The sequence below is a fragment of the Bactrocera dorsalis genome, chromosome 4 (assembly GCF_023373825.1).
Source record: "Bactrocera dorsalis isolate Fly_Bdor chromosome 4, ASM2337382v1, whole genome shotgun sequence".
NCBI lineage: Eukaryota > Metazoa > Arthropoda > Insecta > Diptera > Tephritidae > Bactrocera > Bactrocera dorsalis.
Window position 1 is genome coordinate 16,036,034 of NC_064306.1, and position 60,948 is coordinate 16,096,981.

General features: G+C 35.0%; 1 protein-coding gene across 1 annotated transcript; it reads left to right on the forward strand.

The window, feature by feature from the left end:
- The first annotated feature begins 11,365 nt into the window (after positions 1 to 11,365).
- On the forward strand, positions 11,366 to 55,571 carry LOC125778377 (probable serine/threonine-protein kinase roco9). Its single transcript, XM_049455697.1, has 2 exons — positions 11,366 to 13,885; positions 53,364 to 55,571. The coding sequence occupies exons 1-2, from the start codon at positions 13,584 to 13,586 to the stop codon at positions 54,412 to 54,414; spliced, it is 1,353 nt and encodes a 450-aa protein (XP_049311654.1). The 5' UTR covers positions 11,366 to 13,583; the 3' UTR covers positions 54,415 to 55,571.
- Positions 55,572 to 60,948: the final 5,377 nt, after the last annotated feature.

The window sequence follows — 60,948 nt, forward strand, 5'->3', positions numbered from 1 at the left end:
TACTCTTTAAAGTTTAAACTGAAGTTGTTCCAAAAAGTACAATGTGAACACCGAATAACAGAACAACAGTAGATATAACCTCATATACATACATATGTATGTATGTATGTGAACATGTAGAAATTTGACGAGCCTAACTTCCGAAGTAAGCATAAGCTAAGCCAAAGACCCTATTGTACAATGTACAACTCAACAAAAAAATATTATAAAAGTGACATAAATTTCAACTACTTTCAAATTACTATGCGTTTCGCTTAATATTACAAAAAAGCAACACCAAAAACAAAACACTTAAAAAAAATAAAATAATTTAAAGAGAAAATGCCCATTTTGGGTAGTGTAAATGCCGACATAACAGCCAACCGTCTTAACAGCATGAGAGAATATATATGTAAATACATATGTATAAATACAACAGAGTGTAGCAGTTCAAGAACGCGTGTGTGAGAACAGGTTTGCGAAGAGCGCACGCGCTCGCAAACACGTTCTCTACTGCTCAGCCGATTATACTAAAGAGATAATTTTATGTTAAATATATATTAAATATACAGAACAGGCGGATGAGCGACTGTTATACTAATATTTTACGCTTACTGCTTAATTGCTTTTGTTTTACTTGTTTCTTTCAAATTTAAATTTTTTCCATTTTTTTATACATGTTCCATTAACATGTATCATAAAGTGTTTATTTTAGTAGTGCATTGTTGGCGTGTAATTAAGTTTAGGGCAAGCAGAATGCAACGCGCTGAGGTAGGCACGTAATGCTCCTATCGCCGTCACTCGTACACACACACATAAACTGAAAATTAGTTGATGTTAAATATGTTATTTCATAGGCAGATATACTTTAATATTATATATTGTACATACATACATACATATGTATGTACATATGTTTATCCAAGCGAAATTTGTTAATAAGAAAAGTAATAACTTTTTACTATTTTCACGGTTTTCCCATCTCGCAAACGGTGTGTCTTATTTAACGCTTCAAATGCGCCACTTTATTCGCGTTTTGATTTCAATTAAAGCGCTGTAAATTGCTTGAAAATTTGAATATGTAATTAGTAGGAATCTTTGATTATATTCGATTAGAGATCGTAAACAGTTGTGAACAGTGAGCAATCTGTTTACTGCATTCTTTTGCCACACAAGCCATCTGCGATTAAAGTATGAATGTGTGAACACACATCTATACATACATATGTACGTACATATATTTGTTTTGTTAACTTACATATATACATACATATGTATGTTTGTGTATTTGTTTGCAGTTGCACTCTTAAGGAAAAGAGCGAGCACGAAAATCACAAGAGGACACATACATATGTATGAGCACACTTACACACATACATTCATATGCATGTACAAGGCAGTACTTATCTACAACAAGCAGTGGGGATTTTTAAAGTCATGGCCAATGCACTTTTAAAAAGAATCAATGTGAAATTCAAATCTACTTGCATTTCTTCAATATTTGCTTTCCACTTTCTTCCCAATTTAATAGATGGGAGCGAAGAAATGGAAATAAATCAGAACTGCAAGTAATAAAGCAGGGCGTATTTGCTAATGAAACAGCAATTTCACATAATAATGTTCGCATAGGCACATACATATTTACATATGTACATATCTAATCCATTTTATATTATACATATATTAGAGAATAATTTGACAAATAAATTCGATAGAAACATATTTACTTGTATTTAATACATAAATACGTTCGTGTACATGTTAATGAATTATGCAAAGAAAACAAAACATAGTTATATAGAAGTATTGAAACCCAGTATAAGGCCATCTTATTCCAGAGACATAAAAAATTACAATTTAGCGTACCTTTTGTTTACTATTATATTAAATAATTTTATTTTTCCAGATTTTCGGAAAAAACCCGAAATTAACAAGTAATGAAGGGCTAAGTTCGGGTGTCACCGAACATTTTATACTCTCGCATGATAAAGTGATAATCGAGATTTCATTATCCGTCATTTACATATTGTTTTATTTTGCTGTAAAATTAATTATAATTTAATTCTGAGAGGTTAGGTTAGGTTAGGCACTGAGTTCTTCGTGTTCGATATCAGGGACCTTGAAAAGTTATAGTCCGATCACGACAATTTTTCCGCAAGGGATATCTCAGCTCAAATACCGTATTTGTGTAAAGTTTTATTCCGCTATCATCATTGGTTCCTAATGTATGTATTATACATAGAAGGCATCAGATGGAATTCAAAATAGCGTTATATTGGAAGAAGGCGTGGTTGTGAACCGATTTCACCCATATTTCGTACATGTCATCAGGGCGTTAAGAAAATATTATATACCGAGTTTCATTGAAATCGGTACAGTAGTTCCTAAGATATGGTTATTGGTACATAAGTGGGCGACGCCACGCCCATTTTAAATTTAAAAAAAGCCTGGTGCAGCTTCTTTCAGCCATTTCTTCCGTAAAATTTAGTGTTTCTGACGTTTTTTTGTTAGTCGGCTAACGCACTTTTAGTGATTTTCAACATAACCTTTGTATGGGAGGTGGGCGTGGTTATTATCTGATTTCTTCCATTTTTGAACTGTATATTGAAATGCCTGAAGAAAGCGACTCTATAGAGTTTGGTTGACATAGCTATAGTAGTTTTCGAGATATGTACAAAAAACTTAGTAGGGGCGGGGCCACGCCCACTTTTACAAAAAAATTAGGTCCAAATATGCCCCTCCCTAATACGATCTTTTGTGCCAAATTTCACTTTAATATCTTTATTTATGGCTTAGTTATATCACTTTATAGGCCCGCCATTTTGCGGGCGTGGCAGTGGGCCGATTTTTCCCATCTTCGAACTTAACCTTCTCATGGAGTCAAGAAATACGTGTACCAAGTTTCATCATGATATCTCAATTTTTACTCAAGTTACAGCTTGCACGGACGGACGGACGGACAGACAGACATCCGGATTTCAACTCTACTCGTCACCCTAATCACTTTGGTATATGTATATAACCCTATATCTACTCTTTTAGTTTTAGGACTTACAAACAACCGTTATGTGAACAAAACTATAATACTCTCCTTAGCAACTTTGTTGCGAGAGTATAAAAATCAGGAAGTAGTTTTTCATGTTTTCAAAAAAAAGGAAAAACTCGTATAAATTTCTCCGGAGTGGCTTTTGAGCCACTGATTCAAAATACATAGACGAACGTAACAGTCCCGGAGATCCCCTTATTAGTGATCGAATAAATCGAAAAGTATTTGTCGCATATATTCTGACTACCTCTAACTCCATAAACTAAAATGTGGTATATCTTTCTCTCATTTTCTTCAATGTCTGACTTAAAAGAACCATTCCAGAAATATTTATTATTGTATATTAAAGAATAATATCAATAGTATATAGCGGTGTCTAAGCCTATAAAGAAGATGATCAATATTATGTACGGCGATGTATTATTCGAAATGAGTTTAAAAATGTTCAATAGGCAAAATATATCATTTGAGTTTGCGATAAAAGTATGTATGTATATAACAAGTAATCGAGAACATCCCTTCTTCAGAAATTGAGGATTACAATCAGGTTATCGAGAAATGTTTGTCCAATTACTTTTTACAAAGAATATACGCACAAATATTTCTCATAAAATGAAAAATTTTTCAGTAAAGATTATATATACATATCTATATATCTCAGATTATCAAAGTTCTTTTGTAAAAATTTTTACAATTTTTCATTTTGTGCACATTTTTATTAAATGAGAGAGCGTGTTTTACAGATAGGAGTATAATTTTGCGCCTAAACTGGATAAAATTGGGCGAAAACTTGACCTGGCCCCCATATAACCAACGTATAACATCCGGGTGACTTTATTACATATGATTGATGATGGTATGTAAGCTACCTTAATAGATCTCAGAGAACATTTTATTAATATGTGGCAGTTAATAGTATGTACTATTGGCAAAAATAAATAAAATCGTTTCTACCTCCAACTCCCATATACTACATAAGTATGTATGTATGGTATAATGATTTTCGTTTTACTAACAAACCTTATGTCGAAGATGTATGAGATCCGATTCTCTGGTTGACGTTTTGCACCTTAAGGTATTTCCCTGACTTTGATTCTTACAAGTTGCAAGAGTTTCGGCCATTTTTAAGGGGGTATTCTATTCTAGAATTTTGAAAAATTCGCATTTTTTTATATATTTAGAGTTTAGACCTTTAAGAACATATCCTCCAAAGGATTTTTAAAAATTAAAATTATTTTAAGAGCTACAGTTACTTTAGTGACGCAGTACCTAGCCCGGTAGGTAGGTAGACTAACTTTTTTAAACGCGTTTTTCTCGAAACTACTTTTTTCCACACGGTACCGGCATTATCTCAAGTTCTATACAACCGATTTACTTGAAATTTTGTGTGAACCTTCTTTATATAATCCTTAATCTTTACATAATCCTTAATCCTTTGTTCTTAAATTTAAAAAAAATTGAGGCAGTCGCCTTTTTCAAAACAGCATCCTTACTGATTAAGAATTTCTTTTGATTTTTTTTCAGACCGCCAGGAGAGTCAGGATCAATGTCCACCAGGATGCGCCATTTTTTATACCTGTCTCCGTACTTCTTTCGAAATGAAGTTGGTGACACCTTTACTGTCAATGTAGAACGATATAGTTCGATGAAAATAATTTTTTTATGAAGAAAAGTGTGGAGATTCAATTATTTCAAGAAATTGTGACATTGAACGGTTATGATTAAACACCATTATACTACTTCTTTGGTAGTTATTTGAAGTCATTGGGGTTTCGTATTAAACCAGATATTAGAAGTCAATGCTGTACGTGATATTCATGACATACGACTTGATTTAGGGGGGAAAGTACTCGAAAATAGGGTTCATTGAATTCGTTCCTGGTAAAGAAGTCGTAAAGGCCATTTGAACGAAGTTATATTCAGAACGCAATTGCATAGAGTGAACTTCACATTTGAATTTAGTGTTTTTTTTTAAATAAATCATATCATTTTAATGGAAAACCCTTTATATTAGCAAAATCAAAATGAGATATGATAGCAGTTATACCTCAATAATAGTAATCGATATACTCCATTTCAATGAATTCACTTGCATAACTGTTTTGCTTTTTGTTACCGAGCTTATCTCAACACATTACGAGCAGAGGAAGAGAATCAGATCATACTAACATAATAGAACATATATTTTAACTATTCATTTGAACTTTACTTTAAAATTGTAAATATATAAGTGTTTTATATGAAAATTTTACTTTTTCGCACGGATAATTTTAAATCTTAGTTAAATGTACAATAAGTAGTACTAACAGCACATTTTAATAGATGCTCTCCCAAATATTGGTTAATTGTAGTCAGAATTCTTGCGCTAAAATAAATTCGCTAAAACTTCTTTATTTGAACATAGCGTTTACTTATTGGTCAAAAGAATCTCACAACCAGCAAGATATTCAATTAACATGTTATCAGTCTTTTTCATTTCAGATAACAGCTTACGTCGGCAGAAACATGCATTCATACATCATTACGCGCGTGTCTACACGCAAGCACTTTAGAATAACATAAGCAGATAAATACCAAATAAGCTGAAATCTTAAGTAATTTACGATTACAAATTAAATAGATCTCTTCACATAAAAAATAATAATAATTACAAGAAGAACAAAAACTTAAAACTTGTATTTTAATATGACATGACGATTATCAACCGTGTTAATAATTTTGTATGTAACTTTTACAGAAAATTACGAACATATTCAGATTTCCGCTGTTTAGTGCGCTGGTTAAATTTTTTTTAGGAATTTTTGGATTTGGTCATAAGATCTCTTCATTATTGACAAAGACGTCCTTAAACTACAAAAATTTGTTTTCATAAAATATAATACATACCTTTCCTGGTATACTACCGTAATTTCAATTCATGAAGGTCATTAAAAGAAACAATACATCACAAATAATACAAAAGAGTTATTTACCAGTTTTCGGCTAACAAAACATCAAAAACTATTTACCGAAGGTTATCCTTTCATAATACGCAGGATTAAGTAATGTAAGAGCTTTCTCTAAAATTGCTATACTGGCCTACCTGATCTCTTTTATTTCAATATGTTTATTTTTTGATATTTATTGAATTTAGTTGTGGTTTAAACATTTCAATAGCTATAATGGCTCCGCGAAATGAAATATCAATTGATGTAAGAAATTTGGTGATAAAAGAAAGAAAAGAAAAAAATCATATGGTGAAATTTCTAAAATTTTAAACTTGAGTCGAGCAACAGTACAGACAATTCTAAAAAACTTTAAAAATAATGGTTCCAACGAAAATTAACCGCGCAGTGGACCCCCAAAAAAACAATCTCGTAGATACGTCAGCCTGATTCTCAACGAAGTAGACCAAAATCCAAAAGTAAATGCTCCAAATATAGCCGAACGCATAGCGAGTACGTCACAAATGAGTATCCAACCAAGAACAATAAAAAAAACTCTAAACGATAACGGATTCCACAGTAGAACACCACGGAAGAAACCTTTTATTTCTGAAAAAATCGGAAAATTCGTTTAAAGTTCGCCAAAAAACACAAAGAAAAGGAAAAGGATTTTTGGAAAAAAGTTTCATTTACAGATGATTCTAAATTCCCTCTTTTTGGTAGTGATGAAAGTGCTAAAATTTGATGGAAAACTAACGCCACGCTTGAACCGAAGAACGTAGAATCAATTGTGAAGCTCGGTGGCGGCAGCGTAATGGTTTGGGGAGTTGTTGCGGCCTCTGGAGTTAGAAATTCGGACTTTATTGAAGGTGAAATGGACGATTATAAGTATAAGTCTCTGTTGCAACATAATTTGAAGCGTTTGGTGGATAATTTAGGGCTCGGTTCCGGTTGGATATTTCAACAAGATAACGATCCGATGCATGCGGCGCAAATTGTCAAGGATTGGTTGCATTATTATACTCCAAATGAATTAAATACACCACCTCAAAGTCCAAATATGAATATTATTGAACATGTATGGGAGATTTTGGAGCGTAGAATTAGAAAGAACCAAATTTCTAGCTCTGCTCTACTCTAAGAGCGCATATTGGGACCTTGGAACAGCATTACATCTGCAGCGTTGACAAATTTAGCAGAATCAATGCCACGGTGTCTTCAAGCAGTTATAGATACCAATGGGGACCCAACTAAATACTAAAACGTCTTAATAACTAGCATTTTTTACAGTTTTTCGCACTGAACTAAGATATTTTTGTACTGTATGTAGACTTTTGTCAACACAATATTTGAGTTTTTATTCCATAAATTTGTAGTTTTATATTAATTAATGGATTTTTTAAGTTTGTTGTTATTAGAAAGAAGATTAGAATAAAACTGTATCAACACATCTCTTCATTATTGACAAAGACGTCCTTAAACTACAAAAATTTGTTTTCATAAAATATAATACATACCTTTCCTGGTATACTACCGTAATTTCAATTCATGAAGGTCATTAAAAGAAACAATACATCACAAATAATACAAAAGAGTTATTTACCAGTTTTCGGCTGCCGACAAAACATCAACGCCCCAACAATTTACCGAAGGTTATCCTTTCATAATACGCAGGATTAAGTAATGGAAGAGCTTTCTCTAAAATTGCTATACTGGCCTACCTGATCTCTTTTAGATCATGTTGCATTTCTTCTGCCACCATGTCTTCATTTATATTTATATAAATAGTACCAGAACTTAAAAAATTCTACATTCCTGTGGAAACTGTCATACCGAAAGGAACCGAACTACCGCAATAAATAAAATACTAACTTTTACAAAGATTTGTTAAAATGGGCTCTTGGCTTAAATTCAGTTTCAAACCAATCGTCATCGATATGCCACCTTTTAAGTATAATATTTATCGAGGATCGGTGACAAAAGAATGCTCTGCCGGCGTTATAGGGGATAATATTTCAAAACGTACTGCTAATATTAACCGTAACGATAACGCAAATCAAAATGAGGGCAGCTCAACACCGCAGACGCCGCCGTCTGTGGAAAATTGCTCAGCTGAAAATAGCTCAGATGAGGTTAGAACATCCGATCCAAGCATCGATCTTACTTCTCCACCCATTTTGGAGACAAGAAAACTTAAGCTACACCAGGATAAGGCCGCTGACAAAAATGCTGAGCTTACACCATCTTCACGGAAAGTTGACAAATGGGAACGCATGTTAGATCAAGGTCTGTTAGAACTCAAACTGAGTATCGAAAGGGATCCTGATTTAACACCTCCGCCAGACGCGGGCATTGAAAACTTGGAGAGAACGTGCGTTGAGACGAAGAAGGTGAATGGACATGGTGCAGCTTGGGGCCAAAACGAATTGCAGAAAATATTCTGAAATGTGACCGAATTTTTTTTTGATAATCATGATTAACGGACAGAAATTAATAAACATACATATGTATTTATTTATTGAAAAAAAAAATGAATTTTTTTGTGTTGTGTAGTATATGATTTTATATTTGTTTGTGGCTTTATTTAGCTTTCCAACTTAGTTTCATTCGATATTCAATATCTGAATGTAGTATATTGTGAAGTTAAAGAGTTGCCGTTGTGTGAAGGTAGGCTTTGACCTTGTGATTACTTTACAAATAGTGGTACTAAGGACTGTATCGAAAAGAAACTGCACACATTGTGTCATTTGTATCGTAACGGATTTTATTAATTTTTTCTTGTAAATTTTTTAATGATTAATGAACCAGTTTTTATCCGCTTTTAGTTGAATTAAACCTTCATTAAATTCAGCACATCTTCTTTTGTTAAGCCAGGATTTTTAATTAGTCGACGTTTTAAACTAAACTCGATGATCCTTTTTCAAATTCCGTTTAACAATTGCCCAGTACTTCTCTATTGGGCGAAATTCTGGAGCGTTTGGAGGGTTCTGCTCTTTTTCTAACAAAATTGGCTTGTTGTCCTTCAATAAAGCCAAAGTGGAATGGACATAGTATACTGTGGTTAAATCGGGCCAAAATAATAATAATAATAATGTTGACACAATGTGTTTCTTATAAAATGGTATAAGGCGACGGTTTATACACTCCTTCTTATAATTGTCAGCCGATATAGCAGCCTTTGAGGTAAATGGAGTGATCTTAAGGCCGCAAAAGCAAATAACCTGCCAGATGAGTATTTCCTCGTCAAATTTGTTTATTTCAATTGTTAACACTGACTGGTCCACAGTACCATTTTTTGGTTTCATATACAATTGGGGATCTCATAATATTCTTGAGTTCATTTTTATGTTTCATCGTCCTTTATAATGCACTCAACAGAATATTTTAGCAAACGATCGTATCTATGTATGTACTATGTATGTATGTATGTATGTATCTACATCAAGCACTCGTTTGATTGAGACATTTGACCCTCATGTGCCAACAAACTCATTCGCATGAAATTGATATCGGTCAGTAGCGGAAGACAGGTACTAGCGTAACTCAACAAAACTCGTACACATATGCATGTACGCCTGTGCTTGTGCCATTATGTCGCATGTTCGCTAAATCCAGTGAATACATTGAACTAAAACTAAAAAACGTTAAACTAAAGGCCCTCTCAAACATATTTATTTATCAATAAAGCAATAACCTAAGTGAACGCTTAAACAAACCTGCGCATGGACAACAGACAAACATACACATGTATGTATATGCTTGCACTTGAGCGAGTAACAGAATGTCTAAATGTTATTTGCAAAAATTAATGAACTGTTTCATTGCCTTTGCTATGGCCAAAGAGAGCGCCACAGCATTGACGACACACACACATACATTCAAGCTAGTAAACGCAAGCTTGACGTTGTTGCTTACTCTCTTCTTATTATTGCCTACCAAAGCCAAAAGACTACAAAGATAATTCAGCAAGGGGAGGCGAAGATGTGACGTGGAAGGTTAGTCGCGCATAAATTTTTAGTGACGAAAGAAAGGTAACAAAAAAAACTTGCTTAAACGTTGATAAATAAGCAATGTATGTAAGTATTCGTATGCACAGGCAGATGTTTGAATGCATTGCAGGTGTGTATATCTGTATACTATATGAGCCTAAAGCCGTAGCTGGACGGCAAATTAAAGCAAGTCAATGTTAAGATATAAAAGATTTTTAAAAGCAAAAAATAACTGCATATGTATATGTATGTATGTATATACACAGATATATATTTACGCATAAATGTAGGTTTGTATGTACATATACATTTATACATATATATTTACTTACACTTTTGCAAGCGTTTCTTCCTACCGTAATTACCAAACAAATCTGAAATATGTATAGCCAGCAGTGGGTAAATTCACAAGGAAACAAAAAACAAAAACGTATTTGTTGTGTATGTTTGTATATAACTGAAACTTATGGACATACATACATATGTATATACACAAATATACACATATTTATATGATTTGATGCATATTCCATTGCATGTGTGTATTTGCCAAGTATGTTTATTAATTTATGATATTTGGTAATTTCAATATGCCTGAAAATTAATTTTGCATTCTACTAAACCGTAAGTGCGTTTGAGTGTGCTTTTTGCCGTGCTCTCTTTGCACTCACTCAAATCGATTGCTCTTTGACAATGGCAAACGCCGTTGTTCTTCGCTCGCCGCTTAACGCAGTAAAACAAGCATTTTTTAATTATACATCACTTGATTGCTTGATGATTTTGTTATTGTATTTCGTTGTTATGATTATTATAGCTGCTGCCCAGTTCATTTGACATTGCGCTACTCAATGTTCTAATCCCCCATCAACGCGCTTTTGTTACGAATTCAAGTATAACCGTCGCATTGTCTCAACGTTACAGTGGTTACCCATTACTCAATGCCAGCAATATGGAAAGTGGGGAAACGTGCGGGGCGTTTTAGGCGAAGCTAGAAAACTAATGTAACCACCAGTAGACTCCCTTTGGCGTCTGCATTATTGGGGCTGTTATTATACGAGCACACTCCGATCAAACAGAAAGCGAACCATACAATCATTATACATATAGTACATCCAGCTACCTATATACAACAAATGCAACATGAGCGCTCTCTCGTGCTCTTTGCGGTCGACTGTTTATCTGCCTTGGCTGGTGCGACTTTATTGCCTCGCATTTGCAGCCATAGAGCTACACATATACATATATTGAGATACATATGTATGTATGAACTATTGGCCTTACCCCAAACTGTCTATAACGTCACATAGGTAAACGGTCCTCTGCTGTTGTTGGCAGTCGTCAGGCTGTTGATTCTGTTAGCGCTCTGTTATGGCGCTGTACATTGTTCAGCCTTCCGCCTGCTTGCCGTCTGTCAGTTGAAATCAGTCGGTTTGCCACAATCAGCCGAACCAAACAACCAATTGACGGGTGTACTACAGTTCAGTTCACTGTGAACGTGAGAACCGTGTGGACGTGCTTGAAAATATACGCGGAACATTTGTTTTCACCACAAACACTAAACGCCAACTAACCAGCTAGCTAGAGCTCTATCTGTCTACAACAAAAGCAAAGAGACTCTCGCTTACATGAAAAGCAAAAGCCACACACAGACTCACGGTATAAGCGCAGAGGCAAACAGGAGAAAAACAACAACAACAAACAAATGCATTACTAGCGAATGAACTGTAGTAGTAATGGAAATAGCTGAACTGTAACTGAACAACATAATCATAATTAATTAATTGTGTGTTGATAACAATAGCTACAACAACAAAACATGTTAAATAGAATACATTAAAGTTGTGTAAATTTCATAACAAATTTTTGTAAAATTAATTAAGTGCATAATTGTTAAAATTATTGACAAATATTATACGCAAGGATTTGCAATAAAAACAACAGTAACGAAAAACTAAAAGAAAGCAAAAATTAAAAATTTGTGTTAATAATATTTTGTATATACTATATTCAGAGCGTTTGTGCAATTGCTTAAAAACGTATTAACAGCAATTAAAGAAATTACAATAAGAAATAAACTAATTAACATACATAAATCAAACATTTGCAAAACATTAAAAAGCCAAAGCGTGAAAATTCAAAAGGCCGTGGATTATTTTGAATTTTCAACGTTTTTAATAAATACATATTAGTAAATAAAAAGTAATAATAATTTTACAACATAAAAATTTAAGTAATTGTGAAAAATTCAAGTGCATTTTAAAAACTCAAATATATAATAAAGAAGTAGGTGCATACATACATACATACATACTTATTTTGGTGATTCAATTATTGACTGCTAATGAAGTGACTAAACGTGCATTACATTGAAGCAGCCACAGAGCACAACCACAACCATACCTATTTGCAGATAAAATAGTGGGCTTGTGTTTTATTTGCATAGCATTAAATTATAAATACAACAACAATTCTTTGGAAATTTTGGCAGCAAATTTTTGTGAAACTGAAAAGTGCAATGAACCACAAGCGTGTTAATTGAATAGAGCACACCATTAAAAAATTAAAAGTGATCAAGGAGCTAAAAATTTATATCTCATTAAAATTGTATTATAAAAAAATTAAGCTAACATTTTGTAAATCCAGAAGAGATTTTCCTGCAAAAAAACATGTGCAAATATATGAGTATTTATGTAATTTAAATTAAAATTGAATAAATAAAATTGTCTGTGACAAAATTATTATAAACACATACACACGAAAAGGCCAAAGCTAAAAGCAAGACAAATCAGCAATCTGCCACAGTTGCAGCAACAGCAAAACAAAAAAATAATTAAGTGGAAATAAATTGTGGTTTGCCTTGCAACAGACAAGAGAAGCAGAAGCACCAGCGGCGACGGCGACGGTGACGGCAGCCAACTAACAACAAATTGCAATTGCGGTGATCTATCAAAACAACAAACACATAAAAAGCCAAACGTTACAACAAACACTCAGGCAAGAACACACACGCGGCAGCCAAGTGGTTGAACAAGTTTTTCTGCGCTCTTAAATAGATGTGTAACACTCTTGAGTTAAATGTACACGTAAAAGGTGCACAATACAAAGCCAAAAATAACAACAACAAAACAATAAAAAATAGAAATCTCAAAGTATAAGAAATGATAAGTAATTTGCAAGAAAAAAACTAAACAGTGAGTCTAGAAAAAACTGGCATATCGTTTTTAAAAGACACTTAAGTTGCCCTTAACAAACACATTCATTCACACGTATAAACAATAGCAGTGGCGAAAATTTTCTCAAAACTTACAACAATCCACTCAAAAGGGTGAAGTCTGTGACTTAGTGGCAAATTACCACACGCTACGTTACTCAACTCCAGTTTCACCACACTTAACGCGACGCCAGTCACCACACAGCGCACAAGCGTAGCATAGCGGTAGAGCAGAAATTTTGTGCGAGAAATTCAATTAAAACCCAAAGCGAGTAAGAAGTGGACACAACAACAAAGCAATAAACAAACATCAAGCGAGCGAGAAACTCTTACGAAGGTGAAGCAACAACACTTGTGGTTGTTATTGTATATTAATCTACACGGAATTAAAGGAAAGGCGCGCAACAAAAGTAACAGCAACAAGTAAAAGCAAAATGACCTTGCCGACAACAACAACAGTGAACGGTTGCGACGACGATTCCGATATGTTTGGTCCGCCACGTTCCTCGCCCATCGGCTATCATCATCATCGCTCGCGTGTGCCCATGATATCGCCAAAGCTGCGTCAACGCGAGGAACGCAAACGCATATTGCAATTGTGTGCGCACAAGTTGGAGCGCATCAAGGATTCGGAGACGAATCTCCGCCGTAGCGTGTGCATCAATAATACGTATTGTCGTCTAACCGACGAGCTGCGGCGTGAGAAGCAGTCACGCTACCTGGCGAATTTGCCGAGGTGAGTACGAGTGAAGTGGAGTTACCGATACTTACGCTACGTACTTACGTATGCCTGTATGAATGTGTATACGATTGTATACTGTATGTTTGTAAGAAGAATGGTTGAGATGCGAAATAGCAGTAAATAGCCTTATAAAGGCAAGTGATTAATTAAGTAGTATATGTGTATATGTTGTAAGTATTTATGTATGTATGTACATAAATATAAAGGGCATATGTATGTATAAGTAAAAATTGAATTAATTTAAAAAAATCAAAGACTAAATTAATTAAGAGTTGAAAATAAATATAAAAATAAAATCAGATGACGTCATCATATTTTTAGTTCATTAAAACTGCCAGCAAAAATAGTGTTTTATGAACCCTCCTAGCTGCATCAGTAGCTTATCATAAAGCTTTAGCTCCACACCCCCTCCAATGTAGGAGCTTGGCATATTTTATTGTGGAAAATTGTGCGGTTGTGCATAAATACAGACATACATATGTATGTATGTATGTACAACATTACTACAAATTGATGTACCTTTGCATATGTGACAAGGCGCACAGCGTTGGGCCAACGTGAATACGCATTTTCCAATAAGCTAGCTCATCGCTATATGTACACATGTATAATAACGCCAGCGCTACAAGTGCTGATGACTTATTCAGTATTTTTATAAGCAACGAAAAGTGTGCGCACAAATAACCACACAAACAACTACCACGACAGGCCCAACATCTATCTGCTGCGAACTATAAAATGCGGATATTCGCCGCACTGACTGAATCGACTTGAGCAGATACTGCGCCGCGCTCACTCAGCGGCCTGCCGTTTGCTGCCTGGCTGGCCTGTTTGACCGAGCCACGTGTCACTGCGCCTGCATTGCCCATATGGCGTACTGTTGTTGTTGTTGATGTTATTTTTGTTGCTGTCGTTTACGCCGTGCGACAATTAACAACTCGCGCGCACAAGTCCACGGAGCAATAAAAAAGTATTATAAAAAAGTACCCATCTCATATTTGGCTGTAGCCAGCAGCTCGGAGCGTACGATTCGTTTCGTTCTGCGAAAATTAATTGAATTGCCGAAGCGTAAAACCGTTTTTTCCTCTTTTCTTCAAGTTCTCATTTCGTTGATTTGTTTAAGATTTTGTGTGTCTTCTTCGACTATTGGGTATTCTGAGCGATTTTTTCTTTTTCTTTTTTGCTTTTGTATGCCATTTTGCTGCTATTACCATTTCTTACCATTTTTATTCCGTTGTTTCGTCGATTATGCGGACATTGATTTAATGTCCTACTACTAATGCGCATGAAAGTTTGGCTTCCTGTGCGGGAAACTGCGGTTTCTGTTGCTCCGCTCACTCTCTACGGCTTGGCGGTTCACACACTTAATTGCGATAATTATGTACATATGTATGTATGTGTGTGGATAGAAGTGTGTGAATGAAGATTTTCGTCACTGCTTTGTATCCAAGATATAGTTTTATAAAACGAAAAGATTATCAATAGTGAATTAAAAATGCCTTTTAAATAAGTTTTTAATGTTTACTTTCTTTGTACATTTGGAACTGCCGTTACAATTTTAGTACTATCAATATTTAAAAAACTCTCCCGTTACCTTGAATTAATTTATATTACTTTTTGTTATAATAATCTTAAGCAACACTTTCTCAGAAATAATTGAAAACATTTAAAACGACATACACAAGCATACATACATGCACCGGATGTGACTTTCGCTTTGTTATACATTTATACATATATTTATTTTTAGCACAATTCGTAATTTTAGTGGGAATTCCTCATTTTGCTACACGGAAAATCACACACTACATACAAGCTAGTTTGATGAATTCTTGCGATTTAATTTATTTATACATACATACAAACACTATTTAATTGAGCTGAACTGCTGCAGATATTTATGAATACATACCTGCATATGTATGTACATGCATACGTAAATACCTCTATATGTATGTATATGCATTCACATAAATGTGCGGCTGGTTTTCTACATACGGAAATTAGCTATTTTTATATACATACATATGTATGTACGTACATACATACACACATACATACATACATACTACGTACATATGCACATGTGTAGTGTGGCTTAACGCTTAATAGTGTGTAAAAATAATGCAAGTTGATAAGGAATTACTATTACGAACTAAATGTAGACAAATGTATGCAACAAAGCGAATTTCAAAGAAAACTCAAAAATCAATGTATACAAAAAAGTATCCAACTCAACTTAAAAAATATTTTAAAAATAATATTTATTAAAATAATTTACGCATTCTGAAATTCCAACTCAAAACTATATTTTCTAAGATTTCCAACTAATTCGTGATACTGTGCAAATATTTACAAAAATATAATAAGAAAATGGAAATAGTATATACGAAATTACAAAGTTTTATTTAGCCCAAAAATGTGTTAAAATCAGATATGTTGATAATCTACACATTTTACATCGAAAAAAACAACAACCAGTTTGTTACATTCCTAGCAAAACAAAAGTTTCGTCAAACGTGTTAACTTCCTGTTTTCTTTTTAATAATTCTTGCCCACCTTACTACATATGTGCTCGTACGGAGTTTGTGGTTTTTAAATAGCAGTTGGCAGTTGGAATAATTCTTTGCAGAAACCGAATATACCCGCGGTAAGGCATGCCTGTCGTAAAAGGCGACTAAGATCCTGGCCACCAGTCCAGAGTAGTGTGGAAACTCAACTGGTGGTAACTTCGGTTACAAGGTCATACCAAAGACTTTAACCTGGTACCACGGGGAGCAGTAGCCCTTGGAGGTAACTCCAATCTGCTCATTGGGTTTGGCCCTTTGTGGAGATTCGTGGTGGTTGTGGTTAAAACCCAAATCGCGGGAAGAACTGACTTTGTCAGTTCGAATGTGGAGTTGCATTGCAACCTGGTGCCGTGCACATAGTACGGTAGAGGTTTTAGATGGGCCTCGAACCCTACCAAGGTGGTTAGTGTGTCCATGCCACACTGCCAATTGGTACTGAAAATGTTTACCCAGTTTTCAGGGCGCTGATCAACGCATTGTATTGATCCGTTGTGCTTCTGAGCACCGTGGAGTTAAGCTGTCGACAGTAGGATCCCACGTTAAACACAACTAAACCTTATCCCACTTAACCGTGTAAAAGAGAGAAAAAGTGTAAATGTAAAAAAACAAGAATGAAATAACTCGAACTGGGTGAGATCCTGGAAATAGCAGCACTTGAGCGCATAAAATTCGGGTCAATTCCGGTAACGTAGAACAGTTATGGAAATTGTAAGCATAATAAGTTGTAGATGTACCTTTTTAATAGAGACAGTCAAATGACAACTAAATTGAACGTCACGACTGACTTAACAAGTGTGAGTGCATTTGTGAACCCAGCAGCAGATTCTTGTAGAGGCTCGACTTCCAAATACATACGTACACAGAAGTCAATTAATACAATTTGGCATCCAAACAGTGAAACTAGGTACGCAAGTAACAACAAATCAAATTCAGAAGCACGAAGCAAAAAAATACGTTAATAAAGATTAATCCGCGCATGAAAATATTTATATACGTATGTATGTGTGTATGTACACGATTAAAAGAGTGTGTGCACGTGCTTGACTGTGAAAAAAGCAAAGCGCAAACAGCAAAATGCCGAAAAAATAAAAATTGAAAGCTTTCTATTATAACAGAAAAGCCACACTGCATACACTACAACAATTACTTAATGTAAAAAGTGTAAAGAGCATAAGCACAGAAAACGGAAAATCCATATCAAACAACAACAACCGAACTGTATGCAATACATCAACGTATTAACAAAGCGCAGTTCAAAAAGTGCGTCCAACAAACACAAAAATAAAAACACATATGTATGTACATATGTACATAAGTATGAAAAAAGAAAAAACATCAACAACAGTAGGGCTGCATAGTATATGCACTTGCCACAGCCAAAAAAGTGGTCAACATATTTAGTAATTGCACCAATACACACACGCGCGCAAGCATATAATAACTAAAATGCAGCAACTTACATATGTATATATGTATGTAAATATTAAAAATATAATATGTATCTGAGCGCACTTATTCTTTGTTTTTTGTAAAAATAAAGAAACTGTCTCCCAACTGGAGAAAAAAGAAAGCAAAATGTGCAGAAAAGCTTAAAAAGTAGGAACTGATCAAAAAAAATAAATAAGGAAGCGCTCACTTCGGGTATAACCGAATATTTTACATAAATATGTACATACATATATTGCCATTTATTTGTTTTCACTTAATGGCATTTTAAGTGTCCCTCTTGGATTTCTAGTTTCATCAAGTCATGTACCTCAACTTGTGCTCAAGGAAAAGCATAAAAACCACGAAAATAGTTGTTAAGTTCACACATATTCACATTCCTTTATAAAAAATCGAACAGTTCGAAATCTTACAAAAGCTTATTTGTGTGGAGCTTTACACGGTGCTTAAGTAAAAAATTGCAACCTTGTATTAAATATTGAGAGATATGTATTTTCATTGATAGGTGACCTGTGAAAACATATACGGATCTAAAACACAAAATAAAATTAGGATTAAATATACAACAATACATGTTTACATGTATGTATATAAATATTGTGCAGAAACGTATCGAAATTTTTGCGCTTTTAATTCAGCTTATGACTTTAGTTATTCTAAGCATCTTCGTAGCCGTCAACATCGTCGATATATTTAAAAGAGCATAAATTCAGGCCAAGCTCATGCCAACTGCAAAACATATACATACGCAAATAGACATTGTATGTATGTATGCGTGCTTTTAACCTGCCTTTAGCGACACAACTTTACATACAAACATATAAACTTGGGAGTAAGTCTATGCATGCATATGAACATACATACATACATACATATAATACATACATGAGGCTTGACGTGTCGGCAAAGTCGTTCATGCAAAATTACTAGTGTATGTGCACATATTTACATAAATATATACAAACATTTGTAACGGGTGATTTTTTTGAGGTTAGGATTTTCATGCATTAGTATTTGACAGATCACGTGGGATTTCAGACATGGTGTCAAAGAGAAAGATGCTCAGTATGCTTTGACATTTCATCACGAATAGACTTACTAACGAGCAACGCTTGCAAATCATTGAATTTTATTACCAAAATCAGTGTTCGGTTCGAAATGTGTTTCGCGCTTTAATTTTGTTCAGCGATGAGGCTCATTTCTGGTTGAATGGCTACGTAAATAAGCAAAATTGCCGCATTTGGGGTGAAGGGCAACCAGAAGCCGTTCAAGAACTGCCCATGCATCCCGAAAAATGCACTGTTTGGTGTGGTTTGTACGCTGGTGGAATCATTGGACCGTATTTTTTCAAAGATGCTGTTGGACGCAACGTTACGGTGAATGGCGATCGCTATCGTTCGATGCTAACAAAAATTTTGTTGCCAAAAATGGAAGAACTGAACTTGGTTGACATGTGGTTTCAACAAGATGGCGCTACATGCCACACAGCTCGCGATTCTATGGCCATTTTGAGGGAAAACTTCGGACAACAATTCATCTCAAGAAATGGACCCGTAAGTTGGCCACCAAGATCATGCGATTTAACGCCTTTAGACTATTTTTTGTGGGGCTACGTCAAGTCTAAAGTCTACAGAAATAAGCCAGCAACTATTCCAGCTTTGGAAGACTACATTTCCGAAGAAATTCGGGCTATTCCGGCCGAAATGCTCGAAAAAGTTGCCCAAAATTGGACTTTCCGAATGGACCACCTAAGACGCAGCCGCGGTCAACATTTAAATGAAATTATCTTCAAAAAGTAAATGTCATGAACCAATCTAACGTTTCAAATAAAGAATTGATGAGATTTTGCAAATTTTATGCGTTTTTTTTAAAAAAAGTTATCAAGCTCTTAAAAAATCACCCTTTATATACATACATATGTAGCTATGTTACTGCACAGCACAGCGGGATTTCATTTAAGCACAAGTCAAAGCAATAAAAGCAACCACAAACATTATAACAAACGCTAAGCTGCAAGCATTGAAAAGCGGTAGTGCACCGGCAAAGCGTGGTAAAAATAAGCAAACCGAAAAAAGTCAATTTCATAAGCATTTGTATAGCTATAGTACGAGTGTATGAAGGCAAAATGAAAATCATAGCGACAAAAGCGTGTAAAGGCATTGAAATTATAGTGTGGTTACTGAAATAAGAGCGAAGGAAGCCGAATGCAAGTATCCTCAGCAACGTTATCTTACTAGTTTCAAACTAGTCACTTGTAATTAGGTAAATTTATTATAAATTTATTTAATTAAGTACTTTACAAGCAACTGATTAATATTGCAGGTTTAAGTGATTACAACAAACAATTCATATAGTAAATAATATAATCAATCAGATGTGGGTATATTTGCAAATGTGTTTTTGTACGTCTATGAATATATGTATGTATGCATGTATGTATGTACATATGTACCTATTTACATACATAAATTTTGCGTAAATAACTCAAACAATAAATAACAGGCTTGACCCTCAGTAGCGAGTGTGCGTGTTGCAATGCTTATAAAAGAGCAGTGAAATAACAAAAACAAAAAAACACATAAAATTGGCAGAGTGGCACACAACAGATATTATGCGATAAGCCAACAATAACAATAGCTTATAAGAGAAACGCCAAAATGATCACGTTCCACTTGGCGAAAACGACAACAAATGTAGTGACACACAGCAAAACATAAATACAGCTCCAAATAATACATATACATATGTATACATATATGTACACACACACACAAACAAAACGATAAATTGCTTCTAACAAAGTTTCTGCTGCTGTTATTGCTGTTCTTCACGTTGATGATGTAGTGCAAAGCCACACACACACACAGTCAGTCAACCTCTAGTCAAGCGCTCAACTAAGCAATAAGGCAGCCACAGCGAATGCGACCAAGCAGCCAGACAAGCAACCATTCATCATTCCACTGCGCTTAGGCAGCGAGTTGCTCGCACAACTGTCTGTAAATACCTTTTTATACCTTACACATTTATTGTACATACTTATGTATGTATGTATATGCATGCTTGTACATATTATCACAATTGCGCAACTGCCGACTTGGTCGCCACACAAGCAACACTAAAATCTGTGCGCCCCAATAACTGTGCACTGGCAGTTTTTGTTGTTTTTGTACTCGGTCCAAGCGTAGGGCGTAGCAAATGAGTGCGCGGCGTGGCGCGGCGGCGGTACGTTGTAGTGCCCTTTGTGGCGTCAAAGAAACCTGCTGCCGCGCTCCGAGTCATTCTAGATTTGTGAAACGCTGCTTGGGCTTAACAACCAAACTGAACTAAGTTGAACTGTAGTCTAAGTACACACATCTGCATATATTATACATATAGACATTTGTTGCTGTCTTACGGTTTGTGCGCTTGTGTGGCTGTTGGCCGTTTGTGGGTAAGCAAGCGACGCTCAACAACAGTCGTTCGCAGCTCCACACATCACACATTAGCGCGTAAGTCACATATGGTACATATATACATACAATATGTGCATGTATACGTCACTTGCACTTCACACAAGCGCGTGTGCGCTCATATGCTTTGAAGTACTTTCCAAGTGCTCGCGTGCCGTTTTAACTCTAGCTATGCCGAGGCGCGGCTGCGTTTTGCTCGTCGCCCCACTGCCTGTTGCAAACGTGAGTCTGTCGCTGCATGCAACGTGTTTTTGGATTTGTCTAAAGTTTTGCACTTTTCCCAATACCTGATAACAGGATCATTCGTCGGACATATTAAATTATGCTTCCTCAAAACGCTCAGCATTACATATGTATGTATGTATGTAGATTTAAAATGGTTTTTATTTCCTTGCTCAGGTCTTTTATTAATACACATGTTATAATTTTATTATTTTTTATTGCCTATCTTTAACTTCATATTCGCCTTTGTGCGGTCGGCTTAGCAATATACCGTTAGTTTTTATTTCGTATTAGTCGCATTTATCGTGGACTCTCACTGTGCACCATTTCGTGGTATATTTTCACAAACACGCCACTTGACTCGGCCAAAACTCAAATCCGCTCATTCAATTCTTTGCACACATATACTTTTATACATACATATGTATTGTATATTTACATACATACATGCATATGTATGTATAAGTGTATGCGTACCTCACTTGTTGTAAGTCAGCTCAGCACGCTTTAGCGCAGCATCATAAATAAATTATTTTCAATCGCTTTCTTTGCAATTTCCTTTTATATTTCTTTTGTGTGGGCTCCATCTGCGCGATTTCGCAAATCTTTCGCACTTGCTCCGCTACTGTCATTATGTGTTTTGTGGATGTCACTGTGTTTCGCCGCCCACACATTGCTTGGTAGTACGAGATGACAGTGTTTATCCGCATCGCTCCTCATCAAAAATCCGCTTTTGTTTCTTCTTCTTCAAATGTATGTACATAGCGCTTCCTAGTCCGTAAGTTTTTCTAGTTTTGTATATTTTTTTGTATCAAACTCCTCAGTTTGCTCAGCTTTTTCACGCTACACGCCCCCAAATGTTACAGCGTACGCCCCCACATGCCTGTCGGCTGCACCAAGCTCGCTCGCTTCACAACCCGCAGCAACGTGCTCAGCACAGCTGCCTTGGAAGCTTACTTAAAAAATTCTTACACTTCACCCATTGCATTTGCGTTGTTTCACAGTTAGCAACAACGCAAGTGTTTTAAAAGTTTTCCGTGCTTTCAAAGCGTGACAAGACGAAGGGTGCTTTTGTCTTACAACTTTCCCTTTTCCCGTTTGTCTATTTTTCTACGCGCCCAATAGCTTCAGCTTTAATACTTTCCATATATTTAATATGGAACAGCTTAAGAAGTGTTACAAATTTTCTAGAACCTTTACAAGCTCGGTATCTTCAAATAACGATTGCTGAATACTTTTGCAATTTTTCTTCCAAAGTTAATCTGTTCTTCCAGCACCGTAATTAGCCCTTAAGCTCATAAATCATATGTTCTTATGCTCCTACAAACGACGCTAGCGGCCTAGTGACTTCAGACCTCCATCGCTGCTTTGCTTACAACGGTCAGCGTAAACTGGCAGAGCTGCCAAGGCTAGCTTAAATGAAGTGACGCCCAGCAATGTGTTGTTTAACCAACCCAGCTTTAATGTTTCACAAGTCGAGCGTCCTCGCTGTCTGCTTGTCTGTTGCTGCATGCTTGCCACTGCTGAAGTGACAACTAATTGATTGATGACCACAATAGATATTGAAGTATGCAGAGGCGTTGCTGATTAGGACACTTTAGTTAGACATGTGGTAGTCAACTCGAGGCGTGGCGCTGCCTGCTGGCATGTTCATTACACAGCTTTGTCAGCACTTCTTAGCAACACTACTGAAGCTCCACTTATATTTTATTTTATTTGTTGCTGTAACACGTTAGTTCATTGCTTCCGTTGATTCAAGTGGATCTGCATTAGCCGCAGACAGAGTGTTTGCGAACAACGACAACAAGTCTTGCATTATAGAAAGTTATATTACATAATGCCGTCTCTATTTTTTCCGCAAAAAAAAAAATATTTGGCACTAAAATTGCGAGTTTTGAATAAATAATATCAAACCAAGCAACTTGTCTGTGCGTTCGGCCTGGCGCGTTCCATAGTTCCGCATGCAGCTTGCACAACGAGTTTGGACAGTCTGCAATTGTTTAGTGTCGTCTTCACGATTTTTCGGAACTTTATATTCTTGTTTTGGCACACCGCGGCATGAAGCGAGCTACACTCAAATAAAAAAATTTCTGCTTCCACTTTTTACTCGCCACTATTTTTTGTGCAAACAAAATAAAATGGAATTGCTGTCTGCTGTTTGTTGTTTGAAAGGCTGGTGCTGGTGCTGGTGCTGGTGCTGATGTTAGTGGTAGCACAGTTGTGTCGCGCTGTTGCAAGACTGTTCGCGCACTCAGTTGCCACTCCAATATTGTATTGTTTTTAGTTTGTTTTATTTTTCGCGTTTCAACAGCAACAGTTGCAGCAGAAGCCGCGACAAGCTCGAGCCTTACAAGTAGTGGCAGTCAGTCGGTAGCTGTGCCTGCTCTCCAGTGAACGAGCGAGTGTGACAATGTTGTGCGTGCCACGCCAACCAACCCAAGCCAAACCGTAGCAAACCAAACCAAAATAATACAAAGCGCTCCAGCAGTCGTCATGTATCTTACTGTGTCTTACTTGAGCTAACTTTTAAGCGCGTTTCTTTTCCGTTTGCCCAACAGCAAGGCTTAATGCAGTTGCATGCAACTCAGCCGCCCAACAAATATGAAAATAAGCAAAACACATCAACATTAAATAACAAAACAAGATGTGGTAAAAAACTAGTAGTATGACTCGCCAACAGTTAGTTGCTTGCCGCCAAAGCACCTTTTAGACTTTATTGCTCTGTGTTGCTATTTTCATTTTTCGCCTTTCAACCTTTCTGCTTGGCGGCTGCCACAGTGGCTGGCAGCCGGTCGGCCTTTTTCATTGCCGTTGTAGTTCCCTTTTTGCGCCACTAACTCGTTTGTTAAGCTGCGACTCGATTGCTATATTGGCTTTCCGGCCAATTTACTCACACACACATTGTGGTGGCAATTTCGTTGCGTTGTTGGGTGTGGAACGTGGTTTTAATTCCTATATTGCACTTTGGAAATGGCACGCGATTTAGAAGCAGAGCTAAGAATATTTCTTTTTCAATAAATAAACACAACTAAGAAGAGAGAACCACAAAAATTGTAAAATTCAAATCATTATTTTCTTATAAATAATAATTATATTATTTCTGAAAAGTATTTTGTATGCGCTTGAAATCACAGTCTTGCCGATGCTTTCAGCGCAATCGGCAACCACTGAGTTGCTTGGCCAGTTGCTCGTTTAACCGACTGCTCACTTTTTGTTTATGAGGATTATTTACAATGTTGTTGTTACTACGGTTTCGTTTTATCACGGCATTGGTTTTGTTTTTGTTTCTCCGCGGTTTGTTTTTGCAACGCTGCCTGCTGACTTTGACTTTGCCGAGTGTGTTTGTGCGCGCGTGTGTGTTTTTGTGCTACGACAAGGCAATCAAATCAAAAAAATTTAAATGCATACGTGCAACTGTGTGTGTGCAAATGTATACAAGCAATCGTCTTTCTTGCTGCCTCAACAACTTCTTTGTTAGTTTGTTGTTGCTTTTGTAGCATTACACCATCAATACTCAGCGCTTGCATGCAAGACTGCTGTTCGTTGTTTGAACCGTTGCTCTTTAGTGCGTTTTCTTGCCTACTACTAAATATAATATATGTACATATGTATGTATTTTATTATTTTGTCTCATATGTACAGTTGTGTTCAAAATAATTGGAGTGCATCACAATATGAGATACAAAGTTATGTTTTTCATTTATTTTTTATCCACGAATTGTTCATTTTATGCAGTCTTTTTATGCACTTTCAAATTTTTAGTAATACTCAGTAAACGGAAAAATATAAGTTACTTAAATAAAAAGCTCAATAATTCGGTGTTCAAAATAGTGGAAGTGCAAACCAAAATGCAATAAAGCTAATAATAAATTTAAAAAATGGAAACTATGGCGACTGAGCAGGCCACGACATAACCTCAACAGTATTGACCCGAAGCTATTCCTTTGCAGATTTACTTATATGTTTCGGGTCATCTTGCTGAAACAACCACTTTAATGGTATATTCCATTCCGCGTATGGCAGCATAACTTTTTTCAATACATCCACATATACGTACTGATATCAGATGGATTGGTCCCACGCCGTTGTACGAGAAACTTCTCCACTTTGCACCACCATGTTTGACGGTCTTAAGAGTGTATTGCGGATTATATTCAGTGCTTGGTGGACGACGGATATAGTTCCTAGACTCTGTGCCACCAACTTTTTTACTTTTTACTTACTTTTTAGTTTTATACAGATTTTGTTTAAATAAAAATGTTTTACACCACTTGGTAGCTCACACTCCTATTTTTGTGAACAGCGCAATTTATTTACCGGCACAGATTTGAACTCATTACATTGCAAATAATGTAAAAAAATTGACGTCCATACATACATATCGCTCATTTGCTGCAAGACCGGCATAAGTCAAAAAAATCGATTCTACAGAAAACGCGTTTAAAGTTTTCAACTGACTACTACCTTACACCTCTTCTCAAGCGGAGCATATAAGAGGTATTCATATGAATTTTTCACTCAACATGAAGTATGACATAGCGAACAATTCTGCAGCATTAACTCAAAAATCACGTTTTTTGATTTATGGCGGTCTTGCATCAAATGAGCGATATGTACATACATGCTTTGTGTTTTATTCGGGGAGTACCATTAGAAATACTTATTTCTGAAGAGTGCTTGACGTTCATGTTCTGACATGATAAACTTTATGGCTTAAATATTTTTCTCAGGGGCACTCCTATTATTTTGATCACAGCTGTACATATGTTGGTATCTTTCACCACATGAAATTTGCATTAAAAACTGCAAATAAAATATGTATTTTCGGTAGGGTGTGCAGCAAAATACATACATACATACATAATTTAAAGACAAATTACCACAACGAACGCAAATGCAATGAGATAACATGAAATTGTGTCATACTTTGCTTTGCGCCAAGCTATTTGAATATACACACTTGCTACAAACGGAACATGGCGCCACTTTCACATTGTACTGTGGCACATCAAGAGCTTTGTGTCATTACAATACTGTTGCTTACATACATACATACATATATGCGTATAAATATGTACATATGTTATGTATCCACAAAAAACGGTGCGATGCCACTGTACCACAGCGGTTGGTGGCACAACACATACACACAGGCATGCCTAACTAATTACATTTAGTTGACCAGCAATTTACCGCTGCCGACCTAACGGCCGCATGCCGCCACTACACTGAATATGCATGTATGTATGTATGTTGATTAATAAGCCATCGGATTGTCAGCTGGCTAGCAGTTTGTGTGGCCGCTAACAATTTGTAGCGCTGTTAACACGCACCTTTCAGACATCTTCACTTTCTGCTTTGCTTCTTTCTGCATCTATGAGCGATACTCAACACTGTATGTACATTCGCCTTTGCAAGTGCTGATGCAACCTGCTGTTGGCAGCTCCATTTTTATACAAGATAGTCGTCATTGCTGCTGGAAAGCCGCTGACAACTTTGATAGTTATTATTAGATCAGGGCAAATTGTTGTTACAACCTGTTGCAAATTGAAACAAAAACACAGAAAAGAAAAGAAGAAAATTTTTAAATATAGTTGAGTATAAATGCAATTTCTTATAAACGTATGGAAAGACATATGTATGTATGAACATAAGTATGTAGGAACAATAAGCCCACATCAAATAAATGTCAAAAACGAAGATGATTGAAAAATATTTTTTTGGTTGAAATTATTTCTGTATATTATGTATGTATGTGTGTGGATGTAAAATGTTTGTACTTTTGACGTTTAAATTTTCTATTACTTGCTCACTTTCTCCGCTTTAACTCGGATTTTTCAATTTCTTTCTTGCGCCATCAGCACCGTTATAAATTGCTATGAAAGCTTTCGTTTTCACACGCTATCCAACGCTGGAACCAGGCTAAGTCCAGCTTCCACATTTCTCCTATGCGCATAGCCTCTTAGAACTGTGCCACTTTTGCTTATCAGCCTGTCTACTTGCTCGCTTACAGGCATTTCAATTAGGGATGTGTGTATGTGTTGGCCATTTTCTCATAAATTGTGTTAATCACTTGCGATTGCGCTTACAATCCGCTTTAACTCGTTTTGTTGTTGTTGTTAATTTTTTGTCATTAAACTCTGCCGCAAAAACCGCCTTTTTCCAATCTATTTTTCTGTTAATTCATTTAAATTCGTATTTTTCCTTCCGTTTAGCTTCCGCGTTTTTATACTCTTGCAACCAGTTGCTGCAGAGTATTATACATAGTTTTGTTCACCTAACTGTTGTACTCGTATGTAACTAAGCGAGATAGATTTAGAGTTATATACTTATATATAAATGATCAGGCTGACGAGAACAGGATTAAATTTTGCACGAATAATGCCTTTATGAGGAAAACTTATTCAAATCCAACAAAAACTGCTCCAGCTCCTAGGTAACGAATATTTGGATCCCAATACCTAAAGTTGACTTTTGATCGAAAATATCGGTCAAATTTGTGAACATATACATAATTGCAATTCAGTGATAGTACTTCTCTGCCAATGGTATGTGCGTATGTTAAAAATGGAAACTTGACCTATCCCTCATATAACTAATATCAGGATTTTCGAACATCCGGCTTACTTTACTTCATGAGATTGCTTTTGTAGTATGTGACATGTTAATAGTATTATGTGGTATTGGGAAAATAGATATAATATGGTCGATAATTCTCCAACTTCCGTATTCTACATATAATGGTTTTCATTTTTGTAACAAACCTTATGTGTCTGTCAGTATAGAAGTTATATATAGTATACATACATATATAAAATGCTTGGATTTTGAACCTCAGGTTGACGTTTTACACCATAAAGTGGCTTTCCATGGCTTTGATTTTTGCAAGTTGCAAGAGTATAATATGTTCGGTTGCACACAAACTTAGCCCTTCCTTACTTGTTGTCTTTTTTTTTTGGGGGGAATTTTTTTCAAGTTCACTGATCTCCTGCGGTTGCCATATGCACTTATAATGCAAAATAAATCATTGCCAGTTATGAGAAAAAAGGCAGGACACATTTTTTCGTTGCTCACACAAAGAATGCTAATTTTAAGCATTGAATGATGTATGTACTCATTCAAATTAATTTATTGAACTTGTGCATTTCAACTTCGTATTAAAAAATTAAAAAAACATACTTACATACATATGTATGCACTGATTTCAGTAATCGTTATTTAAAATTTTTTTTACTACATCGATAAGTGTCGGTAATGCAGTTTATTTGTGTGTTGCCATATGAAACAAAAAATATTCTGAGTATAATATTTTAACTAATTTTTAATTACAAAAAAATTTAATGTTGTGGTTGAAATTATTTAATTCGTTCTTAAGCAACAAATTAAACTTTCAAACTCGCTCAATTTTTTAATTCCAAAAAAATAAATTTACTTAGTGAAATACTAGTTTAACTCACTTTTAATGGCATAAAAAAAAATTGAATGAAATTTTAAAATTAAATATGCCGAGTGAAATATTTGAACTTTTGGAAATTATTACATATTTTAAATTTAAAAAAGTTTTGGGAGGCGATTACATTAAGTTAAAAACTCTTATAATTCCGAAAGTATTTGTCAGATTTATTTAAAAATTTCATAAATAATAATGAAAAAAAATTTTTTTTTTGAATTTTTTTTTTTTGAAATTTTTTATTTTTGAAATTTTTTTTGATTTTTTTTTTATAATTCCGAAACTATTTGCCAGATTTATTTAAAAATTTCATGAATAATAATGAAAAAAAAAATTTTTTTTTTGAAAATTCCGACTACCCCAAACCCTTGAATATACTCAAAACCTAAATATTAATTTTTTAAACGAATGTGAGTTGCAAGAATGCTTAAAATTTGGTTGTCTGAAAACTCAATATTACCTCCACATAATATTTCCAAACAAATACAAATATATGTATATACATATATACGCATGTGTATTTGTGTATGGAACTATGTTTGCGCTTTTGTATGATTTCCTTTGACGCTGCATGCATACGAGAACCATCCGTAGCTTAAAATTACACTATATACTCATGTTATTGCTGACGCTTATAGCTTTGCGGTTTAACAGAGTACCAAGGGTGCATGCTAGCTGGCTAAAACTAGGTGTCTCACATACAAACGCACACACATGCATGCCACAAATATGAATTTTATACACATACATATGTACATATGTAAAGTAGTGCGGAAATCCATACATATGTACATATGTATGTATGTATATATACATAAAACGGACAAACGCGTACGCTCACTTGCATTTGTGATGAGACTTTTGGAAACAGTTGGCGCTTATTTGCTTATATTTTGCGAAACATATATTTATTTGTATACATATTTGTAGCTGTTTGTATGTGTGTCGACAATGCACGTAAATTATGAGCATTTATGTATGTGTGCCTTTTGCCTTGTTATCTTTCTGCTTGTTACAATACGCTTACGGTACTTCACACTTTGCTTTTATTTTAACAACAACATTGATTCTATGGCAAAACTACAACAAAAAAAAAAAAACAAAAATAAAATCATAGTAACAGAGCAAAACTGCAATTTGCAGCTGAGAGTGCAGCACACATGCGCATGCACTGACATGCCACAAATGCATGTGTATGCATACAGTTAAAAGCGAGCTACGCAGTCACTTAGCTGGCACAAAAGACAATTTGCCAACTGGCAAATAAGTTGTAGACCGCAAGTCAAGCCCAAGCCACTCTGCCAACAAGCGGAGAACTTCACTCACACTGACAGTCATCAGTCGTTGCAAACAATCAACAAAGGCACATTAATAACAACACCAACAAACAGCAAAATAGTATATTATTTTCAATGTTTCTTATGGCTGCAACTCTTATTTTTTTTTAGAGAAGCACGTGTGTGTGTGTGTAAGCGCGCTAATGGCAATAAGGCTAAAGTAGCAAAGGTAGCATGTACCATACATACATATACATACATACATATATACATATAATGTATGCACTGCAGCTAGCATTGAAAGGAAGTTGTGTTTGCTGCACTCGGCGCTGAAGTGTCCAAACAACAATATAATGTAAGCTGAGTCCATATCATCTGCCTGCTTGCCGCCCTGACAAATACGCTGGGTGTGCGCTTTGAAATACTTTTCTACTGCAAGTCAACTTACTGTTATATGGCAAGCTCGGCGCAACGCTTAGACTTAGCTCGTTTTACTAGTCCAATGCGCCTGCGGCAAATGTCATAATATTGTAACTGCCTTTACATGCAACTTTTCACATTATTTACAATTTCTTATCTGAAGTTGGGAATAAATTTGTCGAAAATTTTGGCCCAAAATGTTGCTCTCTGTTACACTGGTTCAATTGAAAACTCGGACTCCCGACTAAAATATTTTAAAGTAAAAGACGTAAAACAATTGAACACAGTGTCAAGATATTTTACTAGAAAAGCGTGCAACAAACAAAGCTGAAGTAAAAATTAAAATTGCAGTCTTCCCAATTATAAAAATTTACGCACCAAATCTCTTGTAACGGCCAGCAACAGTTACTAGCAGTGAACAAGCTTCCTATTTTAAAAAAATTATGCCGAAACCTCCATTGAAAATCGCGCGTTCTCAAATTGAACATTTTTCTTAACTGCTTTGATTTTGTTTTCAACTCCAACACCATTGAACGCCAACAAAAGACAAAGTGTATGATATTAAAAAATGTGAGATAACTCACATAATGCAAAACTATTCATAGCCGAGCCAAATTAAAATTTCGTCATTCTTTTGCGCATAGCAACAGTCAATTGAAAGCGGAGAGTGGTAAAAAAGCCAACCGAAAACACAAAACACAAATAACAACAATGCTGCAAACTGCCAGCCAACGCTTCCACAATCGAGCCATTTAGGCCATACAACTACAAGATTCATGCTGGCGCTACTCAATGCAGAAGCAGCAGCAGCAGCAGCAGCAGCAGCATTCAATAACAGGTAGCACTAACTTTACTGCGTCCCCTTCCATTACTGCGCTGTAGTTTATTTCATCCACTTTAGGCATTAACCAATTTGTGCATTTTTGTACGTTGCGACAGTGCCGCCGTGAAGCGCTTTTCATGGCTCTTCTTTACGTAATACATACCAACTGCTTGCACACACAAATTTACATGTATTTATAGAAGCAGCACAAATAGACCGTTCAACACCTAGGCTGTCATAGCCACTGAGGTAGACGAATGTATATATGTGTGTGTGTTTACCACGGCTATCTTGGTTTTTGTTGTTGTTGAATTTGTCGTTATTGGCTCTTTTTCATTACTACGCTAGCAAACAAAACTTTTCGTTTCGGTAGTTGGGTTAGCCAGCATTGCTCAACAAGGTTGGACTGTTGTGTTGGTACCGTTATTCAAAAAACGCGCTCATAGCAAATGGCAACTTTCTTCACACAATTCTGCTGCTCGAAGTATCTATGAAGTACATACACACATACATACATACATATGTATATATGTATTATGCATGTACCAAGGCTCCTGCCGCAATATTTACCTTTTGACTCTGCTGCTGGTGGTGACGGCAGTGCTGCTAAGTTTATTTTTGCTTCTAATTTACTTGAGCACGACCATTGGCTACTGCCCCTTCACTGCGATGACTTACTAGGCTATTGAGCTCTGAAGTAAGAGTATGAATACAATGATGTAAATATGTATGTATGTGTGCGTGCATTTTAAGCCATTTTCACATTTCTGCTTTACCTTGCTTGTCTCCAAGTAACGTTATTTTGCTTTTAGTTTACTTTGTTGGTGGCTCACTTGTGCGGCATGTAATAGTGAATTGCGGCACAAATAAAAGTTTCGTAGCTACGGAAATCGGGATGATACTTGTATTTTTGCTTTTAATATCATTTCCGAATGTAACTTTATGTTTTATCTAGAAAAGCATCATTACAGTTATATGTGTACTGAGTAAATAATCTACTTTACAGCTTTGAGAAGCAAGCAATAACGCTTAACCTCCCTACCTTTAGACTTTTTATATACATATGTATGTATGATGCATATTATGAATGCATATTTGACAACTTTTGATTAAATATTTCTCGAGGCGAAATACCATGTTTTAGTTATATAGGCGCTAGGACAAGTTTTTCATCAAATTAATTGTGCTATTTTAGGCACAAGGATACACTGTTATGAGTACTACATGCTCATTAAGAAATTGTTTTTTCAAAACTTATTTGATGGAATGTACTTATGTGTGTACATATGTATATACGATGTTTGTTGACTGTATTGTAATAATTTCATACGCAACACATTTACAAGCAATTACGTTGCAATAGGCAGATCATGCTGTTAATACCATAACAAACCATACACCATCAGCCACGCCTACTTGCAACGCCTGCCATTAGCAGCAGTACCAATACCGAGGGAGAGAGTGAGAGCAGCAGTAAATGCTATGGAAAAGCATTATGAAAAAAAATATGGAAAATAAACTTGAAATGCAAGCCGCCGTTATAATGCGTTTGTGGCATGTGCCTAGATGCGTCGCTGCGTGGCAGCTATATGGCAACAACAAAAATGTGCCGCTGCAATATTAATGGAGAGAGCAAATGCGTTTCAGTAAAAAGTGGCAAACTCTGTAAAAGCCAAAGCAACAACAATAGCAATAAATAAATATGGCAAACAATAACAAATGCGTAGAGAGAAGAGGGAAAAACAATCCACTAAAGCAGCAAAATATTCATATTACACGCTATTTTAGTAGGCGAGCGCGCAACGCACAAGCATACAAGTCTCCCCACTCATCACATAAATACATAGCCGCACAAAACTCACATAGGAATTCTCAATTGGCCGTTTAGCACACTTCCCTTTTCTTGGCATTACATGCCACTTGTATACCAACCACCGCACAAACCCCACACCGTTGCATTAAACAACAATCCACTCCGGATTACTCCACTCTATAGCATTCCATTTGATTTCATTTTATTTTGCTTTAACGCTGCCGACGGCATTGGGCCGAACATGCCACTAGTGACAAACATTGCTGATTGCTGCTGACTATTAGCTTCCCTTTTTGTGTGGTACTCTTTCCTTTGCTTGCTTGTTGCTTTTGCGCGCATTTTACATGTGCTATTTGAAATATGGTTATTGTATTTTCTTTTTCGTTTTGCCCATTGATCGGTGTTCTGTATGAGCACGTTGGTTTGGACTTCGGTTTGTAAAAACAATATGTACAAAGTTGCTATGTCAATAGCTGTTTGTCCATCGTCATTCGCTTCCTACATTGTCTGTCCGTCTGTTCGTGAATTTATATCCGCACTCATCTGCCTCACACACACACGCGCTCACGTAATAAAATAATTGAACCTGACACTGTGGTTTGCGACTCGCCCAGAAATTGTGGGTATTTTGCATAATAATTTCTATAAGTTGACACTTTTGTACACATACATACTTATGTATACACAATTACTATTGCTTTTAATATAAATGTGTAACTGTGTCGACGATTATCAGCTTAGACGACAGTTGACGAAATGAAGTGCTGCTATTTAATTAACGTCAGCAAGGCAAAAGTATTGTAAATAGTCTAATGCTAAATGCACTGATAAACGCAACAAATCAATGATTATAAAATAATAGTAACAGTGCTTGAAAGTTGAGCCCCTAAAAGCTCACTGAGTCAATAGTGTATGCGCAAACTTTCATTCTTATGAAAAAAAGCTCAAAAGCTTGAAGATAAAAGTTGAATTTCACGATCACATAGCAATCGCTAGGAATTTGAACCGTCTTAAGTCTCATACATATATTCTTACAATTAGCTGGCTTTCTTGCAACGAGTTAGCTATTTATAGGCTTCATGTGGTCTATGTGAGCCTTGTTGTGGTAAAAATATAGTAAAATTAAACTGTCAACTGCAAGTCACTGATAAAAGTTACAGGCTGACACACATATTTATGTAGTTGGCATAGACGCTTAATGGTCAGATATGAAAATTATACGGATAAAATGCTTTGTCCACTTCGTACATATTGCTGTATTTGCGAAAATAAAAAACTTGTGCGTATGTTGCTGCGCATTGAAACCGTTCTGAAGTGTCCCGTGCGCTATTTTCACTGTCAAATAGTTAAAAATATTCATGCCATAGTAGACATGTAAGTTTGTATGCATTAATCTGCGTTAAAGTATATGCTTTTATATACTTCTGTGCCCATATACATAAGTATAAAAAGCACAATTTTAATAAAAGTTCAAGTGCGAACCCGTTTCAATGCACACAGCTACTTAAATATGCATGAATATATACGTATGTACAGATATACATATGTACTACATTAAAATGTGCATCTAAATATATGTACATATGTACACATGTATATATGTATATGCACACATTTGCAGACCAGCCACAATAAAATGCTTGTGTACTTAATTATAGTATATACGCATATGGAAATTTATAAATACCTCTGAGAGCAACGTACGTGTATCTTGCGGTTCATTTAAATATTGATATGAAGGTAGACTTTTGTTTTGCATGACTATCAGGGCGTTTTGCGAGACGCACATATGTACATGCATATATGACTACTCTTACTTATAGCCCATATTTTCATTATTTTCGTCTTGCAGTATCGTTAATTTATAAGCATACAGGCATACATTAGTTACATATGTATGTATGTGCGCTCCATTAAGTCAAGCAACAAAAATGACAACTTGTTGTCACGCTTTTTACGCAATTAATCATCAAAAAATATGCATATAATTTCTTTCTTTCAGAGTAACAAAGTTTGTAGTTACCACGTCGTTGTACGCACAAACGCGGTGGCGTATAAGTAACCTTAATTAATGAGCACGAACAAAGCAAAATACTCGCTATATTCTCATATACACATACATACATACATACTTAGTACACGCTATTAGTGTGATGCCAGCAAGAAAAAAGCTGAAAGGTGACAAAATACTGATGTATACGAAAAGTCAGAATATTTTACTTTATTGAATCAAAGTCAGACAAAAGGCTTTTAAAAATTAATAATCTGAGCAGTAATTTATTTGTATTGTATACTTTATAAAGAGTACAAATACATTACTTTACTGCTCAGCTCTCAGTTGCTTTGTTCACTACTATTAAATATTTAAATATTATTTTATTATTATTTCCTAGTTATTTAAGTAAATTGAAAATATTTTTAAGAAGAAATTTAAAAAAAAAAATTTTAAATTTATTTTCAATAATAAAAATTTTTTACATTTTTTTTCAATAATTTTATTATAATTTAAATTATTTTTTAATTACATTTTTTTCTTGAAAATATTTCAAAAACAAATTGTTCAATAATTTTATTTTGGTTCTGACATTAATTAGCGCAAAACCTACATAGATACATACATATGTATGTGTATTACATTTCTAAGCACATAAATACGCCGATCATTTGCTTACTTGACTGTTCCTAAATATGCTAAACAGTTTTCACTTTTCAAACACACGCAAATTTTTTATGTATGTATGTATATAGCACTAGTAAGATTTATACTTAATTATATTTGCATTGACATACTATACACATAACGCCCCAGCCAGTCAAGCAATCAAACCGCACCTTTAACTGCCAAATAAAATATGTAATAGCTATTGATACAAACAAAAAGCAGTAAGAAAAAAGCATTTACTGAAAATACAAAAACAAAAAGCAAAAAACTATTTCTGTTTTGCCAAATGAAGTTTTTGTCATTAATACATATTTCAATCAGCCAATACTGTGCGCTGTGGGCTGATTGTTACGTCCCGACTTATTCGCCAACTTAATCAGTCAGGCATTCAAGCATTCATTCATTAAATTGGCCCGTTGCTATTATTATTGAATTGTTGGCAGCAATATTACTATTTGAGTTGTGATACAGTTATTGCTTTGTTAATGACTTGTGCGCTGCTAATGTACTGCCGTTAGTTGATTTTGTAGCCCCACACAGCGCTTGACCATTTCAAGCTATTTGCAACTAATTCGTGTGAGAGTCTGGGTGAAATTGTACGCTAATTATTTGTTGATACAATAACTACAAATTGCCAGCGTCAAAGATAATAAATTAAATACATTTATTCAATCATTGCAAAAAAATGTGGCTGTGCTTGAAAAAATGCAGATTTCGTGATTTTCACAAGTCCTGAAGGTTAGCCGAAATGCTTAAAACATACAGATTTATGTACAAAGATATGTACATATCTATTTATATGTTTGTATGTACACGCACGATTGCATTAACAGCAATATCAATAACAAAGTTTGCAGCATTTGCTTGGCAACGCTTCATTGAAACGTGTGGCCTGCTGAAAACTGTTAAATTGTTATTTTGCTTTCTCCTTTGTTCATTGGCTTACAAACGTTCAAACGCTCTTTTTTGTTGCTGTGCAGGATTTCACTTTCTACGGCGCTAAATAGAAGGTTAGACAAGAAAAAATTTATGCATTTCTTTTAGTAACTATGAGTTCAGTTTATACGGAAGCTATATGCTATAGTAATCCGATCTGAACAATTTTTTCGGAGATTATATTATTACCTTAAGCGAAAGTTTTCCATACAAGCCCTTTATTCCGATCGTTCGGTTTGTATGGCAGCTAGATGCTATACTAATACTAAGCCGATCTGAACAACTTCTTCCGATATTAAATTATTTCTATTAACAATAACTCATACCAAAATTCGTGAAGATATATCGTCAAATGAGGTTCCCATGCAAGTATGTATTTGATTCCGATCATTCAGTTTGTATGGCAGCTAAATGCTATAGTTAACCAATCTGAACAATTTCTTCGGAGATTACATTATTATCTTAGAGAATAACATGTGCCAACTTTTGTGAAGATATATTGTCAAATGTGAAAGTTTTCCATACAAGAACTTAATTCCGATCGTTCAGTTTGTATAGCAGCTATATTTTATGGTGTTCCGATATCGGCAGCTTCTTGAAGAGAAAATGACGTTTACAAAATTTCAAAACGATATCTTAAAAACTCCAAGACTACTTCGTATATATATAGACGGACAGAGAGACAGACGCCAGTCTAAAAATTTTATGTAGCTTCTTCGCTCCAACGACTGACTGCGCGGCTTTTAAGTTTCTGCCGTTCATTGTCTACACTTGCTTACCATATCTAACCAAATAATAAGCAGATGTGATTGTAATTGCTATCCCATCTACAAGTATATTTGTTGTACATAGTACTGACGAAATGTAATGTACATATGTGCGCCCAATAGCGCCTACTGCCATAAGTATCCACAGGAGGCAAGTGTCCATTCAGTGCTGGCTTCGGCCAGCCACTGTGACTTTTTAACATATGCATAACTACATACAAACATTCACATCACACACATACACAGATGCAAGTATTTTTTCCGATTTACTTCTATTCTATTACAAATGTGCTTTCAACGTTGTCTATTCACATACATACATACATATCTGTCATTCTGTCCGTCTGGTGTTTTTTGCTATTTTAGTTTTCAACTGTTGCAGCAACGTGTTTGTATCCGTACATACATACATATGTAAGTATCTGTGCGATCTGAGCAATATCTGAATGTAGGCCTTGTCTGCTGCTGCCAACAATCATCACAATATCCCTATGTGCCTCCCCACAGCCAACTTCCAGCCAGTGGCGTGGCAGGCACTGTGCTGTCTGTAGCTGTTGCTCTTGGCGGCGCTCAATTTTCATTTCGCTTTATTATTCAAATGAATTTTCGCTTTAGCGCAGTTAGTATTTTTATTTACGACGCGCCGAGAGTGGCGATGAAAAAGAAGACAGTCGAACGAGACAAATTTTACATACATAAATACATACATATGTATATATGTATGTACATGCAAACGGCTTTATAGTAATCAAGTTAAGTATGTGGTAGTCGTTGGTTGGTGATTTGGTTGAATGGCTGGTTAAATGTGTGTCTGCAGTCAGCTTTGTGTGCGACCACACAAACTTACAAACAGCTGAGCGTAAGCACGCTTGTGTGTGGTTAGTTATGTCGTTCGCAGCTTGGTTATCAGCTTGCTTATACATTTAGCTGTGGCATAAAATCAAAAGCAGCAGTCATAATTTTGATGTACGAAATTTATTATTTTTTGTCTTATTTACGCTGTAATATTCAAATTATATTCAAGTAAATGTGGCTGTTCAGAGCTTACACATCGCACGAGCACTGGAAGCGCATACTAAAAACGCATAGTAACTCTTATTTTACTTCCATGTCATTCCACACAGCGTTCCACTTTTCCATGACCCCGTGGAGTCGCCGCACAGGCATTAATAACAGTCCACATTATTAACAGCTACTTCAACACATTATCAAACGTATTTACTTACTGCTGTGTATCTGTTACCTTTTCGAGGCACTTTGCGCTTTCAAGCCTTTTCGAGCAAATTATTTAAATGTTTACAAGCTAGTTGCTGACCACCAGCCAGGCCGCTGTCGACTAAATAATAGTAAGCAGCGCAACTTATCTTACAGCGCTAGATTGCAATTGTTTTACTGCAGTTGTTATTGCAACAATTACCCTCAGGGGTATGTGGGCAGCCTTTATTATCTAATTGATTTCGACGTAACCACAACACACACATATCTAAATGTATGTAAATGTAAGAACGTGTATATGTACATATGTACATATGTGAGTGCAGATTACATGTGCTGCCACATATTTATGTGCGTGTGTAGCAGATAAAACAGATTGTAACCACCTTATTAACAAGTGTATTTCTAAGCTCAGAACACAACGCACAACAACAATAAGTGCGAAAATAATAAAAACAATAAATAAAATAGAAACAAGCACGAATGTGGTTACATTAGTTCCTTGTTGAGCAAATTCGTATAAATATATTCACTTATTACATTCTTATAATCATACATATGTACGTACATATGTATTTAGTAAGTCTGTCTGTATGTATGTATGTATGTTTTCGCGACCGTCATAGATTCACGGTAAATTCAGTTCTTGCTAAGAACGTAATAAGCGAAAAACACAAACGAAAGCCAAACAATAATAGACCGCGCTATTAATAATAGCAACAACAATACCCTATGAATGAGTTGTTTGTTTGTGAAAAATAGGCTAATAGGACGTTGTAAAAAATTTATGTAAAAAATATCTAGAATTGAACTACCTATTTATGAACGAGTTTGTAGTTACTGTGTGAAAAAATATACTTACACACTTACATACATACATACTATGTTACGTGATTATTCTGTAAACAACGCTGCAAGTGCATTATATAGTACATACTTACTCGTATATAGGCAGTAATCTAGTATATCAAAGCAGTGACATAAATTGAGTTCGACGTAACTGGCTTGAGATGAGAAAATTAAATTAAAATTTCAAAATATTTAAAAAATAAAAGTAAAGAATAAAAGTAATAAGCAATTAAAGAAATTCTGACATGTTAAAAAAGTAATATATTTAAAAAAAGTTTACGTATTTTGATGATTATTTTTTAGCAATGAATTGAACTTAATTTTGTACTGTTATTGAAGACAAAGAATGAACCTTAAAAACAACCCCAAACACTTGTTATTTTATAAAAACATTTAAGATACTGTAGCACAAGAAAGAAAATATGAAAAATGTACCATTTATGTATGTATGTGTCCATAGCTGTATATGTATGTATTTACATACATACATACATATGTATGTAGATAGCGACTCAACATTCAGCTTATATTCTATTTAACCCTCAATAAATCACTACACCCGCCACTTAACATACAATTTACAGTTATAAGCCCTCAATAAAAGTTATAGATAAGGCATTGTAACGACCGTTACCTTCGCGCAACGCAAACATTGATTCACGTTGGCTTTATAGTGTTTATCTAATAAGTGCGGTGCCACCGAAAAAAAAGAAATAAAATAAGTTTACAAAAAAATACTTTCCCACGCTAGCTAAGCGAACCGCTGTTAGCAAACATACATACATATGTATGTACATATGCACCTACAACGCTAACGGTCGCGCACGTTTACCAACAATCACCCCTCCGAATGCGTAACAATAAATAAACGCCCAAGCAATTGAAAATGTAACAACAAGCAATCAGCACTTGCTAACTAAAAAATTGAATCTACTATTTCGAGCTAGTGCTTCGGTGCAAACGAAAACATCGTATACACGTTTGTATGTAAGTATGTACAAACTTTTATTTGCTTGCATATCGTTAAAGTCAAGCAAATAGAAAACCAAATTCGATAGTCTCTCACATAAGCGCGTGTGTATGTACATTCACACAACAATTCGGATTAATTTATCAAAAAGCAAACATTGTTATAAACTGACTAAATGCCTGAGCCGGTGAACGCTGCCTGTGCACTTCCTCAGCGCCGCGCCGCAGCAAGCAGACTATCTGTGCAAGTACATGCTCTTCGCACTTTTCACCGCGGTCGCCGCACACCAGCATCAAAGCAACGGCATAAATTCAACATTAGCATCATAAAAAATCAACATCACGAGCAAGAGCGCAGCGAGCAGTGCCCCGGCACACCATTGCGTCGCGTCGCAGCATAAAATAGTCCCCAACGCGCCAATACAACGAGCGCAATCGGTGAAAAAATGTACAAAAACAAAAAAAAACAGCAAACGATAACAACAAGAACAGCTCCATAGAGCGCTGTCTGACCAATGTTGTTAAAAGCTAAATAAAACAACAACAACAAGGAAACCAACAACGAAGGCACGGTAAAACAAAAAACAACCAAATAAAATACATAAAAGAATAACCGAACCGTAAAATAAACAAAAGCAAAAACACTTTGCTACGCGCTCAGAGCAATAAGTAAACAAAAACAATAACAACGCCAGTAGCAACAGTAGATCATTAACAATTATGTATGTACGAAAATTTATGCCATACATGGATTGCATGTATACAACAACAACATTATCTGTTGGCTGTGTGTATTAAACGAACGCTTCTCATGAGCACGCTCTGTTGTGCTCCGCTCAACGAAAGGCGCTTTGACACTGCTCCACAACCCACTCTGTAATGTGCGCTGCCACTGAGAGTGTGAGAGCACTCACGTGCGAAATCAAGGCAAAGAACAAACGCAAAAAAAGCAAAATCACGCTCCAAACAACTGCTGGCGCGAGCAGGAGCGTGTGAGTGCGCAGAGATAATTTATTGGGAAAAGTGCAGGTAGGCAAGCGGTGTGCGAATTAGTGAAAACAACAAAAGCAGCTAAAAAATCAAACACACAAATAATTTACATACATGTGTATGCATATGTGCATGTTTGTGTATAAGAAAAGTGGAAGTAAACATCAACTGACTCGACTTTGTTTTAAAAGCTTGCCATTTACATCTGATGCTATGTGCTGATGGGCTGCACGACTGTTATTGCTAATCTGTTTTTGCCTTGTTGTACATTTACATATAGTTTTTGTTGCTCAGTTAACGGCTATTATGTATGTGGGTTCTACACTGTGCAATAAATGATGAAAACATTTTGCAACAGGTTGAACGTTCGATTAGGCCGCCACTGATACAATAATACCATGGTCAAATAAATATGTGTTCGAATTTGGTAGTATACAAGTGTGTGCGCGTGTGCACTATATAAAATGGGTGGCTTACATTTTTGTGAAGCTAAGAGTGGAGTGTGTAAATGTTAGCTTGATTGTGTAGTTAACACTATGTTCTGTGTTCTGTTATTATTTACAAGTATTACCCGCTTGCTTACCTTCGATGGATATAGTGCTGTAATATTGAGAATTTATTTACTACATACATATGTATGTATTTGCGAAGGCAGAATTGAAATGTTAATTAATAAAAGAAACGACAGAAGGATAATAAGTAAGATGACTTGATTGGCAAAGCGGTGAAAATTCATAGAAATTAAATAAGAAAAATATTGATCGGATAAAGATGAAGATATTAATTTATTCCAATTCACGAAAAACATTTGAAATTAAATAAAAATATTCTTAGTAGTGATTCAATAACATTGAGTGTGTGTTTTCACTCCATTAGCGGTAAGTTTATTTTGCTAATGGAGTGAAAATGTATGTATGTATGTATGTATATTGTACATTCATACATGTAGGTACATATATGTACATTTTTCCTTATAAACTTTGTTTATTCGCAATAATTTCAATACAGCAATCAATATGCGCACTTATTATAGTATTTTTCAAATAATTTATTTCATTTATTACTTTACGCATTGTTTACGACAACTGGCAGCGAAATACTTATGTATGTACATATATGCCATTCGCTCATACACTTGCAAGTCACTCAATGACGAGCGTGCGCTTGCCACAATGCCACTGTCGTTTGACGCTTCCCAACAGACTACAAATATTTTCATTAAGCATATTTCAAAATTTTACCTAATAAAATATAAAAAAAAAATTTAATAAAATAATATAAATAAATATTTTGCTTTTTAAAAATTATTTAAATTTTTTAAATTCGTATTTTCATATTTTTCTACATTTTATTTTTTTTTTTATTGCAACTAAGTTGGTAATTAATAAAAACCTATCTCTTAGTAATTGGTAAAAACCTATTTTCAAACACAAAAATCGATTATCATTCAACTTTGGTGCGTTGGGCATAAATGTATGCGCTTAATCGCACAATCTCACATACTATATGCTTAAATGTTTATTTAACACCTCACATTTATTCACTCTCTATGCCGCACGTTCGAAAAACGTTTACTCTTATTGTTACTGTTAGTAGATTTTTTTTTGTTGTAGTTGTAACTGGCAGTCAACAGGAAGGCTATCGAAATGCATATCTACGAGTAAGTTTTAGCCTAAATTTGATAAATACAATCCAACGTATCTATCAAATTTAGGGACACGAGGGACGCTCGTTCGTATGTATACATACATATGTAGTATATCGCAAAACTCAAAATTAATTTGAAATAATTAATTGGCGCACGCTTATAAGAACAAAATGTAGGCTACAATTCAGAAAAATTTTCCCGATACCTGGAACTAGGCGCTCCTCGAAATACGCGATATTTCATTAAATTACATGCATATGTTTGTATAAAGGTATGTACATAGGGCAGAATTCTCAGTATTTAATACTTCATATTAATATTAATGATAGCCAACTCGGGCTTGACTTTGAAGCAATTGAAAACAAGTTGCTCACGTTAGCATTACATACATACATAGTATTTACACAGGTATGTACATATGTCTGTATACACATATGTAAATAGCACACGTTGTTAACGCTTAACACCAATAAAAATGGCAACTTGCGAGCATTGAGAGGCTACAATAAACTATAGAGGGTTTCTTAACTGTTCCGTCTGTTTGCTCGCGTGTGCTTATATTTAAACAAACACATACAAGTATATTTGTATATGCAAATGTTTTTTAAAAGCTTATGAACTCGTGCCGTTGACATGATATGTAAAAGCTAATACGCACACATTCATTCATACATATATGTACATATACTTATTTACATATCAACAAATTATGTTATTGTAAATAAAATAGAATAGCACTCGATTTCGTGAAAAATATTAAATAAAAGTATTTCATGATTACTGTGTTAAAAAATTATTGACCACAAGATTTTATTTGACACATGCAATTACTTTAATAATTTCAATAGGATGTGAAAAATTTCGTTTGATATGCGATCTTTTTCGTGCACTTAAGAAAAAATACTAATTTAATTAATATACATATTTATATTTATGATTTCTGTAAAAGCTTTCAAAAAGTATTTATTTAAATGGCTAATTTCTTTAAATTTTGTTTGCTGTGTTTTCAGTTTCTTAACTTAATAAGTAGATTAAATCACTTCGCAGATTTCACTAAAATGCCAAACTCTATGACTTTTATGCCACTCTCACATTTTTCTCACTGCCGCCTTGGCGATTTAGTGCATATTTGCTTGCTTTCTTGATTTTCTCTTTGCTACTTTTTGAATTTATGTATGTTTCTGTGTATGTATTTTTGAGGTCATTTCGGTGGCCGCTGCACTTTCAGGCAAACATACCCTCTTGGTTATGCTTTAATGTCATGCAAAACATGACCAGTAATAAAAAAAGCTTCAAATAGCAAACGCGTCAGATATGTATGCATGTATGTACATACTTCTGGTATTGTATATGCTGGCTGGTGCCCTGAAAATTATGGCCTTTTTCCACGCTTGGGTATGCTCACATACTTACACATGTATATGTGTGTGCATAAATTTACACACTGGTTTGTACGGCTTATTTGCCGTTTACTTTTGTTGTCTGTTTCTACTTAATCGAACTCTAACCGCTAGGACGCTTGTGCTGTATGTTGAAGCAGAAGTATAACATGAAAGTTATCTACAAGTGCGTACCAACATGCACTTGCATACAAACAAACATATAGTGTGTAAACGTTAACTTATATTTGCGCGTTTATATTGTTATGGAATTTCGGATGCTTCTTTTCGTAAGCGCTGTTTAAACATACATACATATGTATATGTTTGTAAAGTTACAATTAATATATGTAGGTAGGTATTTATTAATTGTAGCACTCGTGGACACACGTTCATGTGAGCTAAAACAATAACAATATTAAAAAAAAATTTGTTAAAATACTTAAATAAAAAATTAGAAGTTATTAAAATTAATTTTTTTGTTAATATTTTGCAAGAAGTTAAGTTTACTTATAAGTGACAACTTTTTCTAAATAGTTTCTCATATACATATGTAGATCAAACTGATAGTCTCACATATAAATTGTCTCAATCTAACGCTAGTGCCGCCAATCGTATTATAACGCACCTGCTCTTAAACGCAAATAAGCAGAAGCCAACTTTTCAGCCAACTGCATTAAGTCTTGTTAATAAATACTTCGACTTAATAAATACACACATACTTTTATTTGCTATTTGTATGTATTAGTGAAACACATATACAATCATGTACATTTGTTAGTAAATATGCGTAACCACAAGTGCGAGTAGTTAGCTACGCGTAAACCGCTAAAATATGTATGTATGTACGATATTTAATGGCATTAACAGCAGCATAGCAAAACCAGTAAAAGCAACAGCAAACTCAATCAAAGAAAATATACGAATAACGTCAGCTGAAAGCATTACCAAGCCACCAAGGTAGTGAAACTTATTTGCGAGAGGAAAAATGTAAAATAAAATAAATATACTATAAAATTGATACACAGCCAACCAAAACAGCTGGCATTAACTGCGCCACCCACACTAGCATACACAACGGCGCAGAAAAGTGTTAAAAAGACAGTGCAAACGCGTAGTGAGAAGCGCAAATAACAGTTAGCTGGTATAAAACTCTATATACGCGTGCGAAGCTACATTAAAGCGAACTTGTATAAATGTGCGTGTGTGTGTATTTTGTGTGGAAGAGTGGTATGAAGCCCGGCAAATAGTCACTACAAGCAAACGGCGTGAGCGTTGCGGAATATGTTCAACTTGCTGTTGAGGAAAAAACTTGCACGTTACGTATACGCCATGACGCACTCATATAAATGAACACACTTATAGGCATATACATATGTACATAATATATGTAGATATACATATATTTATGTATAGCGCATATTAGCTAGCTTTCGTTTATTTGCTAGTGTGCAAACTTGAGTACTCACATCTGTAGATTTTATTTGGCACGTGTAAGAGTCACCATGGCCACTCGATCGTTGCTTGCGTGCATAGCGTTCACTTATACAAGCAAACATATACATACATACATATATGCACAGACGCGCGTGGCCATATGGAACTTGTATGGTAATCATTGCCGGTGCTTAACTAGTAGTTTATTGCGCTCAAGCGACATAAGATTGTGTATGTTGATGTATTTGTATTAAATTTCATATTTGTTGCCAAATTGTTGGTGTTTTTGTGTTTGATTTTTTAATTTAGTTGAATTAGTTGTGCGGAACACTGAAGTGTATGTAGTGAAGTTAATATCTGCTAATAAACAAATATCCACACATAAATTTGCATAAATTGCAATTTATCAATACAAATGCCTAAAAGGAAGATTTCGTGTGACGTTTTTTATATAATAAAAATTGCAAACAATTGTACAGTTCAAAAAATCGTATTTCAAATGCGAAACTAATAATAAAATAACGAAAAATGTGTCAGCTAATTAACTGAATACAAATAATAGAGATAGCAAAAAATTTAAGTAATTCTGCATTAAATTTTTTTTCAATAATTTTCTATAAAATATAAAAAAACAACATATTTAGCAACACATTTTAATCAAGCATAAGAGACCTTAAATTTTAGCCTAGTATATTAATATATATTTGTTCCGTTTGCCTTATATTCGATCTCTCATTACTTTAATATTTTGTTTTTGTGATATGACAATGCCGTTTTTCACAAGTAAATAAATGTACGCTGTTCATTCACTCATATCTCTGTAATGGGTAGCGAAAATTAGGACGCTTCCCTGCCACGACTGCTGCAATGATACATAATCTTGTTGTTGCGATTTTTTAGTTCAAGGTTAATGCGATACTTTTTCTTCTGCTTTTGTTCTTGATTATTTTTGGTTCTCTGTTTTTTCGCTGTTAGCATTAGGCAGAACTCGTTTTCGCGTTTCTAATGCTAAGTTACTACATATACATACATACATATGTATATACTTTTTAGAACAAAAATTACAACATATTAGCCATTGTTGTCTGTAACTGCTGAACTAATAAACTTTTACGCTTTTGTTGCCATATTTGTTCACTATAGTATTAATATTGTTGTCGCTGACTATCTTCCCCAAGCTTAGCTGTGTATTACCTACAAATATCGAAAATATGCTTCATATTATTATAACCTAAATTCGTTTTTGGCATTCTCTAACTTTGCACGCACATCAAGAGCCTTTGATTACTAAGCTATTTGCTTAACGCCTCTCTTGGACCTCCTTTATTTTTGTTCTCTTTTCGAATAACTTCATTGCTTACTATCTAACTATTGTACACCATTTGAGCGATAATAAGCAATAATGCTTAGCAGTGATGCAGTCCTCAGAGTCGCATACTCGTACAAGCTGATTAATGAGTCAATCAAAACATTTATTCTTTGAAACACTTTGAAACTGCCTTCATCTGCCGGTAATTTGGATATTCTCATTTGAATTCGTTGCTCGTCACCCATTCGCCTTCGGATTACATATACACGCTCGAGTATGCACGAATGTGACCGTTACTTCGGTAGCAACCGACACGCGTTATTTCCTTTTTCAATACACTTCGCTTTCATTTCATTCACTTTCTTTTCCTCTTTTGCTTTTTGAAGGTTTCACTTGTTGTTGATATTGCCGACTTTTTGTCTTGTTGTTGGTTGTGCATTCTTTTCGTACTACTTTTTGCTTGGTATATTCTTGATTTTTGAGTTGACAGGCATGACAAGCATGCATATGTACTTATGTATGTACTTACAAACATACTTATGTACTTATATATATATGTATGTATATACTTAAAATGGTTCGTGTGTGAATTAATTTTCAATTTTCAATATTTATGTAGCCTTTGTAAATGAGTTACTATTTGGATTCTTGTTTTGCATTGTGCTTGTACATAGTGTTAATTAGGCGAGTAACTTATCTGAGTAACTTACACGGACAGGCGTTCGTTATAAACTTTCGATACTTTTGAAGCGAGCAGTCAGTTCTCAGCACATATTACTTTACTTTTTTTTTTTAATTAAATTCACTTTGAAATTAATATCTATAGTATGTATATTGATGGGACTTGCTTTCTTTGTTCGTATACAAAAAATATGTAATATTGATGTTCGCTGGCATATTTATCTTTATTTAAGTGTGTAGATTTTGAACTTTCATTTTTATTTGGCATTTCTCTAATACTTCTATGTGACACATACGCTTCATTATTTTACTTACTAATGAAGTTTACGCTTCTCGCTTGTGTTTACTTGCGTGCTCTTTATTGTTGTCGTTTGGTCGTTGATTTTGTGGCCGCTGTGCTATGGGCTGTCTTTATTCAGTGTGCCACAAGTATTTATTGTATAAAAAGATTTGTACAACATTTGACGACATAAACAGAGCAACGAAGGCAACGTTGATGACACTTTCCACTCATATTACAGACTTACCTACAAGCATTCATACATAAGTAAGTAGTGCTCAATTCACTGCTTCTCGTATACTTACAGCGGTTTTATTTGGGGATAGATGGCATTCGTTATATGCACTTCGTCGTATAGAACAAAATGTGAAAATTAGATGAATTTTTAGCGCATGGCAGCGATAGCTTGTAGAAATTAAGTTTGTTTCCGAAATGCTAACTATCACTAGGTTTTCTGCTTTAAAAGCGTGTATTAACCCCAAAAAAACAGCAGAAGTAAGCTCAAGTTGAGAGCGTAAAAAGCTGAGAGAGTAGCTAGTTTTTGCTAGAGAAATTTCTGCTAATAAAATAGCTACTGTCATATGAAAAATCAGCTGTTAAACGCCTGTGTAAACAAGCGATATTAGACGTGTTTGCTTTGATTTTGTTCATCATAAAAGTTTTGAATTTTGATAATAATTATGTCTTTATTGTCTTGCCTTTTTAAGTGTGGATACATAGGCATGGATCTAATTAATTCTTACTGATTTACTTTATGTTTATTATCTGCAGTTTTGGTAGTGAATATTTTGTTATTTTATTTTGCTATGGCAGCAAACCAGAAACAACCAAAACCACAACCACAACCGCAAACATCAAAAACAAAACCACCTCACCGTTTATAATAAGCTTAATTATTATTATGCTTTTGCACTCAACGCACTCACACTGACGCACACACATACACCAAGGCGGCGACCTAATTTCTTTGCTCTGCACTTTGCTGTGCTTAAACACGCGCACCACCGCACTGCACCGCCAAACTACCAACCGTCCAACCAAGCAAACGAGAAGCGAGGCAACGAGTGTACGTGTATTTCATCATTCGATGGCGGTGTCTAATTGTATGCCACAGCGTATTTCAGGCATAAATGGCGCTTTACAAGGGGATTTCCTTATCACGATTCAGTCGTAAAGCCAAATTCGTACACACAAACCTGCAGCTTCTTTTCCGCTACGAATACTACATAAAACATGCTATGTACATACAATAAACATTTGAATTCTTAATATAAAGTAATTTTTAATTCCTATTACGAATAAAAAATAGTTAATTTAATTTAAAATAAAATAAAAGTAACTAAAATATAAATTAATTTAAAATACGATAAATAACGAATAAAAAATAATTTATTTAATTTAAAGTAAATTTTTGATTTAATTTTTTTATTTTTTTTTTTAATTTGATACTTGGAATTCATTTTTTTTAATACAATTTTTAATTAAAAAAATATTATTTTTAAAATGAATTTTCAATCCTAAATAGCGTACTGAAAAAATACTAATCCCAAGCTTATAATTAAAAATTTAAGAAGCAATTGTTTTGGAATTTACATGTTATGTTTGAGCACTCTGCGTTCTACCACCTAACTTTTGAAAATAAATCTTACATTCATATATTGTATTTAATACAATATCAACTCACAGGGTTTGTCCGGAAAGTAATGGGACTGATTTTCTTCCGTCGCGACTGTACTTCGGAGCGTGCGCGCACCGACTTGATTCGGTAGAGGCTAACGCTAACGCGTTTCGGTGACACCAAGCCTTTTTGGAGGGCCGGGAAGAGGTGGCTGATGAAGTCCCTGCGATTTTGACAAACACCGGCATTGTGACTCGTGTACGCAAATTTTTGAACTCAGACTGTCGACTAAGTATTCGTTTAATTGCCTAAATATTAAATTTATTAAAATGTGTGGTTCATGACATTGTGACGGAGCACTTGAACATGAGCAGAGTGTGCGCGAATATGGTCCCAAAAGTGCTCACTGACGAGCAGAAATTGCGGCGAGTGGAAGTGTGTCAAGAAAATTTGAACATGTGTGAAAGTGAACCCCAATTTTTGAATAACGTAATCACAGGTGACGAGTCATAGATCTTTGGGTATGATCCCGACTTTTTGTTTCCTTGCCTGATAAGGCCGATGAAAGGCAAGCATTTTGAGACGACAGTGGGGATTTAAACAGCATGCACCTCGGCTCTTAAGGCTATTCCGGAGAATGCTTTCCGTGACGCCTTCATTGCTTGGAAATCGCGCTGGCAGCGAAAGTTTTTAAAGAATTGTAACGAAATTTTGAAATCGAATCAGCCCTATTACTTTCCGAACAAACCGTGTTTTCCTAATCTTGTTTATATTTTTAGCCTTTAAGTCAAATGTTTCATTTAGAAATCAGTAAAATTCAAAGTGTTCATTGAATCAAAAAATTTGCAACCCATATCTAGAGTGCGCTTCCCCATTACTTTGGACCGAACATAAAAAGTGACGCGGTGTGTGCGCGTTTCTGGGATGCTAACCAAGTTACTTGTTATTTGTTGCTCTGCTATATTTGTATGTATGTGTGTGGTCGTAACTTTATGCAATGTTTTGCAATAGGTATACAGCTATGCGACTCTTTTCTCCATGCAATGTCTTAGCTAGAGTGCGCTCGATGCCAAGGCAGAGAAACAAAATATGCTCCAGCCTCCACTTAATATTTGTGCCACTACGGAAGAGCTGATATGCGTACGAGTATTTGTGTGTGACTGAGATTATGTCAACATTGCTGTCCGTGATGTAGTTTGTGGCATAAAGCTGCTTGCTTGACTTCCCTATGTATTATCGTGGCGCTTCCGCTACGTGCGCTTATACGTTACGAATTTTTGCGCAAATGAGCGCAGAAGTCAAGCGATTTAATACACAAAAATACTTATTAGCATTTTTTGCTGCGAGAAAGTGACTTCACGTGATCTCAAAACGAATTTTCGCACAGCGTTTGATGCGCCACTGCTGATAGCAGACTTTAAGTACGCGTTCAATTTGCGTAAGCGTTTTTATTCAACTTAATAAGGATGAATAAGGGAATTGAACACAAAATCAACAATATTTATTTATTATTTCATAATACAACTTCTTCAATGTGAAATTTTTTTAAGTACATATCGTCGATTCAAGCTCCAGCTCTAATTTTCACAGTAAGCGTGTCTTTCTTTAGCATATTTCACCTTTAACCTCTTCTTCTTCGCGCTTAACTGCATTAGAAACACATTATGGCCGCAATAAAAAGCCATAAGTCTCTCTATCATTAATGGCCTTTGCATAAAACGAATCGTAAATTCCATATAAATGCACCTGCGCCAACGGCAACCACTATGCACACCGGCGGTTATTTACAGCGCACTCTGCGCAGGCATCACTACTTTTATGGCCTCACAATCATATTAGCCGTACCGCACAACCATTACGTATTGCCGACGATAAGTGCTACTATGTTTCATTGTGCGCCTTCTGCTGCTTCAGTAGCACAAATCAAAACCAACTACTGACCATTGCTACCGCTCGTATTTTAATGTCAATTAAAAACTTACCGCTCGTATGACTATTTAATAATCGTTGCGCTAAAAAGAGTATAACAATGTGCCCACATACGCATGAAAGTGTATAATTGTTAGCTTACTATACTTCTCTAGCTATCACACCTAACCTGTGTTAGTATACTCCTAACGCCCGGAACATATTTGACAGATGTCGCTTGCAGTCTGTCGCGTTCTATGTGTTCCGGGCGTAAACCATTGCAACGCCACGCCGATTTTTATAGTTATTCATATTCATCACTTCGCCCTTATCCTTTGAGTTTCCTCCAACTAGACACACAAGACACAACTCTTCAACGCTATGATGGCTTGCCAGTTGTTGTGTGTCTGTTTACATTTTTCTCGTTACTCGTTTTATGCACAGCTTTTCACTGTCTATAACCTCTTTCATTGTTGCTCTCTGCGCACAGAAGCCAGTCTCCGCTATTCAACGCGCGTTATGTTTGCTGACTTTGCGCTCGCGAAATTTACTTTTCTCATTATGTGTGACTCTGCTGTTTATCGTGTAATATTAATTGAGCTCAACATATGTAAGTATTTTGGCGCTTTGCGAATTCCCCAAGACGGACGTGAAGAAATCAGAGCGTTAGGGTTACATCATTTGGAGTTGCCCAAACTTAATGCACAGATATTTTTGAAAAACATGTGTGTGGACCCTCAAAGCGCCCATCTGCTTTAGCACAATTTTACCGATACGCCTTCTTGCAAATTGGCTGCATCTGCCAGTTTCACCTGTTTATTCTACGTTGGATTTCCAGGCTGACATTGTAGTGGCGATACTGGTTCCAAAACAGACGAAATTATTTACGACTTCAAAGTTATAACTATCAACTGTTTGTTGTTTGTTCCTCTTGCCCTCGTCCACCACCAGACTCATTTACTTTGCTTCCTTATCCAGTCTAAAGAAAGCAGAACTAACGGCGGGGGTGTTGAGCCCAATGTTATCAATTATTATTAAGTTCTGCAGCTCGAATTATTTTCGGCAGATTGAAGAAGTCACACGATAGGGTCGGCTTGTCTGAAACCTCGTTTGGTATCGAACGGCTCGGAGAGGTTCTTCCCGATCCTGACGGAGCTTTTGGTATTGCTCAACGTCAGCTTACACAGCCGTCTTAGTTTTATGGGGATACCAAATTCAGACATCGCGATCCAAATCCTAACTTACTATTGCTATTATTAATTACTAAATGATAGGATTGTTGTGTTAATATATTTTATGTTATGTTATGCTATCAACATTACTTACAAAACATGTTTTCACCTTGTCGTTACAGATCTGATATCAAACCGGAGAGTGCACGCGATAATATTTTTAATCCATACAATAGCTGCGGCATTGACAACTCCAATCATCAGCCATCGAACAAATCTGTCTGCAATGAAGTCACCAACTCTGCATCCAACAACAATTCTCTGAACCATCCACGTAGTCATGGCAGCACGGAGTGCAGCAACGGCTGTGAACAGGACTTCAACGGCGATGAAAATAATCTCAACTGTAACAACAGCAACAAACTACACTCGTCCACCAACGCCGATATTGCCAACTCATCGTCTCTGAGCGTCGACGTCAACAGCAGAAACATCTCCACCAACTCCACCGCCATCACCTCACATGCGACTGCCAACCATACTACCGCCAACAATGCCTCTTCCACCGCCTGCACGCACAGTACCACCTTTAACGGCACCACCAACACCGCCACTGCTCATTCGTCAACTCTTTGCACCTCTGCCGGCCACAGTACACACACACGAAAACGTCAACTCTGCAGCAGCAATCTCGACAATGACCTGGAAATACTCGACCGTGAACTGAACGCAATCAATGCACCAATGCCACTCATTGACCCAGAGATCACACAAGGTGCTGAACAGCTCGAGAAAGCTATCTCGTCCCGGAAGCGTTTGCGCAGCGAGGACGAAAGCGATCGTTTAGTGCGCGAAGCACTTTCCCAATTCTACATACCACAGCAGCGTCTCATTTCCGCCATCGAAGATTGCCCACTGGACGTGGTCAGCGTTGGAGGTGGCATGGGCGTCGGTGTAGGCTTGGGACTAGGCATGGGTGTCGGAGTGAGCATGGGTATGGGGCCAATATCCCCGAGTAAACGTCAAAAGCTCGGTAATGGCGCTAACGAGCTCGAGCTCGAATTCGATCTGAATCAGAATCAAAAGGATTTTGAGGTAATTATGGACGCACTGCGTTTAGGCACGCCTAGTCCAACACCGAGTGTGGGCAGCGACTCATGTGGCCAGGCAGCGATGATGAGTGAATCGGCCAGTGTGTTCCATAATCTGGTGGTCACCTCATTGGAGACATGAAGGTATCAGTAAAAGGCAGAAAACTTGCGAGTAGCGCAGGAATAGAGGACAAGAGAGAGATTTGAGATTAGGCGTTGAGCGTACCGTACAAAAACTAAACAGGTGTTAAAAATCGTACGCCGCACGCTAACAGCCTATTCACACTGTGAATTTTTGCGGGTTGAATGCAATTTATGCAAATAAAAAGCATTTTTTTCCAACGCATTGTTAAGTAAATGTAATATTTATGTTAGTTAAAGAACATTCTGAAATTTAAAATGACGTTAAAGTGGAGGCGGAAACGTACGTACATAATTTATATTACAAAAAATATGGTCAAACACAAAATAAGTGTGAACACGCCACAATTTTGTTGTAACTAAAATAGGCAAAGTGAAAGCCCATAATTTTAAGATTTAGCTTAACACATTTTTTACAAATATGATTAATATTTATGCAAGTAAAAGGCATAACAAAAAGCATATACAAGTGCATATAAACATATAATTATACAACATTATATATGTACATATGTACGTACATAAGTTAGGTATTAAAAAAACTAAATCAAAGAAAATGTAGTCAAACAGCAGACAGCAGGCATACGTACTCATATACATAGTATGTATGTATGATTGTAGCGTAAACGAGTCATGTGACAGTAACATACTTATGTAGAGATCACGAACGTAAAGTGACTTAAGCAGCTAGTGAAGAGCAGCAAGTGTCTGCATTTAACAACACTTTTTGCAAATTGCGCTTTTTAATTTAAAAACACAATCACAACAGCTTAACTGAATTGAGATTATGCTTTAACTATTACAATTGCTCAGCTCACAAGTTAATTTTTGTTAGAGTAGACTTAAAAATTTTGCCAAAATACTTTAAAAGCTTATATAACCGTTAAGTAGATTTCTGCAAAATGCAAAAAGATGTCAGTTTCCTAGTCGAAATGTAAACAAAGCAATTCTTTTATAAAAACACGGTTTCACACGGCACATTGACTATAACAAGGCAAATCAACGTCGGTTTGTAAATGAAAAAGCGAAAAAGAAAACATTTACAACAGCAACTTTAAAAGCAGAAATGATCCTTCGCCGTCATTGGCCTCACGTCCAATGCTATAGAATAACCGTTTTTCGTTTTTTGATATATGCGCCTTCTTTATCAAAAAATTTCCTTACGAAAACAAAATTAATAAAAAGTATTATAAACTAAAAAATGTTGCTAAATTTCTCTAAAGTGCACATAAATATGTACTCTTATGTAAATTATTACATAGCCTAGTTTTCGAGAGCACTGTATTTTTTCTTAATTTTTTTACAACTATTATTTTTTTTATTTTTTTCGTTATTCTCATAAACTTATTATATGCCATTATTATGCTTAACTTTTAATTCTATTTGTTTACCTTACTGTAATATGTTCTTTGACTGGCAGCAAATTTACAACGCTTTAGCAAATTTCAAAATAAAATTCGCCGTCAATTCATTCAATCAACTCGTTTCAAGACCCCAACTTACACATCTACATATCTTCGAAACATGCAAAGAAGTTTGATGGCAAAGCAAAAGAAATCAATAAATTTTAATTTCAAAAGTGCAATTAAAATTTTTTTATAAAACAAATTTTAGAAATACAAATAAATGCAAATTATACACAAAAACACCGTTAAGCCTAGACTTGCAAATAGAAACAAATAAAAAATGTAAGCAATTGTGAGCTTTTACAAATTTTGTGTTAACATTGTTAATAGAGAAATGGCATGCATCGTTGTAATATTTTGAAAAAAAAAAACAAAACAGATTTATAATAAAAATTCCAGAAAAACGGTTTGAAGATTTGTTTATTTCAAATAATGGCTGTGATAGTATTATTAAGTTAGTATTAGTAAGCAAACAGGCAAAATAAAAGGCAAATCAAACAGAAAAAAGTAGTAAAGTGTAAAAAAGAAACAATTGTAAAAATAAAAACAGCACAACAAAAAATTTAAAGAAAAATAATAATTTAAGTAAATCTTTAGGTTTAATTTACAATTAAATATTGAAACTTATGAAAAATAATTACAAAAAGCAAAATACTTAATTTTTTAAGATAAACAGTACACAAACGCAAGTATTATAAGTAAAAACATAAAAAACAAAAAAAAACACGCAAAGGCAACCATGTGAACTCAAATAAAATGGAAAATACTTTTTTTATTCATTAAGCTTGTTACACCTTTACAAAATTCTGCAAAACAAAAGAAGTGATGGTTTCAGCTTTTTTATTTCGTATACAATTTTTAACTAAAACACTATTTGCAGCATAAAAATATTACCAAAAAGTACAGGGAAAGGTTAAAAAATGCACATGCAAAATTGTAAAACATTGGTGTACAATAGTATTTATTTTTGTCTTGTTGGCAACTCCTGTGTATCGTGAAGCGGTTTCTTTTGCGGTCCGCTTCATGACAGTATATGAACTAACATTTTAGTTGCAATTTATTAAACTTTTGTGTTCCCATTTTGTACGAAAATACAAAAAAAAAATCGTTCATGTTTTTATAATTGTTTGCATATTTTTCTGAACTGAAAAATAAAACTTGTTCACTATTTTTTTCTTGTTTCTATTATCTTTAAGTTAAACTGCAATGCAAAATTAATGCATAAAAAACTAAAAAAAAAATAAACTACACAAACTACATTAGTAAAAAGAAGTTTCTTAGCTGTTACTATCTAGTTATAGTTTTAATTTTCTTTTTTATTAAACATACATACATATATATGCATAAATGCTATTATTATCATTACAGTTATTGCATAAATAATTAACTTGTAATTACTTATAATGTAGAACAAATAAACTGCATAAAGTTTACTTTCATCATAAAGAGAAAATCTAAACAAATTTACAAAAACATACGCAACATAAAATTACAAAAAAATAAAAAAATAAATAAAAGTATTGAAATATTTGTAAAAAAAATGTTATTTTTATTTATTTCTATGGCGGCATTGTTGCTCTTTAGAAACTTGCTTTACTTATCGTTGTTCTGCTAGCACACTGATTTTGGCGCGTATTTTGGCTAATTTTATTTTCGCATTTGCTTTTGTGGCGATTTCTAAATGCTTGACTATAGTTAGTAGTTTTAGCATGAACTTTCATTGTCTTTCTTCTCTCGCTTTTTGTCGGGTCTTAAACTAAACAGCTTTTTTCTCATTGATTTTAAACTTTCAGCACTGCATGTTGCTTATTCTAAAGTGGGTACTTGATGCTAAACAAATATACATATGTACATTAGCTAGTGTGTATTTTTCCATATTCACATTGCAGTTGTTTAGTGATAGTTTTCTGCAATTTTAATTACCCAACACTTTCGTTTTAATCGACTTTCTATACTGCTTTCACGAATGAAATTGTCCTCCGGTTTAAAGTTGATTTGCCTTCGATAATATTCGACCAAATTAAGCCGCAAAATTTATTTCACGCATAGGATCTGAATCCATACCATACAGGCTTATGATGCATATATCCACTTTAACCGCAAGAACCAAAATTATTCTCCAAAGCGAGAGAATATGTCTTTTTTTTTTTGAATTTCTTCTACAGATCTATTATTGAGCATGTTTATAATACAGTATTACGATCTGTAGCTCAACTCCGCATCAGCTGCAATTTTAGAATTTGATATTATCGATAAGTACTCAACCTGTCAACAATTTGTACATTAAGTTATTTAGTACAACTATTTTGTGTTACTATCGTAACTTCGAGCACGAGACATTCATCTACATACATATGTAGGTACCTTTGAAATCCGAAATCTGATTCATAATTTTCTAAAATTCTTTCGTTATAATTCTGTAACTCGTTTCGAAACTGTATAGCTGCTATTCATTACGCTAAATATAATACTAAGCACATTTGTTATAATTGCATTATTTTTGCAATATGTTCAATGAGCTTAATTCCTGTTATTGTAATGAACTTTTTCTCAGAGCTGCCGAACTGTTTCACATGTATTCCAGGTACGATTTACTGACAACTGCAATATCGGATTAATGGCACAACCAAACCGATCTAAGGAAAGGAAAATTTTGAAGACGTCAGGTTAATTTAAATATCAACAACAACAAAACCTACAAGCACGTTTTTCTCATTTTAAAGAAAATATTCGTACATAAGAATGGTTAAAAGAAAGAAAAAACGTATCTACACATGTTTATAAGTATGTATTATGAAATGATTTTCGTTGTATTTCAGTCAAAAATTAAGCCTACGCTTACGAGTTTATAAACATTACTCTTAGATATTGACAGCTTACATTTATTGAAGAAAATATAGGAACATTATGGAATAATTTTTGCAATAACATGAAGTCCGATTTTCATAAAAATTGTGAAATCTAGGTAAAATTTAAAAAATGTGCATCAAGTCTGTTTTGATATTCTCAATCAAGAACTTTGTTCTCCAATTCTTTCTCTATATTGTATATATTCGAACTCGTCCTTCCGTTTTTGAGATATCGATCTGAAATTTTGCCCTCGCCCTTTTCTCCTTTCATTAGCCAGAACTACCGATAGCGAACCACTATAGCAAATAGCTGCCACACACACTGAACAATCCAAATAAAGTGCTTGCATGGCTCGTACATCAGTTTGATTTCCTATAATTTTCTTTCTTTTTATGTATGTAACTGTAAAAGTTGGCGTAATCTGCAATTCTATCTAGCTTAGTATCAACGTCTAACGAAAAAAAAATTATTTCGAAGAAATTGTGTCAACATATTGCATAACATTATAAAAAACTTTTTAAACTGTTATCGAAATTGATTATATTGTATTTCATAAGCAAATATCAACTTAGAAAAAATATCGTGTTTTATGAGAAAATTATATTTTGAATCTTGAAGATCAAACGAAAAAAAACATATTTATTTTATGTTTGTATGTATGCATGACATCAATTTAATATACCATATACAACAAAACATTTACAAATTTCCAATGTAATGTCAATTTTTTTTCTAATAAATATTTTAAGGTACTTTATAACGTATATAAATATATTTAAGTATATGTACTATAGATTTGGGGTTTGTAAATTTTTGCACAGTAAAACGTACTTAATATTATATGTATATCTTCAATAATATACATATATACTTATGAATTTAAAAGTTTAAACAAGTTGAAAAAGGCAGTGCTTTTTATTACAAAAAATAAAAATTGTTAAATTCAATATCATTTGCTTTAGTGTGATACAATAGTAAAAATTATTAACAAGGAATATCTAAAAGAAAGCATTAGAAATTATATAATATATACATAAAGACTATAAACAAGCATATTAATTTTATACAATTTATTAAAGTGTTTGTGTGTAATTTTTACTAATCGTAAGTGTAATTAACAATATATAAATACATAAGCCATTATGTAGTTAAGCTAACATTTTACAAAAATAAATAGTGTATGAAAGTTTTAGCAATCGAAAATAAAACGAACAAAATCAAGACATGAGAATGTGTACAAGAAATTTAAGGTAAAGAATTAAAAAATTAAAAACTAGCATTAATGGAACAAAAATTGTAGTTTTGAAAATAAAGAACAAAGCAAATCCAATATCGTATTTTAAATCAAAGTCAGTTTATTCGTATATAATATATTTTTATTAGCAAAGGAGGACAAAGGAGTCCCAATTTATTCGAAAGAATTTAGAATAGAATATAGGTCAGTACTCTAACCTAACCTCACACTCCAACACACTTGAAAAGATTTCAGATGTCTACATTAGAATAACATTCCATCGACTCCATACACGTTCATACTTTATGTGGGTCTCCCACGTTTCAAATCATGCTAAAAAAGGGTAGGTGGCGCAGGGGCACGCGAAACTTTTAACATTACCTAAGACAATGGTGCAAATTCCGAAGATTTTTTTTACGTACAAAGCAAATCTCTTTCATTGCCCGATTTCCTGACTCCTTTTTTTTGATTGCGGGGCAATCTAGGAATAAGTGCTCTTGTGTCTCTGCACTGTGGTCGGAAAAGCCACATTGATTCGTGAAACAGTTCCCTAACCTGTGCAGATGACACCGCAGCCTGCAGTGACTTGTATAAAATCCCACAAGCTGCCTTAATTTCTCAGGGAAGAGCGATTAGTTTCTTGAACCGTGTGGCATCGTACTCTCCCAGAAGGAGGTGCCTGTCGAGGCCCGGGAACTTCTTCATTGATCCATGCTAGGGTGTTATTTACAGTAGTAGTACTGTTAAGCAGCTTTTACACACTCGTTGTTGATTTAATTTCAATGCACGAGATTGCCTGAAGTGCCTTGACTATCACTGAGAATGACTAATCGTTCCCATGAAAGTTATTTTCTAGGATTTTCTCAGCTTGAAAAATTCTGGGAAACCTGCCCATATAAACTGACAGTTTGGTACGTGGCTCCACTATATCAGCTCTAATTCCATCTGCCGTTTCCGAGTCTTTTGTATACCATTGAATTGTGCTCTTCTAGAATGGAGTCCTCCCAGTTAATACCCAGTGGGACTTTGAAGCCTTTGCCAAACT

Bases quoted from the DNA above. Each gene is read 5' to 3' on its own strand.
- LOC125778377 (XM_049455697.1), top strand. From the start codon at position 13,584: ATGACCTTGCCGACAACAACAACAGTGAACGGTTGCGACGACGATTCC. The intron at 13,886-53,363 runs GTGAGTACGAGT...TTGTCGTTACAG, and splicing joins TACCTGGCGAATTTGCCGAG to ATCTGATATCAAACCGGAGA.